This window comes from Protopterus annectens, chromosome 2.part1 (assembly GCF_019279795.1).
Source record: "Protopterus annectens isolate FY-2018-M chromosome 2.part1, PAN1.0, whole genome shotgun sequence".
Lineage (NCBI taxonomy): Eukaryota > Metazoa > Chordata > Ceratodontiformes > Protopteridae > Protopterus > Protopterus annectens.
The window spans coordinates 1,931,559,798-1,931,631,886 of record NC_056729.1 but is presented as its reverse complement, the minus strand read 5'-3'; positions in this window follow the sequence as shown (position 1 = coordinate 1,931,631,886).

Sequence of the window (72,089 nt, the reverse complement as noted above, 5' to 3'; positions counted from 1 at the left end):
ACCGAATGCAGATTTGGAACCAGATAGTCAATGACGTCAATGCCATAGGGTGTCGCACCAAGACTTATGATCATGTGCATCATAGGGGCCTGATATTATTTCATCAGCCTGGAAATGAGCAGCTGCCGTCTTATTTTTATGAACCTATTAATAAAGTAATAGACCTAATGATAAATTTGTTCATTATACATGGGCTGTGGGTGGATGTGTCAGTCAAATTTCAGTTAGAACTATTGTTAAAGGACATATGGGCAGAATTGCATATTCACCGCCCCCCTGTATTATTGCAATTTTAATGTTTAATTTGTGTCCTTACCTTGCTTCATTTCTTTTAGGACTATCCTCCTACTAAGTGTGGCGTCATCCGCACATGGTAAGCTAACCATTTTTCTTTGATTATTAATGACCATTTGTCAGATATATGCATTTATCTGTATGTGTATGGTGGGTGGGTGTATTGAGTGTGTGTATTGCTGTACCATCTGCGATAATGTGACTAGTGTTAGTTTGTTATCATAAATTGTTTTAAATGTTTAGTGTAGTATTAATTTTATTCCTATGTTTGCTGCTTATTATCACAGGTGATCCTGACAGTGGAAGTGTAGGCATCTTACCACCTGAGGTCAGACTATCAGCAGATTATGATGATGATAATAATGATGATGAAGGTCAAACAGAGACAAAGTCAGGGGTGCAGAGGCTGAATCTGTTACTGAGGTTGACATCCAGCCATCTTCTGTAATTCATACTGACACAGTCACATATTAGACAGGTGGAGAGTGACACACTTGATCAAGCTAGGGTGATTACTGTAGTTTCAATGTCGGTTGATTCTGGCCACAACCAAATTCCACACAGAAGGATTGGTAGGGGTGCTCAGAGGAGGCATGCTGTCTTATGTGTCTTTACGTGCCACTCGACATATGTTTAAGGCCATCATGGAGGTACAGGCACATTCCACTAGGGACTCTGAGGACATGCTTAGGGTTGTAGAAATGGCACAGGATGACTTGTGTGAATGCCTCTACCATGTGGTCAAATCAGTGGATCAAGTGAATGATGGAACTGGCAGTGTCTGTGATGGAACATCTGTTGGAAGGGTGACAGCATCCACCTAGACATAGGTCAGCAACATCATATGATGTTAACCAAAGTGGACATCTTTGGTCATGATCCTGTAGTGGCACTGCTTCTACTGCTTCATCCATGATTGAGGTTTTCACACTTGGACATGGTAGGCCATGGGGTCATAGTTCTTGGAGTTCTCATTAGGAGAGTTTGCAGACATCAGCCACATTCAGGTAGCAGCACCACATCTGATAATGGGCATGGACATGCTACTGCAACTCCTGGCATGACAGGGGTGAACTGTTAACTCTACCATGCATGGCTCACACCTGTCTGACATAACAAGATGTACAGGTAGCACAGAGCTTGGCTGTATTTTTGCAGACACTCACACACATGTTTTACCTTGAGAACCCATACAGAAGCACACACATAACAAATACATGGGTCATTCATAAGGCTTACAGCTCATCCTGCCTTAGTGGCCATTTGATAATTTATCAAAATGTCTGCCTGCCTGTCTGGCTTAATCACACACACTCACTAACTTTTGTATCAGACTTGGCTTCTTGCCCCCCAAACAACACCCTGCTCAAATGATCATAACTGTGCCATATCCTTGAGTCTATCTTTTGGGTTCAGGGATACATAAGTCTTTTTTCTGATGCCCAGGGTGCATAGCTGACTGAGTGCTTAGTATATATTTGTATATATATATATATATATATATATATATATATATATATATATATATATATATATATATAATATGCACACACACACACACACACACACACACACACACACACACACACACACACACACACACACACACACACACATAAATATATATATGTATGTCTGCGATACTCTTTTGAAAATTGCACTGCTTTCTTACAGGTTTTTGTATTGTGCGCATCTTTGATGCATGAGGTCTGCTAGTTGATAAAGAAAACACATCTATTGACATAAGTCAGCTCTGTCACATATTGATGTCACTGCTGTAAAACTCACCCACCTTCTACTTACCTCTCATTGCTTATTGCTTTTGTTTCTTAGTCCTTGGCAGTGTTTCATTTATATGTATGCTTAGAAGTCTTACCTGCAATAAATTCATAGTTTCTTTACCCCCTTTACCGTCTTCACTTCCCATGCACCTAGAGGTACCATACTCTCCAAATCTAATTATGTCCTAAACAGCAAATATCTATAATGAAACTCTAAATACATCTCAATTTTTTCAGCCATCAATATATAAATTATTTATGAAGACCAGAAATGCAGTCCGCCAATGGCCTTCTATTTCTTCCTCTTCACGTGTTCTCTGAATCTACTAGAAGCAACAAGAAGTTTGTGAACAAAGAGCAATATTGCATTGTTCTACTGCCTGCATCTATGATAAACTACCACTGTCTAGCAGTTTTATAAGAACATCTTAGTTCTTCTTTTGGCTTTTCCCAGTTAGGGGTCACCACAGTGGAACTCCGGTCTGCTAATGATTGGCAGTAGATTTTTTACGGTGTCGAGGTGCCAGCTCGACGCCCCACCTTCGACGAAGGCAGGGCCATTTCACGCATGTCTTTTGAATGCCACTCGACCATGGGAAGGACATACAGACTTCACATGGAAGGTGCTCCAGCCGAGAATCAAATGGGAGAACCTCTTGCTGTGAGGTGATAACGCTACCGCTGCACCACCATGGCTTATAAGAACACCTTAATAGGGTAGGCTTCCTGAAACTGGAATTAGACACAGTTATAAGAACACCTTAGCACTGTGTCCAATTCCAGTTTCAGGAAGCCTACCCTAATACCCATTTATTTTTTGACCTCATAAAAGAAATCCCATTCTTAATGGCTAAATGGATTCTTAATATCAAAAAGGACAACTTTGGAGATAAGAACCTTTGTATGAGCCACCAATTTTCTGCAAATTAGATTTATTCAAAAGAAAAAAAAAACATCTTCTCTGCTCCCTGTAATGTTAGGGATCTGCTTTTGTTTTGACTTACCTGACAGCATGTACATGCATCCTTTTTAACCTCCTATGTCAAATATTCTGTCCATTTTACCACCCACCTAATCATTTTCTCTCTTATAGAGTTTCATCAGGTAGCTGTCCTTACCTGCTGCCTTACAAAAACTTAAGAGTCTTAATTTCTTGTTGAGCAACAGCTCCTGAGATGATCTGCTCCAATACATTGTTAATTTAACAATTAAATCTTCCCAAATGAATACTAGAAACCTCACCTTCACTGAAGAATCACTCCTAGTTGCATAAATCCCTTAGTCAAATTCAGCCATCATCTCTTAATTATTTGAATCTATTTTCAGCACTGTGACCGTTTAGTGACTAGGTTTCTTTACGCCATTTACACTGTCCTAGCTTTCAGTTTGCACACCAATTAATTACCATCTCAGCCTTCATGACAGCACAAAAATTTCCTTTTTCAGTCAACTCACTTGTCATGATCTCATGCATCCTACAGTTTAATCTTACGTTCCATACCTCTCAAACTCTTAGTACAAGAAATCTGGACAGAGCCACAAATAATGGGGGAACAAATGCCCCAAAACAGGGACAGGTTTTAAATATTGCTCTTAGAAATTGGCTAGAATAACAGAATTTGTGCTAGCATGCACTTTCTGAAGGAAAGGAAGTCTAAAACTCAAATTTATGTCATTATTTAGTGACTTCAATTCTCAGTTATTTGCCAGGAAAAATCCCCACTAATTTTATGAGGAACAGACTAAAAATATGAGGCAAATATCTGGACATTCTACGAGAATCTGTACAGTTAATAGCTGCTACCTTCGACTTCCTCACTACAATATGCAGTTCTTTCCCTTATTCATCAATATGACTTTGATGGCCTGAAGATTTTTTTTCCAAGTGTGAATCTCTTTTGAATGTAGAAATTTACAAACTTCTTCAGAAATACATAAAATTAATAACTGACCAAGTTTAAATAACCCTCCACATCAATGACATCATATCCTGTAAAACATTTAAAAAGACAGTGTTTCACCAAATCACAGTATAATCACAAAAACATAATCAATCTGAATAAAATTCATTTCACGTTTAACTAATCTAAATTCATTTTAATTAACTGAAATGTGTAAATATATAAATACAAATATGTTAAAACATATAACTATATTAAAACTAGTGCACAATTAGTCATTTAACATCTAATTAGAGCCTTCAGCTTCAAAATGCATTTAATGGAACTGTATTCACTTAAATCTGGATAAGTATAAGCATTAGTTAATATTTGCCACCATAATTCTCTCATTTCTAATTCAATAGATACTGGCCCACCTCTAATGTTAGCATGTATTTGTTCAATAACAAGAAACAAAAATGAATGTTCCGGACATTCAATAATATGTTTTGCTAAAGCGTTATTTACATCTTTTCTTTTAATTCTATATACATGTTCATATATTCTCCTTCTAATGTGCCTATCAGTTTTACCATTATAGAAATGTGGGCAGTTTTGACATTAGGCTAAATATACTACACCAGTGGTATTACAATTATATTTACCCTTAACGCTATATTTATTTCTACCTATGGTAAAACTATATTTCAGCAATATCATTCTTGGATGTATTGAATTTATGTTATACTGCTTAAATTTATCTTAAGCCAACATATTCTAACGGTTTTCTACATTTCAGTAGTGCTCACCCCCATTATCAGAAACGTGCTGTTATTAAAGGCCAGTTGGTTAGAGCAGCTCAAATGATCTCCTTAAATGATGATTTCTGGGAAGAATGTTATTTACTTAAAGGAATGTTTATAGCATGGGGATACCCAGCTAACTTGATTGACAATCTTATATCTGAAGTTAGTAACAATCATAATAAGGGGTGGTTTAAACCCATTCTTGGTAAAATTGAAGTAATTAGTAGTATTAATGTTGACCACTGTGGTAATGGATGTCCGAGTATGAATCCTTGTAATATAAAAATTCTTTCTAATGATGGTAACACATCTAACGCCTCATTGCACTTTATTACATCCTTTTGTACTGAGGCTGAAATTATGCGTGGTATTCTATATAAGAACTGGATGGTGTTGAAAGAGGACACCTTTATCAGAAATAGGATACCAGATATGCCTCAACTTGTTTATAAAAGAGGATGGAACCTTAAAAATTTAGTTGAGACCATAATGCCTCCGTTACAAAGGGATGGAGGTATGTACAAATGTGGTTCCTGCAGAATTTGTAAACATATTAAAGTGACTAATAGTTTTACCATAGGTGGAAATAAATATAGAGTTAAGGGTAAATATAATTGTAATACCACTGGTGCAGCATATTTATCCCAATGTCAAAACTGCCCACATTTCTATATTGGTAAAACTGATAGGCACATTAGAAGGAGAATATATGAACATGTATATAGCATTAAAAGGAAAGATGTAAATAATGCTTTAGCAAAACATATTATTGAATGTCTGGAACATTCATTTTTGTTTCTTGTTATTGAACAAATACATGCTAACACTAGAGGTGTGCTAGTATCTATTGAATTAGAAATGAGAGAATTATGGTGGCAAATATTAACTAATGCCTATACTTATCCGGGTTTAAATTAATACAGTTCCATTAAATGCATTTTGAAGCTGAAGGCTCGAATTAGACGTTAAATGACTAATTGTGCACTAGTTTTAATATAGTTATATGTTTTAACATATTTGTATTTATATATTTACACATTTCAATTAATTATAGTGAATTTAGATTAGTTAAAGGTGAAATTAATTTTATTCAGATTGATTATGTTTTTGTGATTATACTGTGATTTAGTGAAACACTGTCTTTTTAAATGTTTTACAGGATATGATGTCATTGATGTGGAGGGTTATTTAAACTTGGTCAGTTATTAATTGTATGTTTGTAAATTTCTACATTCGAAAGCACTTACAATTAAATTAATTCTAGTTTGGTGAATGCTTATTGCCTCCTTGTTTCTTTAGGTTTATTGTTTGTGTTGTGAAAATGTGGTGAATCTCTCCCCTTTACTTTCTTCCTGTAACTTTCACTTTCCTGCTTAACCTATGCAGGAATAATCTCCTTTATCCTATCTGACCATACTGACACTAACTTAGTATTTCCCTATATATATTCTATATAACATTCTGAACCCCCACTTGTTAAGTGTATTCCACTTTTCTATGCCCCCCCCCCCCAGTTAGCTTTGTTCTAGTTCCAAAAGCTTAACCTTCATTTTCATCACTTTCTACAAGAAGCAGATTCTTACACAGGCATACACTGAAACCCTTCTATGTATTGTATCAATATTTCCCACCCAGTTGTCTGTCTTTCTTAACTAAAAATAATCAAGTGCATTGTCTTGATAACCTCTTCCTCTTGCAAAGATGTGCTGTGCCTCATTTCTGTGTCTCAGTCTCTGTATGTCCAACTATTCTGCTTTTGTCATTCTGTCGGATAGCTCCTTGTATCTCTGCTTGTTGAATTCCTGCCTGTTGACCTCCTGTAACTTTGAACTCACGGTACTATGGAAATCTCTACTCATAAATTCACAACCTGGCCTTCTGTTCCATTTTCTTCCAAGGCCTAAAGAAATCATGAAACGAACATTTCTCAACCTTTTTAGGAGCATGTGCATATTATAACTTCCATATATTTGTTCTCAGCCATGCCCTGCCATATTAAGCATCTACCTTTTTCATTCCTTCTGCCAGACTTTGTTGATATAATCAACTGCACCTTAAATAATACGCTGTCTCTTGTCACTTCAGTGGCTTGGTTCATAAGGAAAACCATTGATGAACGTAGTCCATTTTCCTATTTGCCCACAGGACATTGCCTAGTTAAGTGACTTGCTAAGTCATAGGAAGCAAATGAAATTTGAGGAAATTAAATATATTACTACAAGAACCAGCTTGTCAACAGGTCAGAGCTGCAATACTCTAACTGACAGAACATTTCAAGGCCTAGAAGAGTATGGAACAGAAGGACAAACTGTGAATTATAGAAGAAGAAATCTGCTAAGCCCTAAGTGAAATCTCTTATTCATAATCTGTAGCCTTTTCCACTTCTGAGTCTGTTTCTTTTTCAATACCTGTTCCACTGTAACTACTCCACATCCCCCTCCTTCAAGACGTGACCTCTTCTAATTCCTTGACTCCCTTTCTGCAACTCCTTCCTCCATTTTATCTCTAAGGGTCTTTGTCAAAAGTGATCGTGGTAACTACCTGTAATTATGTTTTCTTATGAATGATCCTGTCAGAATTGTAAAATTCTTTATATATATGAGTATTTTTGAATTTTAAGTGTTATAAGTATGGGAATTATGATGCTTACCTCTCTGTTTCACTTGAATTTAAATTGTTTAAATTGTTCAAGTTGTATTATGTTCATAGGTTCATAGGTGTGTACTAGGCTAATGGCCCTGGTGCCTTTACAAGCCTAGCCCATAGAAGTGCCCTGTCATTGTGCTGCCCAATGTTAGTTCCTAGTGCCTCTGTCAAGTAGAGCCACTGGAGTGATCCCCGGGGTGAACGTTCTATTTCCCATCCACTCATCAAGATTTCTCTTGAAGAGGGCCAGTGAGGTGCTCTGCTTGACATTTATGGGAAGTCTGTTCCAGAGCATGGGCATTATCTGGGTTATGTTCTGTTGATTGTGGTAATGAGCTTGAAGTCTTTGGAGCGTGTGGTGTGGAGGGATTGGGATTTCTTTAAATGTAGGATTTCTAACAGAGCTGGGTCAGACATGGCTTTGTAAGTCAAGTAGAGATCGCCTCTTAGTAGACGATATGAGACAGAGAATAGCTGGAGTTTTTTTAGTCTGTCCATGTAGGTCATGTGTTTAAGGCCTAGGATCCTCTTCGTGAGGTACTTTTGTGGCCTTTCCAGCTGTTGCATGTGTCTAGTAAGGTATATGCCAAATTGGCCATTATACTCGATGATTGGCCTAATGAAGGAAGAGTAGAGAGAGATGATGACCGCATTCTTCCAGGATGCAAAACCCTTGGTAATGAGATGTGCTACATAGGACTTTCTGACCACAGTGGCGATGTTGTGATCAAAGTAGAGATTGCTATCAGTCTGTGTCCTCCGATCTCTTATAATGCCTTCAGTGTTCAGTGGGCTCTCATCAATGTGGTAATTAGTGGGAACTGAGTTTTTCCCAAAGGGGATGACGACACATTTTTTGGCATTAAGCTTAAGGCCATGGTTTCAACACCAGCCATTGGTCTCAGTGAGGCCTTTCTGTAGGATATCTACATCATTTGCGGAGTTAATAATAACTCCCAGCTTGCAGTCGTCTGTGAACTTGGTCGGCGAGAGTCTGTCCATGTTGGCCTGGACTTCTGAGAAGTAGAAGCCAAACAGGAGAGGTCCCAGGACAGATCCCTGTGGGACTCCACTCGTGACTGGTCGGCAGTCTGACTTGGAGTCTGTTACTTTCACACTGTGGGTTTTATCAATTTGCAACCCACCTAGTGATATAGGGGTTGATGCCTAATTTGGTGGGTTTATCAATAATTCCTGAGTGGAGAATGGTATCAAAGGCCTTGGCCAGATTGAGGTAGGCTGTATGAACTGCCTTGCCCTCATCCACAGCTCTGGTGACTGACTCAAAGAAGTCAACCAGGTTGAGCAGGCATGATCTACATTTCACAAAACCAAATTGAGTGGGATCTAGAGATGAAGATTCCCTATATCCTTGTTAATTAGGTCCATGATGATGTGCTCCATAGCCTTGCATATCAGACTCATCAGGCTAATGGGACGATAATTCCCAGGTTCTGTAGTCACTCCCTTTTTATGGAGAGGGATGACAGTAGCAGTGCACCATTCGAAAGGGACAAAGCCTGAGGTGAGGCTGTGATTGAACAGGGCACACAGATGTGGTTCCAGTTCACTTTGTAGTTCATGTAGAACACATCCAGTGATATTGTCAGGTCCCATGGAAGCTTTATTATTGGCATTGGACAATACAGCTTTAGCCTGTGCTGCAGTAATGCTGGTTGCCTGGCATTCCTCCAGTATTGTGATTGGTCTTTTATGGGGCGAGAGAGAAGGGTAAAGTTGGCACTGAATCTGTTGGCCAGTATGTTTGCAATATCTGTTGGCTCAGTATAGGAGGTACCATTGTGAAGTATCTCAGAACAAACCTGGGTATTGTCCTGGAGATTCCTGATATAACTATGGAAGGCTTTGTGGTTGTTTTTAGCGTCTGCCATAATTCTGCCTTCATATCTGGCTTTAGAGGTTTTGATGAGGGATCTCAGCTTTTGTTAAGGCTAATAAGGGAGTTTTTCCAGTCTTGGGACTTCACCTTTTTCTGCAACAATTTCTTCCTTCTATTGTAGAGTTTATTAATGGCAGGGGACCCCCAAATTGGCTTTTTTTTTTTTTGGAGGAGAGTGTCTTGTTTCTGCTGGGTATGGCTAGTTCCATCCATTTATGTACATGTTCGTACAATGCATTGGTTTATGATTTTGCAGTCATGCATCTATTTCCCATTGACATGGGTGCCGTGAGGTTAGACACCTCTGTTTTCAGGAGCCCAAAGTCAGTTTTGGAGAAGTTTTTCATGGTGGTTACCTTTGCGGGTAATTGTATGTATTATGTACTTAGACCTTTTCTCCCTGGGCCTCCACTGAAAATGGGCTCTTCAGCCCAGTGGACTTTCCCGGTAATCTAATGCCAATAAATAAATAAAAATACATCATTAGTATTTTTCTATCAACAGTTTTAACCTTTTTTTTTTTAAGAGTAGCATCATCCCTTTCACATTCCAGCTTGCATGCTGCCAAACATAGATGTTACACAACACTACATGTATCATTTTGCTTGTATAACATGGCATTGATACTGTGTATGGCAGTGTCTATAGACATGGACCAGGCTTTATCATTTTGCTCGTACTGTTGTATATTATGTGCACACCATCTGAAGGGTGTGTGTCAGGTACTGCTGCTTGTTTGTGGCCTTCGGGGTTGTGGTCACTGCAGAACCTGCTGCTACAGTGCTGTAGGGCCCTGGGGATGCTGGTTAACATGTCTGATGACAATGACTATTTCAGTGCCTCACAGACATATTCAGACAGTAGAACTGGTACTTCAGCAGATCAAACACATGCTCTACTATATATCTGCACTGAGTTTGGGTAAGCTGCACTACCGTTCTGACATGCCATTTGGGTTCTTTATGGGCATCAGCAGCCATGGATCCAGGAAGTAATTTACATATAACCTGTTAGCAACAGGCAGAGAAACTGAGTAGGTTATTATTGTGTACCTGTTATACATGTGACTGTAGATAAATAGATGCACCATTGTACCTGCCCTTTTCTAATAGTTGGCCCTCTGGAATGTCTCTGTGCAAGAAGAGGTGATACAGAAGGCTTGCATGCTACCAACGTGCTACCTGGAAGCATGGGTTATTAACTCATGTACCTGGCAGTTGATGGAACAGTAGCCCTTCCTATTAATCTAACATTATTCATGTACAATGAGTATGGCCTTTCCAGAGCTTTCTGGGAAATTCTGGAAAACATATTTGATAAATGAACATGCAGAGTTTAAGAAAGTAAAATGGGAGATGAGTTGTTTGGATTCGGATCAAGATGCAGCAAAATCAGTCCAATATTTGTAGTAAAACAGATAGTTGAAAAGAAGCTAGAGATGAAGAAAGAGTCTAACTGGGCATTCATAGACTTTGAGAAAGCATATGACAATGTCCCAAGAAATCTGATTTGGGCAGTCCTGTGATAGTTCGAAGATCCAGAAACATAGTCAAGATTAGTATAGGCTATGTGCAAGGACCTAATTATCCCAGCATGAGCAGTGCTTGGACTCACAGAGGGTTCTCAGTGGGAGTGGGTGTGTATCAGGGTTCAATTGTGAGCCCGCACTAGCAAAAAGGTTGCAGGACAGCTCAACAAAGCTGCTGTATGCAGATGATGTGACACTGCAGACAGACTCTGAACAAGAACTTCAACAAAGGATGGGGGAATGGAATGCAGTACTAAAGGCACACAGGATGAAACTGAACACAGATAAGATAGTTATAATTGCAGCAAATGGAGGAAATCATTTGAAGCTGAGAATTGAGATAGACTGAAATAGTAAATCAAGTTAATAGATTCAGGTACTTGTGAGGGGTGGTTGAGGAGAAGGAAAGTCTGAATGAGGAGATCAAGGCTAGAGTCAGGGGGTCTTCAGCCAACTGGGACAGAATGTCAGGGGTAGTGTATGACAGAAGAATGCCAAAGAAGCTGAAAAGTAAGGCATACAAAACAATGGTGCAACTAGTACTACTGTATGGTACAGAAACCTGTGCAGTGAATGCAGAATGGTTAAGGAAACTAGAGGTGGTGGAGATGAAGTATCTGAGATAGGTGGTAGGATGCACACTATAGAAGAGATGAAGAAATGAGGACATCAGAACAGAAGCCCCAGTAGCTCCAACTGCAGAGAAGGTCAAAGAGAACAGTCTATAGCGGTTCAGGCACATGTGCAGGAAAGCAGAACACAATCTATGAAAAAGATTTTGGGCAGACAGGAAGAAGAGGGGAGGAAACAAGGGCATCCAGCAAAGAGATGGATGGTTTGTGTGATAGAAGACCTAGGACAGCCAGGTATGACTATTGAAGAAAGTAGGAGACTGGCATTGAATCGAGAGAGATGGCAACAGTTGCCATGACACCCCGACTCCATGCAAAAAATGGGAATAAAAGGGGTTGTTGATAATGATGATGATGATGATGATGATGATGAATGGGTGGGGCCTTTATTGCCACATTGGTACAAGCTATGGCTGCCAACATCTCATTGAGGGTGACAGGCAGTGTCATAGAATCCTTATATGGTGGTGCCACTTTATCCTGGTGTACTGACATAGCAAATCTAACACATCTAATCATTGACATCAGGAAGCAGTGCATTGAGAAATGTCTAGTCTGCCACCTGCAAAATAGCCGAGGTGTTGCCAGTTTGTCTCTGAAAGCTCTCTGTGGCTATCATGGTAAGTGCTACACACTTATCTATGGATATAGAAAGTCCATGATTTCCTCCATTTTTAGTCTATGGGCTGTGCATAAATATCCAATGCCCAAATAATGTCTCTATACATGCATAAGCAGTTCTAGACCTGTTGGGCTGTCAGGTACTTGGAAATAATTCACTGGTGGTACCAGTTTCTAATGAGTGAGTGGCTACTTCGTCCACTCAAGAGACTGCTACTTGAGCTTGGCAAATGCTGAGTTACGTGTACTGTTACTACTGTAAACATTTAGCTTGGAAAAACAAACACAAAAACACAAAATCCAGACTCAAAGAAATCAGTCACCACCGGTATAAAATGTGAATTTATTGACCGCTTTTGTCAAAGTCTGTATCAAATTACTTAATCAGAATATAAAATCACATAAACACAAGCCATTTAAATGCAAAAAATTCAAAAAATCACATTACATTCCCAACCAATAAAAATGTAGTAATAATAAAGTGATGAAATAATTATAAACAAATCCATCCCTCTAAAAGCTTGATGAAACAACAACACTACTTTTTAAAGTAAACGAATGAGTAATCAACAATGAGAAACATATAAGACATATAAGATATAAAACCTACTTAACAAATATTAAAAATCATTCATATAATATAGGCCCGGAGCCTTAACAGGCTACCAATACTAATAGAATCATTCAAGCCCAGAAAAACCGATGCATTAAGCCTAACCTGCCAACAGAATTCTTTAAACTCTAATAGATCTTCCCATGGTCCTCTTCTCACTTCTATTTTTACCCCTTCTAATACTACAAATTTAAATTCATGTGTAGGATTTTTCTGTATGTGCTTGTATAGAGCATTATTAATGTTTGAGTCTCTAACGTGCTCATAGACTGTCTCTCTTAACTTGCTCTTAGTGTTCCCTATGTAAAAACCTCTGCATATTGTGCATAGGGCGGCATAAACCACCCCCTAGAATTACATGAAAATCTGCCATTAGGTTTGATAAAGTTGTTGTTAATCATTATTCTATCAGTATTCAACACAAACTTGCACTGAGTACAACTCCCGCACTTTTTTGTTCCCCTCAAATTAGTGGACACTTTACACTTCTCATTCCTTTCCATCAAATTCTTGATGGTTGTTCCTCTTTAAAATACTACTTTATACTTTAAATACAGGATTTTATATTCCGATGAAGTAATTTGATACAGACTTTGACAAAATCACTCAATTAATTCATGTTTTGGTACCGGTGGTGACTGATTTCTTTGAGTCTGGAGTTTATGTTTTAACATTTAACTTGCAACCCAACTTTTTGGCATGCTCTTTGCCTTTATACTTAGGTGTAAGTTCATGCACCATTTTGCACCTGATAACTATGAATCTTGATTTACTCTCTTAAGTCCACATTTGCATGTCATACTGTACTCATTAACATGCACTTTTTTATTTGCATGCCATTATGCCATAATTTGTATACCCTTTACCTGTGTTTTTTGTCCCAATGCCCTATATCACTACATGTCTCTATGAATCATTATCATGTTCTAGCTTCTGCAAAATAGCCAAGGTGCTGCCAGTTTGTGTCTGAAAGCTCCCTGGAGGGGAGATGAGGACATCTCTAAATGTCTGTGAATCCCCCCATCTTTCTTTAAGAAAATGAATTTGTTTTAAATATAAGGATTCATATCTGGTGAAACATCTAATGTCAAATTTCATTAAGTTAAAGTAATTTATCTTTCCAGAAGACCCAACTCCACTATTTTCATCAAAATTATTCTGAGAAAGATTTCAGAACAGAAACAAGTGTTGCACATCCGTTAATACCTGAATACTTTGCCAGTATTACTGATCATGTAACCAAAAGAGAAAAACTTCTGTCATAGATTATTGGTCATTGGCAGGAGCTTTCTGCAAGAATGAGTGTTTTACTTTGATTGGAAGTGTTTAAGTATGTGAGTGTTTAATAAGTTAAAAATCCACTGAAAGATGAAAAATACCTAAGGGGGAAAAAGGCAACACTTAGTCACAAGAACAAAGAAACATCCGTAACAGTTTAGACATGACCTACACTGGTAGAAGTAAGCTATCAGATGCACGTATTATTTTCAAAGAAAGAAATTGTTTTTTGGCTCTGGAGTAATTTTTCTGCAACAGAGTCAGCTAAATTAGCCATGAACCTGTAAGTTTCTTAAGATTACTTAAGAAACACTAGAGAACAGTTAATTAGCATGTGACTAATGGCCGCATGCTACAGGGAAATCATCAAGTGTAACTGAGAGAGAAGCAGAGAGACCTTGTTCTTGTTCAACAGATTCTGAGAAAATAAATGTCTGTAAGATTGCCAGCATTAATGCTATAAAACGTGATGAATCTTTAAAATATATTTTATTCCCGTCTATTGTAACTGACCCGACTGCATCATAGTTATAAAATAAAATAAAACATAAATAATTAATATATTATAGAAGAGCCTCCATCTTAGGTACATGTAATCTCCAACAGTATAAAATATTTGACGGATGCAAGGATGCTATATTCAATGCTCACATTTTGCAAATCATTACTTATCTACACTTATGGTTCATAGGTTCATAGGTTCATAGATTGGAACTATACAGGGCCTATAAAAGCCTAGCCATAACAATTCCCTGGCTATTTCTTTCCACACTATTTACTTCCCTGGACCCCTGTCTAGCAGGGCGACTGACGTGATCCCCTGAGTGAATTTCCTTTCTCCCATCCAACCGTCAAGTTTCCTTTTGAAGAGGGCCAAAGAGGCACTCTGCTTGACATGTATGGGCAATCTATTCCAGAGTCTGGGGAATCTCTGGGTCAGGAACCTATCCCTCCAGCATGTTTTGTTTATTGTGATGACAAGGTTTAGATCCCTGGAGCGTGTGGCTCTGAGGGATTGGGATTTCTTTAGGTGTAGTATGTCCAACAGCTCTGGGTTTGACATGGCCTTGTATGTTAAGCAGAGATCGCCTCTGAGTAGACTATATGCGACAGAGTATAGCTGGAGTCTTTTAAGGCAGTCAGCATAGGGCATCTGCTTTAGGCCTGTGATTCTTTCAGTGAGGTATTTCTGTGGCCTTTCCAGTTGTTGCAGATGTCTTGAGGGGTACATACCAAATGGGGCATTGTATTGTATGATGGGTCTAATGAGGGATGAGTACAGTGGGACAATGACCTCCTTTTTTCTGGTTGAAAAGCCCTTAGTGATGACATGTGCCACATAGAAGGATTTCCTGACTGTTGTGGCGATGTGGTTATCGAAGGTGAGACCACTGTCCACCTGTGTCCCTAAGTCTCTTATCACACTTTTGGTGTTTAGTGTACTGCCACCTATATGGTAATTCACGGATACATGTTTTTTCCCAAAGGGGATAATTATACATTTCTTGGCATTGAGCTTGAGCCCATGGCTCTGGCACCAAGCATCTTTTTCTGTAAGGCCCTTTTGAAGAATATCCACATCATTTGGGGATTCAATAATGGCTCCCAGTTTGCAGTCATCTGCGAACTTTGTTAGCCAGAGTCCCTTAGTGTTGGCCTGTACTTCAGAGAAGTAGATGACAAACAAGAGCGGTTCCAGGACTGAACCCTGAAGTACTCCACTTGTCACTTGTCTGGGGCTGGATTTGGAGTCAGCTACTTTTACATTGTGGGTTCTATCAGTAAGCCAGTTAGCAACCCATTGGGTGACATAGGGATTAATGCCCAGCTTAGTAAGTTTATCTATGATTCCAGAGTGGGGGATGGTGTCAAAGGGCTTGGCAAGGTCTAGATAGGCTGTGTGGACCACCTTTCCCTTGTCCATGGCTCTGGAGACTGATTCGAAGAAGTCAATCAGGTTCAGGAGACAAGATCGGCGTTTCACGAACCCAAACTGGGTGGGGTCCAGTCTTTGAAGGTTGCCAATGTCTTTGTTTATAAGTTCCATGATAATACGCTCCATGGCCTTGCAGATAAGGCTTGTCAGACTGATGGGACAGTAGTTTCCGGGATCCAAGCTGGATCCCCCCTTGTGGAGTGGGATAACTGTAGCTTTGCACCACTCAGTGGGCACTAAACCTGCAGTGAGGCTATGATTAAACATGACACTTAGGTGAGGTGCCAGTTCATATTGTAGTTCATGTAGTACACAGCCCGGGATGTCATCTGGTCCCATGGAATTTTCTTTCAGTTCTGTGTAGTCCCTGAGAAAGCTGGATAACCCTACATGCTGTGTGAAGAAAAGAACAATAGCATATTTTCACATATATAAAAACAGTGGAAATTTTTAATGCATTAGAAGACATATTTCTGGTTGTTTGATTGGCCAAGTCGAGAGGAATAATCGGTTTAGATGTCCAAAATCAGCAGGGCTGGCTGCAGCATGTTATAGCATTGTGCAATACCAGACAGAGGGTCAGCTGTGTTATTTATTTTCTTTTTGGAAGAATGCTTGATAAGGTATCCCAGAATAAAAGCAAGGAATTCTAACTGCTGTTCGTGCTAGCATGGAGCCCATGTGAAATCATTATGTATGTATTCACTATGCCTTATTTATTCTCTGTCTATTCACGTGTGTGTGTGTGTGTGTGTGTGTGTGTGTGTGTGTGTGTGTGTGTGTGTGTGTGTGTGTGTATATATATATATATATATATATATATATATATATCTCTACTATAGATGATCGAAATTCCAAAAAGCCAAATCCCATATGGTCGAGACCGTATGATTGACTTTTTGAATTTCAAACACCCACCGTGGGGAGCTCACCCCTCACCACACCCACTGCAATTTAGATATACCAACTCTGAGATCACACAACACTGCGCAAGATGGAATTCTTCCCATTCTGCACTATATGGAGATGGCTGTTCTGCATGATAGAAATTCTAAAAGTCGATCATGTGGTCTCAGCCATATGGTAATCGGCTTTTTGCAATTTCGTTCATGTGTAGGGGACTCATATATATTTATATGGTTATTGTTCATAAACTGCAAGGCAGTTTGTAAGAATAATTGTCTCACCAGTGTTACGTTTGCTCATTCTGTGTTTTATTGATAGTAGTAAGTAGATCTGTATTAGAGGTGGGAGTATATGTGCAAATGTTTACAGGCTAGGGTTCAGTAAGGGTATAGATTTAGTCTGTGTTTAAGCATTTGTAGGTTAGGGCTAGTGTAAGGGTTAGAGAAGGGGTTAGATTTAGTTTTGCATGTGTGTGTGTGTGTGTGTGTGTGTGTGTGTGTGTGTGTGTGTGTGTGTATCTCTGTGTGTATTTCTATGTAGTGGGTTTTGGAGCTGTCTTGTGTATTGGAAGCATTGTGGATTTTTTTAGATATGATGTATGATTGACCTCCTAACAAAACATCAAACACTAAAATGTTTGCATAAAAAAAAAAATCAGTCTAAAAAGATCAAAAGAGAAATAATGAAAAACAATATATATGTTTTTGCAACAGAATAAGCTCCCCACCCTCCTGCACCCCTACTCCCCTTGCTAATTATATATTACAATTCTGTGAAGTCACAACAGCATAAAGAGGGCAAATTCCCACTCTGCCCTGTAGTACAATTTTGCTCAAACATGGACGCTGGTATCAACAGAATTTATTTTGCTAAGTTGGCAACTAATGTTTGACCAATTGAAATGCAATTTATAGTTAGGGACAGTGTTAATATAGAGTTGGGCTTAGCATACATTACCATGCATTACTAAGGTAGTACAGGGGAGCATATTGCTCCTACTGTGATTAGAGTTAGAAATTAGCATATACCCAGAACTTTGAATCATGCAGAGGGGAAATGTTTGATGTTGATGCAGTGGCAGTTGCTGAATGCATCCTACTACAGAACCTCCTGTCTACTTTGCTTCCTCACAACATATGAATCTAATTCATCTCTCTTTTTTATGTCTCCGTAATACAACTAGTCCGCCCTGTTTGCTTAAACATCAGTGGGAAAATCTGCCAATAAGATAACTTCTAAAAATAAATCATAACCAAGGAGGATGTAAATTTATATGTTGCATAGCTGGTGATGGAATGCTTCCAGTGAAAGGTAGATAGCATCATGCTTTCCAGTTTGTCCTTATATTTTTCAAAGATTTCTTTATTTGAGGCCTCTGTTAGTTTATAGAATGGGAATGAAGACTTAGGAGGCATAATTCTATATATAACAGATTCCCCTACCTGCTCCGATATGGTATATTGAAAAATGTAAAGAGTGGCCTGTGTCCCACAATGAAAGATACTGACACCAGCAGAGAGGCTCTTATCCAGCTTCCAGGTTTGGATTTCTACACAGCAAGAGAAGGTTTTATGCAATCAGTTGCATTAAAAAGTCTTATAAAAAAAAAACTCCCATCCTGATCCATTTTCACATTATTTGTGAGATTTCAGCTTTAGAAGAGGGATTCTGCCAAGTGCTGTCACAAATGCCTACCTTGTGTTGCATATTCTTTGATGTTAACATTCAGAAGTGTACCACAACTGGGTTCCCACAATTTCCTCTGTACATTACTCATGCCTTCCTTCCAATTAGAAAAATTATAGAAAACTCTGGAACGATGCTTGTGGGGCATGTTTGGGTTCTTGTCGAAAGAACCTGGACTGCCAGAGATGATTTGGCATACGTGAGAAGTTCAGAAACTACATAACCACCTTTTTACTAGAAACCATTAGCTTTTTATGGAAAACTTTTGAAGTGCACATGTAATACTACAATGATATATGCTATGAATAAAAATACAAAGATTTTTACTGACAGATCTTTTTTCTACATTCCGCTTTTAAGGGTTTGATGTTGTTTTGAATTAAGTTTGCAAGTTAAGGTTATATATTTATTCCAAGGTGGATGTGTTACTTCCTCAAAGCCAAGCCATATTTTGTAGACATAGAAATGAGTTCTGGAGAACAGGAAAAAGTATACTGTCTTATCCCAGTTTATCTTCAGCCAAGAGAGTTCCCTCACCAAGGTGAAGACTTCCATAATGTCGGAGGTAGATATAACCAGATCTAACAGCCACAGGGTGCAATAATCCATTTACCATGTGTTTTATAGGATACCGTGCCTCATGAACATGAGCTATCTCTCAGTGCGATGTTGCTGTCGATAAGTACTTAAGGGGTTCAATGTTCAAAACGAATAATAAAGGAGGCAGAGAGCAACCCTGATGGTCTCCTTTAAAAAGAGCAAGTAGGCTGGGACATCATATGATTGAAACATTCTGGGCTATGGATAATTCAAGCAGTAGTTAAACCATCTTGAAAAACTGTCCTTTTTTACCAAAGTTTTCAAGCAAATCCTTAAGAAACTGCAGGGCAAGGGGTCAAATGCTTTATGAAACTCCATGAACAGCACCACAGCCAAGGAACACTGGTGCATTGAAAGCTGTTTCAAATTCAAGACCAAACACATCAGGTTGGCACTTCCCTGTTTTCTTTTGGGACATCTTAGTAAGATTTGGAATTACCCTGCGTAGCCTGCTGACCAGTATCCTGGCAATGATTTTTGTTTTTGGTAGTAGTAGTGATATAAGTGTATAACTAGTCTGTCCGGCAGTCCTAGATGAGTAGAGCAGGCATCCTTTATCTGTCACTTTCTTAATCAGCTGTATAACCTGGGCAGTGAGTTCTTTCTTAAGCACTTCAGAAATGTCTATGGAGATCCCGTCTGACCTTGGAGATTTTCCACTGGTAAGAGTGCACATTGCTTCGGTTATTACTTCTCTTGTCCACTCAGTTGGACATTCCTGATAAACAAATGTAAACGAATAAATAAATAAAATAAATAGAGATAGATTTACCCAGAAGATGAGCCTCTCCACTGGTGTCATGTCAGCAATGTATATCATTAAGAAACATTGTTGCTTCCCAAGCAGGGGCAGGGGTCGGTACAGCACAGGGTTACAAATACTAAAGCATTAATGGCTGCACTGGTGTCTGATTTGGTATTAACTACACTGTCAGGTCTTTCCAGAGCACTTCGGGATTGCTGACAGCTCCTTCGTTTCAGCATCCTAGCTAATATTTAGAGAACATTTAAATTTTAGCCCATAATAGCTCTCTTATCTAAGCCCTTCTGTTCCATATAATTCATAATGCTTAAAACTCAAAATGTTTTTCCCATTCAGAACTTTATTTTACAGAACCCTCCCTTAAGCCTCTTTTCAGTCTTGCAGTGCAATAGTGTGGGAACCCTGATTATTTTATTCATCTGCCCCCCCCCCCCCAGAAAGCACCCTTTAATACCTCAGATTTATCATAATTGATATCATGTTGTCTAGCTTTTCTTCTTAGAATAGATTTACCCCTTTCCCCAGAAATTTGTGTCCTCGGCCCCTTTAAAAGTGATCTAGTCTCTAGCTCTATCCAGAGTTTTTTTTATATGAAATAGAAAATTCCATTTTCACCATGGTCAAATAGACACTGGTTATGAATTCCATGTTATTCATTTTCCTTTATAAAGTTTATAAGAAAGAAATCTGTGTGAGTCACACCTCCTCTGGTGTGGAATACAAATGTATAGCTCCTAAAAATCGAATTCAACCATTTTGGAGAATGGCTGGTTACAACAGTTAAGAAGTCCTTTAGCCAGTGAACACTGGAGTGCCAGAGAATGCAAAATAATATAAAACTATCTGCACCCTTCTTTTATCCCATCCATATTTTCTACTAGTCTCAGTCTCCTTGTTAGTAGTTCAGTCAGAGTTGTTCACTGTACCACATTAAAATACAGTAACAGGAGCAAGTGAAAGGTAACTATAAAACCTGCAGTCAAGCTGCAGAAATCTGAGAGGCTGAGTAATACTGCTAATCTCCATCCCGCCATTTTGTAATAAATCTGCCATAGATGTGTCTCCTTAGCAGAGGATGTCCCACTCTTTAGTTGCATTGACACTGGCATAACGTACTACTGCTGTTATAACTGTGAGCGATCATTCCATTTCCCTTTAAATACAGCCATTATCTAGACGATGGAAAAGAACACGACTTATACCAAGGTTTTCATAGGCATATGAAGAAATGAGAATAAAGCTCTGTCTTTACAATGGAAACCAATGACCCTTTATATGAAGCATGACCGTTCATCATATGCAAGGGACTGCAATGTGTGTTATTGCCTTTAGTTATAAGTGCAAAAATGTATTAAAACACTTTCCTGTAGTACTTGGAGTGATTCCCTAATGAGAAAGTTTTCTCCGTTGTATGGAATCAGTCCTCTCACTTTAATGACTGAGTGCAATGAATGTCATTCAAATAGGTTAGCAAGCAATGCACAAATGAGATACTGGCTTAATGGGTGCATCGACTGTTTGTTCTTCTTTTGGCTTTTCTCGGTTAGGGGTTGCCACAGTAGAACTCCGGTCAGCTAATGATTGGCAGTATATTTTTATGGTGCCGAGGTGCCAGCCCAACGCCCAACCTTCAACAAAGGCACACCCATTCACACATGTCTTTTGAATGCCACTCGACTGCAGGGAGGACATGCAGACTCCACACAGAAGGTGCTCCAGCCAAGAATCGAACGGGAGAACCTCTTGCTTTGAGGTGACAATGCTACTGCTGCACCACACAAAACAATATTTATTACTTCAACACAATGACATTAAAGAGTTCAGAATTCATGAGAAATACTTAAACAATATTGCAGGACAGTCTGACAAATCTAGAAAACAGCTAGACTAATCTGGCTATTTCTATCTCTAAGAGAAATCACTGTTCTAAATATTACTTACATACAGAGCAAGCAAGTGTTGGTGAGTGGATGTTCTTACTAGATCCAAGACAAGATACAAAATGCTCCATCTTTCTCTCGGAGAAAGTCTTACATTGATAATACACAGTTCTGCTGACTCATTTGAGGAGTCATTCTTTGTAAGCTGCACCTGCCAGGAAACCACAGCAATAAAAGACACTTTTATGTGTGAAACCTAGTAATTATCGACATCTTAAGACAACAGAAAGAATTTCCCAGCACAGACATCCAGTCTCCGAGCCGAGTCAATTTTTCACAGAGGGATTGGGATTTCTTTAGATTTAGCATTTCTAATGGAGCTGGGTCAAACATGGCTTTCCAAATCAAGCAGAGATCACCTCTTAGTAGATGATGCGAGACAGAGAATATATCTGGAGGTTTTTTTTTTTTTTGAGTCTGTCTGTGTAGGATGTGTTTAAGGCTTGGGATCCTCTTAGTAACGTACTTTTGTGGCCTCTCCAGCTTTTGCAGGTGTCTAGTGAGGCACATGCCAAATGGGGCATTATACACTATGACTGCTCTAATGATGGAAGAATGGAGAGAAATGATTACTTTCTTCCTGGATGCAAAACCCTTGGCAATGAGATCTGCCACATAGGACTTTGACCGCAGTGGCAATGTAGCAGTCAAAGGAGAGGTTGCTGTTAACCTGTGTCCCCAGATCTCTTACAATGCCTTCAGTGTTCAGTGGGCTCCCACTGATGTAGTAATTAGTGGGAACTGAGTTTTTCCCCAAAGGGGATGACTAAGCATTTTTTAGCCATTAAGCTCAAGGCCATGGTTGACACCAGTCACTGGTCTCAGTGAGGCCTTTCTGTGGGATGTCTGCATCACTTGGGGAGTTAATAGCTGCCAGCTTGCAGTCTGCAAACTTGGTCAGCCAGAATCCCTCTGTGTTAGCATCTACTTCTCATAAGTCCAGACCAAACATGAGAGGACCCAGGACCGATCCCTGTGGGACTCCACTCCTGACTGATCGGCAGTCTGACTTGGAGTCCGCTACTTTCACACTGTGGGTTCTGTGAGCCAATTTGCAACTCACCTAACGATATAGGGGTTGATGACTAGTTTGGTGAGTTTATCAATGATTCGTGAGTGAGGAATGGAATGAAAGGTCTTGGCCAGATCGAGGCAGGCTTATGAACTGTCTTACCCTCATCCACAGCTCTGGTGACTGACTCAAAGAAGTCAACCAGGTTGAGCAGGCATGATCTACCTTTCACATAGGTGCATCGACTGTATTTATCTAAACTCAGCACTGTTGTAATCATTAACAGGCAATTACACATATTTTTATTACATTCCCACCTCCAACGCATATGAGAACAGGGCACAAAGATGGCAGAGAAACCTTTAAAAAATTACTCAAATTGAATAACTTTAGAAGCCTTAGTTAAGTTTGGAGCAATAACTAACGGATTAACATTAGCAATCCATTTATCCATAGAAACATTTGCATCTCTCTGCATTGTAAATCTGGGGTGAGCACTAGCAAGCACCAGTCCCACATTCACTAGTGTACTGCAGGTACTGCAGGACAGAAACATAAGTCAGTGGTATCCTAGGTGACTGTAACAAATTGCACAAGGCCCATACTTAAATACACAACAATCAAGTCAGTGAGTCTGTGTAATTTCAGTGACTGTTTGAAGTGCACAGCTTTTGCTTATGTATTTTTCCAGCCATTCTATTTAAAAGCAACCTTATTCTAGAGATCCTACAACAAAATACTTCTGATTTTGATAATGCATGGAAACCTGGAATATTCAGGAACTATCCTAAGGCTAACATCCTGCTATTAAGTAAGAACCTGACAAAATTTCAATCCCCATAAACTCTGATAACACTTCTGCCTATGCAGAACTGTTCACAGAAACCCAGTACAAGCATGTTAATAGCTGCATAGAGGCAGCTGTACCCACCAGGACCAGGAAGAAGTACAGAACTAACTCAAAAAAACAAGCCACCCTGGTGAAATCACAAAATCAATCAGCTGTATAACAGGAGGGTGAAAACCATGGCACAAATTAGGAGGTGCAGCACCCAGCAGTATAAAAGCATTCTCATTAAATGAAACAAACAACTCAGAGGACAAATAATGTTTACCAAAGCCAAATTTGAAGCAAGTTGGGCCTCCCAGGCCAAGGACAACCACAAATGATTCTTTAGCTATGTCCGCAAACTCAAAGGCAATACACAATTTTGTGCAGAGCTCATTGTAAATGGAGCCACGTATACTGAGCCAGACAATATACCAAACATCCTGGCTGTTAAATTCAGCTCCAACTTTAATCCCCATCAACCTTCCCTCAGGAAATATCATCAAATATAACTCCCCCTACTATCACTAGGGAAGAGGTCCTTAATGTTCTCTCTAAGACCATGAACACTGCATCAGTGGGGCCTGGACAATATTACAGGATGCCTTCAAAATAGCACGAAACATGACCTATCAGGGTCTCTGGAATTACTATTTAACTGTAGCCTCCAAACAGGCTTCATGCCTCATGAATGGAGAAATGCAACAGTCATCCCTCTGTACAAAGGTGGGACATCTACATACCTTGGAAACTACAGACCCATAAGTCTCACTAGTCTTATATGTAAAGACATGGAAAGAATTATCATGGAGATGATCAACAGTGATATAGTAAACCTCCAGATACTGGACCCAACCCAGTTTGGTTTTGTCAAGGACAGATCGTGCCTACTCAACCTGGTGGACATCTTTGGGTAGGTCACCAAAGCAATGAATGAGGGAAAAAATTGTTCACACTGCCTGCCTTGAACTGACCAAGATATTTGACACATTACCCCACTTGGGCATTGTTGACAAACTCAAGAGGCTAGGTACAAACCTGTATGTCACCCAATACTTTTTGGTTTTAGAGTTTGTACTGTTAATTGTTGCTTATAGTTTTTCAGATCTCTGCTGAAACAGTTTTCCCCACCTCCCCCTATTTTCTGCTGTGTCTTCACTTGGTATAACTGGTTTTTACAGCTTGTGTGTTATCTAACTCAAGGATCACTTGCATAAAATTAGACCTGTTAGTAACAGCCTGTATTTCATTGCTGGAACCTGTGTTCTGAGAGACTGCTTTTCAATCTATTGGGAAATATACAGATCTGAGTATATTTTTTTGGTTTTAGAGTTTGAACTGTTAATTGTTGCTTATAGTTTTTCAGATCTCTGCTGAAACTGTTTTTTCCTACCCACTCTCCCTATTTCGGGGTTTGTAGTTTAACTTTGGTGGCTTTTGCAGTTGTCCACACCACTGTAGAATTGATCTGGGACACTCCCCCAGTCCCAGCTCTTTACCACATTCTTTTAGTCCTTTTTAATTTAATTGCATTTTTTAAACTGTATTTGGTCTAATATTGCTACATACTCAATTGTGCTAGCTTGCACTGCATGTGAATTGTTTTTACTGCTGTTTTAGCTACTTTTCTGTAAAAAAAAAAACAAAAAAAAAAATACTGTAAGCCTGTTTCCTACCTTTCCTGTAACTAGTGTTCCAGATACAGATTTGCTGTATCCAAGACTGTATGTAAGCTTCTGAGCCCCCCAAGTCTTTCTGTGTTGGAGGGAAGCCTTCTAGCTTATCAGTGGGAGTAGTAAGCACTAGGTAACCTGTCTACCACATAAGGAGTGCTTCTGGCCCAGAAATTGTAGTTACTGGCCATTTGGGCAATCTTTTCCATCTCTCTTAACTTTTTGATTTGAAAGCCTGCATTTGCACTTGTTTCTGTCCTGTAACTCATCTAGTGCAGATACAGATTCTTAGTTTTAGTACTTAAATTTGCTTATTCATGCTCAGCACTTGTTCAGAACTTGTAAGCACTAATTAAGCTACTAATTACTATAGCACTCAATCTTCCTCATTACATAGAGGAAAACAGTTTTTGTACTAGAGAAAAACAGCTCTTCTACTCACTTTCCTCACTTATCTAGAGAAAAATAGTTTTTTTATTCAGGCATGTCCAAGGGTCAGCTCCCAGTGTTCTCTCCTGTCTATCTGATGAATCTAGGCATCTTGAGGCAATGCAGAAATTGCCCCACGTACACAGATAACCCTCTCCTCCTACCACCGAACACTACAACCTGTGAGAGATGCACTTAACTAGCCAAACTGGAGGTAAAGCTCTCTCCAACCAAGACTGAACTTTACAGTCAAGAGGAGAAGGTAAACATTTGCACCACGCCACACTCATCACATAGTCTCACTAAATCTACACCACCAAAATCCACACATAGTAACAGAAAAACATTTGCGGAGGCTCTCAATAATAATCTGTCTAAGCAACAGAGACCTCCAAAGCAGAAACGCAAGTAACCTCCATCCCCCAACACAACCCAAATGACACATAGCCCACAGACTCAGTTGCCACTCAACCACAGCCAATAAGGCAAAACAATGTACCCAACGCACTAGTCATAGGTGACTCTATAGTCAGGCACACTGATGTCCCACTCACCCGGCTAAACAAGGAGAAAATTACTGTCAGCTGGTTGTCAGGTGCCAGGATCCAACACATAGCCCACTCACTCAGGTCACTCCACAAAAGCTCGGATGCTCATAAGCCTACTACTTATTATACAGCAGGAACTTCTTATTGTAACAATTGTTAATGTCTGTTATGTACTTTGCAGATAAAGATTCTAGTTGGCTACTGATGTACTATGTTCTTAATCTGTAACTATGTTTGTAATTAATTGCTATGTTAATCAAATTGTTAATCGCTATGTAAATCCAATGTAACTATTGTCTGTATATTTTAACTGTTGAGCTTTTCTCCCTGGGCCTCCGCTGAAAATGGACCAACATCCAGTCAGACACTCCCGGTCAACATATGTAAATAAATAAATAAATAATAAATATGACTCTGTCATTGTCCATGTTGTTGTGAATAACCTGAGACATACCTCCCTGTACTACATGAAAAGAGACATGGAAGAGCTCTCCAATTTTGTAGCCCAGGCAGGTATGACCCTAGCCCTGAGTAGCATTCTGCCATCGCCCAGAATGATACCACAGTACAAGGACAAAATGATTGACTTCGACAACTGGCTAAGCTTCTGGTGTCATTCTAAGGGGATCCAGTATTTGTCTGCTTGGGATGACATGGTCGACAGACCACGATGCTTTGCCACAGATGGCCTGCACCTGTCGTCCCTGGGATTCTGGATACTGGCTAAAGCTCTTGCCGCCCCTATAGTGCCTTTTTTAGGCAAAGTTCAAATGACAAATTCACCACCGTAACAGGAACAGGCAAGCAAAAACTGAGGGCAATGCTACTCAATGCTAGAAGTCTAAATCTCAAAATGCACTCACTCGAGGCACTCCTTAAAATGGAGAACATTGATATCTGTGCAGTGACTGAGACCTGGTTCAAGGCTCCAGAGAACACCCTTGCACTACCAGGCTATAACTCATACCACACTTTTTGGCCATGTAACCTGGACCGAAACACCAAAGGTGGAGGTGTGCCCATATTCATTAAGGATATCCACACCTCCAGGCTAGTTGCTCAGCATAATGCATCAGAGGTTATCCAAGTGCAACTAACTCTGGGCCAAACTGCAATCCAAATTGTAGCTTGCTACAGATCTCCCATCATGCCCCAGGATTCCCACTCCTCTTTTCTTGATGTACTGGAAAATATTAAGGTTCAACCAAATTCCCTAATAATGGGCGACTTCAACTACTCCACTATTAACTGGGAAAACTACTCATGTACCAAGTCCTTAGCTCAATGCTTTCTGGAATTCATAAACTCCAATGCCCTGGATCAGCTTATCCACAACTCCACCAGGGGCAACAATATCCTAGACCTAGTCATCACCAACATGTGTGACCAGTATTCCACACCTGAAGTCAATGCCTCGTTGGTCCGATCTGACCATAAGCTAGTCACCCTTGATATCCACATCCCGCCCCCACCCCCCATTAAGGAAACCATGGTAAAAAATTTCTCCAAAGCCAACTTCAGGCTTCTTAAGACAAAAGTGGTGAACTTCATGACACCCATGCAGATGGACAATACAGTTACAACTGCTGAATCCTACACAAATGCACTCTATAAACACTTACACGAGTGCATGGATCGTGCTACCCCAAACAGAACCAAGACTCTATCCTACAAAAAAAGGAAGCCAATCTGGTGGTCCTCTGCCATAAACAAACTGTACAACAGAAGGAAGAAACTGTTGCAAAAGAGAGTAAAATCCCATGAGTGGAGGAGCTCCCTGGTCAGCCTCAGTAAGAAGCTGAGATCCCTTATAAGATCCTTCAAAGCTAGCTATGAAAATAAAATCGCCACTAATTCTAAGGACAACCACAAAGCATTCTATAGCTATGTCAAGAATGTCAATGGCAACACCCAGATCTGCTCTGAGTTACAGCACAATGGCACGAAAATTACAGAACCAACTGATATTGCCAACATCTTGGCAGATAGGTTCAGTGCTAACTTTACCCCCCCACCCCCTTTTACCCCCCACCCCCTAAAGGCCCCATATCTATACAGGAAGAATGCAGAGTCCCTGTAATCACAACTACACAGGTAAAAGCTGCACTCTCTAAAGCGAAAAATACAGCATCCATGGGACCGGACAACATCCCAGGCTGCGTTTTACACAAACTTCAAAACAAACTGGCTCCCCACTTAAGCACCATGTTCAATAATAGCCTCGCATCAGGCTTTGTGCCCACTGAATGATGCACAGCAACAGTTATCCCACTCCACAAAGGGGGAGCCACCACTGATCCCAGGAACTATTGTCCTATTATCCTGACGAGCCTGGTCTGCAATGCCATGGAACTTATCATCGTGGAACACATAAACAAAGACATTGGTAACCTCCAAACTCTGGATCCCACCCAGTTCAGGTTTGTGAAAGGTAGATCATGCCTCCTGAACCTGATCGACTTCTTTGAGGCAGTCACCAAAGCCGTAGATGAGGGTAATGTAGTTTTACACAGCCTATCTTGACCTTGCCAAGGCTTTCAACACCATCCCCCATTCTGGAATTATAGCTAAACTCACTACACTAGGTATAAATCCCTACGTCACAAGATGGGTTGCCAACTGGCTCACTGACAGAATCCACACTTTAAAGTTGCAGACTCCAAATCTGACCTCAGACTAGTGACAAGTGGAGTACCACAGGGTTCAGTCCTGGGACCTCTCCTGTTTGGTATCTACTTCTCTGAAGTACAAGCTAACACAGAAGGCCTCTGGCTAACAAAGTTCACAGATGACTGCAAACTAGTAGCCATAGTCAAGTCCCCAAATGATGTGGACATCCTACAGAAGGGCCTCCACTGAGACAGATGCCTTGTGTCAGAGCCATGGCCTCAAGTTCAATGCCAAAATGTGCAGTCTCTTCCCCTTTGGTAAAAACTCTGTACCCATGAACTACCACATAGGCAGCAATCTACTTAACACTGAATGTGTGATATGAGACCTTGGGACCCAGGTGGACAGTAGTCTCTCCTTTGATAGTTACATCACCACAGTAGTCAGGAAGTCCTTCTTCGTGGCACACCTCATCATAAAAGGGTTCTCATCCAGGAAAAAAGAGATCATTGTTCCCCACTACTCGACACTCATTAGACCTATTATAGAGTACAACGCCCCTTTTGGAACGTACCTCACAAGACATCTGCAGCAGCTGGAAAGGCCACAGAAGTACCTCACAAAGAGGATTACTCCCCTCAAACAAATGCCCTACACTGACTGTCTCAAAAAACTCCAGCTTTACTCCATAGCATATCACCTACTTTGAGGTGATCTCTGCCTAACATATAAAGCTATGTCAAACCCAGAGCTGTGACATGCTACACCTAAAGAAATCCCAATCCCTTCATGCTACACGCTTTAGGGACCTAAACCTTGTCACTACAATAACCAGGACATGCTGGAGGGATAGATTCTTGTCCCAAAGACTTCCCATACTCTGAAACAGGCTACACATCTATGTCAAGCAAAGTTCTTCATTAGCACTCTTCAAGAAAACTCTTGATGACTGGATGGGAAATAGGAAATACACCCCGGGGATCACTTCTGTGTCTCTCCTCAACAGTGGCACAGGAAAATAACTTTCTGGGTAGCATAAGCCAGGGAACCTTGTTGGCTAAGCTTACGTAGGCCCTTGGGCCAATAACCTAGTACCTACCTATGAAACTATGGATAGCCAGCTGGCTCACAGAGAGAACCCAGGAAGTTAGAATTGTGGAGTCCACCTCTACATAGAAGCCAGTCACGAGTGAAGTCCCTCAGGGATCAGTCCTTGGACCGCTCCTTTTTTGGCATTTACTTCTCAGAAGTCAAGACCGATGTCATTGATCTCTGTCTGACTAAATTTGCAGATGACTGCAAGTTAGTAGCTGTCATTGAATCTCACAGACACAAATGTTCTCCAGGAGGGGCTGACACAGACAAACAACTGGTGTCAGAACCATGGACTAAAACTAAATGCCAAGAAATGCATAGTAGTATCTTTTGGGAAGTCATCCATCCCTGGTAACTATCATATTGATAACACACCCCTTAGAGCTGAGCCAGTAGTCAGGGACTTAGGGACACAAATAGATAGTAATCTAACCTTTGATCATCATGTGTCTATAGTGGTGAGGAAATCATTCTTTGTTGCTCAACTTGTAAACAGAGATACGGCATCTAAGTCCAAAATAGTCATTGTTCCAGTATATTCGGCATTCATCAGACCTATCATTGAGTGCGATGCCTCCTTTGGTATGTACCTAATGAGACATATCCAACAATTGGAACATCCACAGCGGTTTCTCACTAAAAGAATGTAGGCTGTAAGTAATATGTCCTATGCAGCCTGCCTCAAGGCCCTATCCCTGTATTTTGTCTCCTACAGGCTTTTGAGGGGAGATCTATGCCTGGCATAAAGGGCATTGTCAGACCCCACTCTGATGGACCTCCTGCAGATCCACAAAACAAACAGTACCAGAATTATCTGTTCTAAAGACTTAAACCTTGCTTGTGATATACATAGCACCTGCTGGAGAGATAGGTATGTATCTCACAGACTACACCATCTATGGAACAGCCTCCCCATCCATGTGAAGCAGAGTTCTTCCCTAACCCAATTCAAATGCAACTTGGACAATTGGATGGGAAAACAGAAATTCCTCCCTGGTTTGGGACCTATGTCTCTAATGGATACAGGTAACCTATAAATGGTTCATCTCCCAGGCCCCTGCATGTAACTGTTTCATCTACCAAGCTCCTGCTTACACTTGATCAAGGGTAACAGAACTTGTCAGAGATTTGGGATGCATGGCTAGGCTTAAAAAAGCCCTTGTGGTCATTATCCAAGTAAACACCTATGAACGTATGCAGAAGTAATCTTTACAAAATGTAAGATCAGATCCAAAAAATACTTAAACATAGTTGGAACCTATATACCTCCAGGTAACAGCATCTCACCCTAGAACACATCCTCTACTGGTCCGCAAACTCTCCCAGAAAACAATTATTATGGGGGACTTCAACATAGATTGGAACACTTAGAACTCACAAAACTCTTCAAATCACATAAGCCTCCATGACTTCATCCAAATCATACAAACCTCCACTAGAATTGATAAAACATGAATTAGGCAATACATGCTTGATTGGATATTAACAGACAGACCTACTCAGATAGTCTCAGTGATCATCTTCTAACTTTTCTACTTAGGCAGTGAAAAAATACAGTGAAACTAGGAACAAAAAAAAAATAACACTCAAAATTTCATATCCAACCTTAAATTCTGCAGTTGGGTATCACTGAAACATCTCCACTGAGGAAGTTATAGAATACTTCAACTTAACTTTCCTGAACATTCTGAATAGACCAGCTCCTCAAGAACAATAAGGAAAAAAAACAACTATGCCCTATAGTTAAAAAAAGAAACCAGATAACTATTAAAAGAGAAAGATAAAGCTTAGAATCTGTGGCAAAAAAGCAAAACACAAGTGACTAAACAGGCATATCAAGAACATAGAAATAAAGCTAAAAAACAAATCAAACAGGACAAGATTTATTACTACCAGTATATTCAAACTAACAATCAAAACAACCATCAGAAGTTTTGGTCCACTATTAATAAAATCCTAAAACCTGAAAACACCAGTATCCCCACCCTGATCCATCACAGAACAAAAGGTACCAGCAATCTGAAACATTTCCCATATCATTCTGCTACACAAAGGGGAGAAATCATTAGAACTGTCCAGTTACAGACCAATACCTATATTGTCAACCTGCATAAAGTTCTAGAGACATGAATATGCTCACAAGTTATGCAGTACCTCCTTAATAACAACCTGCTATCCAAAACCCACCAGTGATTTCAACCCTCCCACAGCACTACTTCCCCCATAATGAGCTTCACAAACATCATTACCAACATAGAAACAACACTGATATAGTTCCCTCCATATTTCTAGAGACATCAAAAGCATTTGATACCATTTCTCACAGCAAACTTACACAAGTATTCTTAGAACTAAACCTTAGTCAGTCCACAATTACTTGGTTCAAAGACTACTTAACAGGGCACCAAAAAGCTGACAAATGGCAACAAAGTATATCTCCTCTACTGCCCATTACTCTAAGTGTATCACAAGGTTCTATTCTAGGTCTCCTCCTCCTTTTCACACTTTTCACTAGCAATTTACACACTGCTACCCTGATGACGCTGCATCATCGCTCCAACAGTTACAACAAGTAATGCAGCATGTCCTCCTCTGAAGTTGAAACATGCCTTTCTGAACCACAACAGGACCAAACTCATGATATTCCAAATGCTCTGCAGTTTAAAAAAAGGCTAAAATCCCATTTACTGAATACAAAGCTATGCTTACGCACCAGCCCTGGATAACTTATGCGTGCCTTTTTGCACCCCCCCCCTTGCCATCTAACTCCCCTATACTCTCTTCCCTGTTCTTCTTATCTTACACAATCCATTCCTTCACTATAGTTGTCAGTGTCTGCCCCGAAAACTTTAGCAACTTTTCTCAATTAGTAGCTGGTCTAATTTCTCTTTATTATTATCTCTTCATAGGTTCATAGGTTCATAGGTTCATAGGTTGGTACTAGGCTATCAACCCTAGGGCCTATACAAGCCTAGCCATAACAATTCCCTGGATATTTCTTCCCACAATATTTATTTCTCTGGACCCCTGTCTAGCAGGGCAACTGACATGATCCCCGGGGTGAATTTCCTATCTCCCATCCAATCATCAAGGTTCCTTTTGAAGGGGGCCAAGGAGGTGCTCTGCTTGACATGTATGGGCAGTCTATTCCAGAGTATGGGGAGTCTCTGGGTCAGGAACCTATCCCTACAGCATGTTTTGTTCATTGTGATGACAAGGTTTAGATCCCTGGAGCGTGTGGCTCTGAGGGATTGGGATTTCTTTAAGTGGAGCATGTCCAACAGCTCAGGGTTTGACATGGCCTCGTATGTTAATCAGAGATCACCTCTGAGTAGACGATATGCCACAGAGTATAGCTGAAGTGTTTTTAGATGGTCAGCATATGGCATCTGCTTTAGGCCTGTGATTCTTTTATTGAGGTATTCTGTGGCCTTTCCAGCTGTTGCAGATGTCTTGTGAGGTACATACCAAACAGGGCATTATACTCTATAATGGGTCTAATGAGGGATGAGTACAGTGGGACAATGACCTCCTTTTTTCTGGATGAAAAGCCCTTAGTGATGAGGTGTGCCACATAGAAGGATTTCCTGACTGTTGTGGAGATGTGATTATCGAAAGTGAGACCACTGTCCACCTGTGTCCCTAAGTCTATCATTACACTTTCGATGTTTAGTGTACTGCCACCTATGTGGTTATTCATGGGTATATGTTTTTTTCTAAAGGGGATGACTATACATTTCTTGGCATTAAGCTTGAGCCCATGGCTCTGGCACCAGGCATCTGTTTCTGCAAGGCCCTTTTGTATAATACCCACATCATTTGGGGATTCAGTTATGGCTCCCAGTTTGCAGTCATCTGCGAAATTTGTTAGCCAGAGTCCCTTAGTGTTGGCCTGTACTTCAGAGAAGTAGATGCCAAACAAGAGTGGTCCCAGGACTGAACCCTGAGGTACCCCACTTGTCACTTGTCTGGAGCTGGTTTTGGAGTTGGCTACTTTTATGGTCTGAGTTCTGTCAGTAAGCCAGTTGGCAACCCATCAAGTGACATAGGGATTCATGCCCAGCTTAGTAAGTTTATCTATGATTCCAGAGTGGGGGATGGTGTTGAAGTCCTTGCCAAGGTCAAGATAGGCTGTGTGGACCGCCTTACTCTCGTCCACAGCTCTGGAGACTGATTCGAAGAAGCCAATCAGGTTCAGGAGACAAGCTTGGCCCTACACAAACCCAAACTGGGTGGTGTCTAGTGTTTGAAGGTTGACAATGTCTTTGTTTATAAGTTCCATGATAATGCGTTCATGCTCTTGCAGATCAGGCTTGTCAGACTGATGGGACGGTAGTTCCCAGGATCCAAGGTGGATCCCCCCTTGTGAAGTGGGATAACTGTAACTGTGCGCCATTCAGTGGGCATGAAGCCTGAGGTGAGGCTATGATTAAACATGACACTTAGGTGAGGTGCCAGTTCATTTTATAGTTCATGCAGTACACAGCCTGGGATGTCATCCGGTCCCATGGATGCTGCATTTGTAGCTTTGGAGAGTGCGGTTTCTACCTGTGTGGCCGTGACTACCGGAATTTGGCAATCTTTTGGTATTGAGATGGGCCCTTTAGGGGGTGAGAGAGGGGTGAAGTTGTCACTAAATCGATCTGCCAGGATATTGGCAATATCCTTGGGATCAGTATATTTAATGCCATTTTGTTGTAGTTCAGAGCAGATCTGAGGATTGCCATTTAGATTCTTGACATAACTATAGAATGCCTTGTGGTTGTCTTTGGAATCTTTGGCAATTTTATTTGCATAACTAGCTTTTGAGGATTTTATGAGGGATCTCAGCTTCTTACTGAGGCTGGTGAGGGAGTTTTTTGCATACTGGGATTTTCCTCTTTTCTGCAATAGTTTCTTCCTTCTGTTGTATAGTTTGTTTATAGCAGGGGACCACCAGATTGGCTTCGTTTTTTTGGAGGAGAGCATCTTGGTTCTATTTGGGATGGCACGATTCATGCACAAGTGGATGTGCTCATACAGTGCCTTAGTGCAGGATTCTGCAGTCGAACTTTCAGATTCCGTCTGCATGGGTGTCATGAAGTTTGTCACTTTTGACTTCAGTAGAATGAAGTTGGCTTTGGAGAAGTTTTTTAAGGAGGTTTCCTTACTGGGGGTGGGGGCGGGGGTGAGATGTGTATGTCAAGGGTGATTTGCTTATGATCAGACCTGACCAATGAGGGGGTGACCACTGGTGTGGAGCATCTATCTCCCATGTTGGTAATGACCAGGTCTAGGCTATTGGAGCCCCTGGTGGGACAATGGATTAGTTGATCCAGGGCATTGGAATTTATGAATTCTAAGAACCGTTGGGAAAAGGAGTCGGTACCCAAGTAGTTTTCCCAGGTAATGGCAGGGTAGTTGAAATCACCCAGTATTAGGGTGTTTGGTTGTATCTTAATATTTTCCAGTATGTTTAGAAAGGTGTAAGGAGAATCTTGGGGCATGGTGGGGGATCTGTAGCAAGCTACAATTTGGATTGCAGTCTTACCTAGTGTTAGTTGTACCTGGAGAATTTCAGATGCATTGTGTTGGGAAACTAGCCTGGAGGTGTGAATATCCTTGATGAATATGGACACTCCTCCACCTTTAGTGTTCAGTTGGTTTTGTGGCCAAAAAGTGTGGTAAGAGTTGTAGCCTGGTATTGCAGGGGTATTCTCTGGAGCCTTGAACCAGGTCTCAGTTACTGCATAGATATCGATGTTCTCCATTTTTAGGAGTGCCTTGAGAGTGTGCATTTTGAGGTTTAGACTTCTAGCATTGAGTAGCATTACCTTCAGATTTTGCATGCTTGTATCTGTTATGGTGGTGGTTTTGTCCTTTGAACCTTGCCTAAAAAGGCACTATAGAGGTGGCAAGAGCTTTAGCCAGTAACCTGAATCCCCGGGGTGACAGGTGCCGACCATCCCTGGCAAAGCATCGTGGTTTGTCGATCATGCCTTCCCAGGCAGACAGATACTGGATCCACTTTGAATGATACCAGAAGCTTAGCCAATTGTTGAAGTCAGTCATTTTGTACTTATACTGTGGTATCATTCTGGGTGAAGGCAGGATGTTACTCAGGGCTATGGTCATACCTGCCTGGGCCACATGATCCGAGAGCTCTTCCATGTCTCTTTTCATGTAGTCTAGGGAGGTACATCTCAAGTCATTCACTCCAGCATGGACAATGACAGTCATATTTGTACTTGTTGTGAAGTGCCTTGAGTGCATGCGTTATGTGGTGGATCCTGGCACTCGACAGGCAGCTGACTGTAATTTTCTCCTTGTTCAGCCTGGTGAGTGTGACATCAGTGTGCCTAATTATAGAGTCACCTATGACTAAAGTGTTGGGTATATTGTCTTGCCTTAGGGGCTGTTTTTGGGTGGCACACTGGTGTTGTGAGCTATGTGTCACTTTGGTTGTGACTGGTGTTTGTTTGCGTTTCAGCTTCGGAGGTCCTTGTTGCTTGGGCAGGTTAATGTTAAGGGCCTCCACATATGTGGGTTTAGTGTTGCTATGTGTGGGTGTTAATGGTGTGGGTTTTGAAGGGCTATGAGTTGCTTGAGGTGTAGTGCAGGCGTTAACCTTCTCCTCTTGACTGTCTAGCACAATCTTGGCTGGAGTGATCTTTGCTTCCAGTTTGGCTAAGTACATCTCTCACAGGTTGCAGTGTTGGGTGGTAGGAGGAGAGGGTTGTCTGTGTACTTGAGGCAGTTGCTGCATTGCCCCAGTATGCCCAGATTCACCAGGTGGACAGGAGAACTAACCAGAAGCTGACCCTTGGACATGCTTGTTTAGGTGCTTTTTTTGTAAAGTATAAGAGCTGTTTTCCCTTACCTTTGCAAGGTACATTGCAATTATAGGCTGTTTAGTGCCTACGATTAATTTCTCCTTATTGACAAGGAGAGCTGAGTGCTTGTATCAGTTTCCTAATAATATAGTATTATTTACCCATGTTACCTCTCCATATTTATGTACTTGCATAAAGTATTTGGCAGATAAACATATTGGTATCCTCTGTTATTAGAAATTTGTATAAACCTTAGTCTATATATGTAAAATTGATGTCTGAAGAACTCTGTATGTATTGCACTGTATCTCTGTGTTTCTTCTCTGTTATAATGTTTTGAAATTTTGTACAACAGTCTTGTTGTAAATATGGAGCTTTTCTCCCTATGCCTCCACTGAAAAAGGAACTGTATCCAGTTGGACTTTTCTGGTAAACAAATGTAAAATAAAGTATTATTCTTCTCAAAATTTAATATGGATGCTTCCACCTTCACTTAATATAAGCTATTTCCAAACCCAAATGGGCCATCCCACAGCAATTAAAACATCTGTAATCAAGTGCATCCCTAAGTGAGTCCCATATACAAAACACTTATATTTAAAATCATATCTTTAGATAATATGTGTACCTGAATTAAGTTGTTTCATGCAATTGAAGCTGATGAGCATCATATTTCTGTTTACAGCTGCTGAGTGCATAAAATACTGAAACAACATATCACTAATGATAGCAATAATAATAATTATGCACATGTACATGCGCACACACACACACACACACACACACACACACACACACACACACATATATATATATATATATATATATATATATATATACATACAAATATTATATGGGTCTACCTTGTATAACCGAAATTACACTTACCCGAATCTCTAATCGCCGAGAGGACTTCACCTGAACCTCTAATCACCAAAGCTACAAAACACCTCATTGCTGAATTGGGAAATGAACCACTTGCCACCAAGGTGAACTTTGCCCTTTTCACTGGTGTAGTGTGATCTTGGATTTGGCATATTTAGTTAGGGTGGTGGGGTGCAGCCCTCTGCATGGGGGTGTGGGGGGGGGGCTTGCACTTTGGCAGGTTTAGTTTGTATCCATGTTGTTATTTTGCCCTGGTGGCCAAGTGATTATTTTCCCTATTCAAAATTGCGGTGTTTCGTAGCTTCAGTGACTAGAGGATATATATATATATATATATATATATATATATATATATATATATATATATATATATATATATATATATATATCATGCTGATTTCATTCATACTGGGACAACATATTGTATATTTTAGGGACTCAGGATCCTAAAAAGGCCAATATGAGCCTTACTCCAGATCAATCTTGTCATAAAGAATCTATTATCAAAAAAAGACTCAAGGTTACTTTTAAAGTGTGTTAAACACTTAGAAATCCTTAAATCTATGGAAATATGGTTGCATAATCTAGCCACTCCAACTTTAAAGATGTTTTTCTTATATGCTCCATTATATTTATCAGTCTTCATAAACATTATTTTTTATGTTCAAGTTATTACCAGCTAAATAACATCCATAGCAACCCTCAGTAAAGGACTCTGTGAACATTCATAGGCATATGATATATTACTCTACATTAACTTATAATTGACTGAGGGGACCCTTAGCAACCTCAACCTACCACTGTAGGACAAGCCATGACAGAAGGTCAAATGTTTGGTGTAATTCGTCTGGATTCGTTCTAACTTATTCACATCTTTTGGACCATAACTGCAATAAGAGCCCTGTACTCTAAGTCAGAGCTAATCACAGTTTTGTACATTGGGATAAGGGCTTTCCTGCTTTGTGAGTTAAGAGACCTAAGTATGTTTTTGATTAAACAGTAACCTATCCTAACTATTGCAATAACAAGAGTAGAGGCTTCAAGGTTGTCATTAATTATAATGCCCAGATCTATAAACTCAGTACTACATCAATTAATTTAATTATTCAAAGCACAGGGGTGCTTATTATTTGATAAACCAAGACGTGAATTTACATTTGTTATAACTGTAGTGCCTGTTCACTTGATAGGAGATATAAATTTTGAAAAAAAACTTTTTCTTGTTCCTTAGGGATATAACAGTCCCTGCTAGCTTTGCATAATCTCCAGACATGGATACTAGAATTTCCTCACCATTAAAGCATGGTGAGCATAATTACATTTGACAGAAAAGGCCAGAACACAGCCTCTTGGGTAGCATCTCTACGAACCTCAGAACACCAGGTCTTAACATTCCTAGTTTTATATTTGACATTCTTGAAGAATCCATAAGATGATGTAAGGGTTTATGCCACAAGCTTGTAATGATTTAATAAATTGGTCAAGTGGCACAGTATCAAAACCTTTACTCAAATCCGGAATTATTGCATCCACCAGTAATCCACCAAGTGCCTTAATGACATCAATCAAATTTTTAATATACAATCTTCCATAAATGTTGTGGAAATTCCTTAAGCTGTGGGTTGTCTATCTCAGTACGTATTAATAATGCCTTTCAAAACATTAAATGCAAGGCAATATAATTTTCTGGAATGTATGTATCTCACCCTTTGTGCACTGGGAAAATTAAAGCTGCCTTCTAAATTTAAGGCACATAACTTTTGGATATATTCATAGTTAATCAATAATTAATGCAAGGAATAACTCAATGTGAAGGTAACCTCGCAATGATGAGTGTAATGCATGCTTTTTATTTGTTGCATTGTCTATATCTATATCTATATCTATATCTATATCTATATCTATATCTATATCTATATCTATATCTATATCTATATCTATATCTATGCACTTTCTACTTTCTAAAATAACAGAAATGTTGTAGTGTATATATATATATATATATATATAGTCCCCCTTCACAAAGTTGAACGCTCAGAAACTCGAAATCCATATGGCCGAAGCCATATGCTCGAGTTTCTAAAGCTCGACTTTGTGAAAGGGAGCTAAAAAAAAAAATGTCACAAAACAAAGTGTTTCTGCAGGGGAGCAAGCTCTCCCTCCCCCCCCCCCACACACCCCCTGCTACTTATGTATTCCAACTCCGAGATCACACTACAGCACAGAAAGGGAAATCTTCCGTTCCACAATTTCGAGCATATGGTCTCGACTTTGTGAAGGAGAACCATATATATACATATATATATATATATATATATATATATATATATATATATATATATATAGGTTTACTATTAAAATCTCGACATTGAGATGCCCGCAGATGAAAATGTGATACACAGATGTTCGAATTTTCATGTTGTTGAACATCTCAATTGTCGAAAGTTTATATTAACGAATGCACTGTCCATTCGCTAATATACATTTGAAGAACTACAAAGAGATTACGGTACAATGCGGCTTGGGAAATTCACCGCTTTCCTCACTGTACTGTGATCTCGGAGTTGGAATATATAGTTAACAGGGGGTGTGAGCAAAAACATGATGTTAGATATAGTTAGAAGTGTACTTCAACGAAAAGTGCACTTTCGAGAAAGTCTATTCACCGAAGCATGGTACAGTGAGGATAAGGAAATATATCCTTTTCTCTACTGTAGTGAGATCTTGGAGTTAGTATATTTAAATAGTGGGGGTGTAGGGGGGCTTGCCCCTCCCCCTGCTAAACTGTGTTTTGAATGTTTATTTTGTTTATTTAGCCGATTCGGTGAATCAGCTTTCGTGAAAGTGCACTTTCATTGAAGTGCACTTTTGTGGAAGTAGGGTCGTACTTTTTTTTTCCCTAAATAATGTAATTTTGATGAAGAAAAGTAGACCATATATACATATATATATATATATATGCGCACACACACACACACACACATATGCGTGTGTGTGTATGTATATATATATATCATGTCTGTATAACTACACATATATGAGTATGCACCCTTAAAGCTAATGATTTACCCAGACTGATTTCTATTTCATGTGGCACTCATTTAATTCAGTGAGGTCTCATATGGAGTTTAGACTTCATGGATGTTAGTCTACATGTAACATGCCTTTGTTTTATTTATAAGCCTCTTGACTGGATACATGAAGGTAAGAGTTTAGCATGTAAACCTTTGTCAGGTTTCCAAATCCATGATCCCTTCCTCTTCCTGCATGTAAAGATTAAAGAAATAATCATATAAAAAAAGTAAAAATAACATAGTTCAAGTGATATAATCAGTAAGTGGAGATTGAATAATAATGCATGCTGGATTCTTATATAAGAATCATTTTCAGTGACCCACGATTTGAAACTGAATATGAGACTTGACCCTCAGCAACTGTGTGTTAATTTATTAACATACCATACAGTACTTAGGTTTGTTAGGATGTTCTGCAGTGATGAACCTAAAAGAGACCTAGGGGGGAAAAAATGACCCAGTTTTCTGGCTGTGCATTTTAAAAAAAGAGCTGCATTTCAGAGTTGCATCAGGAATAAAGATAAATAAATATATTGCATAATAGATAGATCAGTTAGCTAGCTACATCCCTATCATATCTATATCTATATCTATATCTATATCTATATCTATATCTCTATCTATATATCTATATCTATATCTATATCTATATCCATATCTATATCCATATCTATATCTATATATATATATATATCTATATCTATATCTATATCTATATCCATATCTATATCCATATCTATATCTATATCTATATTTATATCTATATCTATATCTGTATCTATATATATATCTATATCTATATATATATCTATATCTGTATATATATCTATATTTATATCTGTATCTATATCTGTATCTATATCTATATCCGTATCTATATCTATATCTATATCTATATCTATATCTATATCTATATCTATATCTGTATCTATATCTGTATCTATATCTATATCTATATCCATATCTATATCTATATCTATATCTATATCTATATCTATATCTATATCTATATCTATATCCATATCTATATCTGTATCTATATCTATATCTATATCTATATCTATATATGTATCTATATCTATATCTATATCTGTATATATATTTATATCTGTATCTGTATCTATATCTGTATCTATATCTATATCTATATCCGTATCTATATCCGTATCTGTATCTATATCTATATCTATATCTATATCTATATCTATATCTATATCTGTATCTGTATCTATATCTATATCTATATCTATATCTATATCTATATCTATATCTATATCAGTATCCATATCTATATCTATATCTATATCTATATCTATATCTGTATATATATCTATATCTATATCTGTATCTATATCTGTATCTATATCTATATCTATATCTATATCTATATCTATATCTATATCTATATCTATATCAGTATCTATATCTATATCTGTATTTATATCTATATCTGTATCTATATCTGTATCTATATCTATATATCTATATCTATATCTATATCTATATCTATATCTATATCTATATCAATATCTATGCACTTTCTACTTTTTAACGTAACAGAAATGAATAATGCACACTCCTAAAAACTTGGCCTCCCTACCTATGCCTTTGATATTGCTATTGTACTTTACAACACATTTATTTTTTTTTGCCAGCTGCTGTTTCAGTAGCTAAATACAGCATCATGACATTTTCAGTGACAACCAGTCGTGGAGTTGATTGACTTGTTTTCTTTTCAAAGCAAGCAAACGCAGAAGAAGCAGTGAAAAAAAAAATCAAGTCCAATTTTACTTTTGAAATCTATTTGCTAATTGAGCAATAAACTGATTGAGGGATACATTTGAGGTATGATCCTGCCATAAGTGACAGCTCTGTACACATTAAACATATGCACAAAGCAGTTATTTTGTACATTAAAATAAAGAATATTAACAGATATTTTATAAAACAGCCCAAAATGATAATTCCCCCAACGCAGTCTCAGCAGAATTAATTCAAGTATACAAACACAAAACTTTTTGAAATCACAACGCCTGCATCCCTGTATGCTGGATAAACCATAATGTGATTCTATATAACTGAAGCTATATGATTTTCTATTTCTCATTAGAAGTATGTTAAGTTTGTCCACTATAGTACTGAACGAGTTCATCATCTCCTCTAAGTGAAGGACACCTTCATTCACACATTACACATTGTCCTGGATTCATGAATGCCTGCTTATCATGTGTGCGATGACCAGTGTTGAGCAAAGAGTTTGTGATTCAGGAAACAGAAGTACATGCTGTGTCTGGCTGTAGAACAAGGGTTAGCAGCTGAATATACTAATGACCAATAGCTGTACTGTATGCTAATGATGCAAAAAATTATGACAAAGCAATACAGAAATGTATAAAATGAGTGTGAGCTCATTGTGCTTGCTTTAGTTCTGAATTTTAGCACATGTTGGAGTACAGCCACACAAGAACTTTAAAAAATATTAGGGGTTGCCACAGCTATTATAAACCTGTATCTGCCACAAGATCTCATACAAGTTCTTGCTGCCAAACCTTGGTCTATAAGGCGTATGCTGTTCAGACCACATTTGACCTACCATGGACTACATTAAATTTAAACAATAGAGTGCTACAGGGTGAACAGAGATATTCTACAAGAAATAATGGACATCTGCCATCCTTACATGAGGCCACATGGGAATCATGCAGAACCCATCTCAGTAGAAACTAAGGTATATATAGCATTACATATTCAAGATACAGGAACGTTTCAGCAGCCTACAGGGGACACAGTCAGAGTTTCACAGGCCTCTGGCTGAAGAATACTCCATCCGTTCCTCAAAACAATGCTGCAACATAGGGGGGGGGCATATTTAGTACCCCAGAGGAGAGAGATATCACCATGTAAAGGTTTTGTGCCATATGCCATAGCACATTTTCCTGAGGTATTGGTGGCCATAGACTGCAACCATATTGAAATAAAAGCCGCACCTGGTAAATTGGGAAGGAGGTATTTGAACAGAAGAGGGCATCACTCCATCAACTGTGTGGTGGTCTGTAACAAACAAGGTATAATCTATAGCATGTGTGTGTGTGTGTGTGTGTGTGTGTGTGTGTGTGTGTGTGTGTGTGTGTGTGTGTGTAGATCACACTGGCATTTCCCTGACTCCCACATATAGCACACCTGTGACCTTGTCCTAATATTTTCAAGGGGCGACTTCCCAGAAGGACATTTAGTGGGGGTTGCAGGATATGCACTAGATCCTTGGCTCTAGACTCTTGTGAGAAACCCACACAACACCACATGCACTGATGAGAAATGCCATAGAGTATGTATTAGGGCTGCTCAAATCACAGTTCTGTTGCCTAGATACTGCAATATGACCCCAAAACATCTGCCAAATTATTAACTGTTTGTGCCATCTTACATAACATTATACTTAGAAATCAGTTGAGCAGGGTACCCTAGGCAGGGACCACAGTTCCCAGCACCGCAGACAGGACCAGTTGGCTCAGATTAGGGGACCGATGAGGAGGATCCTGTAACTGGGAACAATCACAGCAGGTAGTGATGTGGGCAATATGGTATGACACTGGCTAAGCAGCAATGAATTGTACAAACACTCACCACTTAATTAAACAAGAGAGCTAAGCAGATACAAACAGTAACACTGATGCATACAAAAAAGGCTTTGTTGACAACTATGAGCATCATAGGCAATCACAGGCTAGAGAAGTCTCAGCAGCAGTAACAAAGGTGACTGATGAACCTATAATGAACAGATATTACATTACGTAAACAGAAGTAAGCATTAACTGAAAGCAATGATTACTTATACAAGTAGGGTTGCCACCTTCCACTATGGCCAAAGCTGAACCAAGTCCACATCCATTCCACCTCCCATAACCCCACCCATCTCCACCAATATCCCCACACACTTTCTGCCTATTTCGTGACATCAAATGAGAGGGAAGCCCTCTTTTTTCTTTTGCAATGTTTTTTTTTCTGACACTTTACTATGCTTTTATGTAAAACAAAAATGCATAGTACATCCGACAATTTAACAAACTCTGATATTCTGTTTCTTTTTTGAAACAGAATACCAGAGTTTGTACAGTGTTTTCTGGACTACTAGACAATCAGTTCTTTTTCCTGGATAGTCTGGAAAAAAATGGATAGTTAGCAACACTACATACAGGAATATCATAACAATGACTGATATATGCAACAAATATAGACAAAATCAACCATGATGGATTCAAATGCGACACAGATATTTACTTCAGTATGAATTATGTTGCCACCTTGTGCATCAGGCATAAGCAGAACCATGTCAAACAACCTCACATGGGGAAGGACAATATTGGCATCATCCTCACAGGTAGATGATTAGGCTGTCTATACAACCTTATGACTGTAGAAGGAAATATAACTAATTAATGCACAAATATTAATTTTCAGTTCAAAAGTACAAAGAAAATGTATTTGCCTAAACCATGCACTGCCTGCTCACTGTGCATCAGTCTTAAGCAGCCCACAGTCAGAAACCCCAGCACAGATCACAGCAATCACAGCATCATCTGCACAGGGGGCTGAGCAGCTGTACTATATAAGTAATTCTTCCTTACTACTACTACTACTGCCACTTTTACTTACTACTACTACTATTGTTACTTGTACTACTAATACTATTACTACTACTGCTGCTACTACTGGTACTACTACTGCAACCATTACTTCTACTGCTACACTACTACTGCTACTACTACTACTACTTCTACTACTACTGCTATTACTTCTACTACTGTTATTACTACTACTACACTACTACTGCTACTACTGTTGCTACTTCTGCTACTACTACTACTGCAACCACTATTTCTACTACTACTACTATTGCTACGTATACTACTACTACTATTACTACTACTGCTGCTACTACTGCTACTACTTCTACTACTACTACAGTGCTACTGCTACTACTACTATTACTACTACAACTACTACTGCTACTATTTCTAATACAACTGCTTCTGCTACTCCTGCTGCTACTTCTACTACTGTTATTACTACTACAGTACTACTGCTACTGCTACTACTTCTACTACTACTGCTACTACTGCTACTACTGCTATTACTTCTGCTACTACTACTACTATTGCTAGTTATACTACTACTACTGTTACTACTATTGCTGCTACTACTGCTACTACTTTTACTACTACTACTACAGTGCTGCTGCTACTACTACTATTACTACTACAACTACTGCTGCTACTATTTCTACTACAACTGCTTCTGCTACTCCTGCTACTACTTCTACTACTGTTATTACTGTTACTTCTACTACTACTGCTATTACTACTGCTACTACTATTGCTACTACTACTGGTACTACTACTACTACTGCTATTACCACTACTACTAATGCTACTATTACATCTACTACTACTACTACTGTTAATGCTGCTGCTGCTGCTGCTACTACTTCTGCTATTACTACTGCTACTGACCCAGGAAATTACAGACTCAAAAGTTTGACTAGTCTTAAATATGCAGCTATGGAAAGTTTAATCATGGACTTGATAAATAATGATGTAGGAAACCTCCAAACACTAGACCTGACCCAATTCAGCTTTGTCAAGGGCAGATCATGCTTACTGAATCTGGTGTATTTCTTTGAGAAAGTTACTAAGGCTATGGATGAGGGTAAAACAGTACATACTACCTACCTTGACCTGACAAGCCATTTGACATAATTCCCCACTCAGGCATTATAAATAAACTCACAAAACTGGACATAAATCCCTACATCACCAGATGGATAGCCACTTTACTTATTTATAAGGCACATGTGGTTAAAGTCGGTAAATCCAGCATGAGGCAGGTTGCTAGTGATGTGTCACAGGGCACAATGCTGGGACCACCCCTGTTTGGAACATACTTCTCTAAAGCCAAGGATAAAGTGGAAGGCCTCTGGATGACAAAGTTTGCCAATGACTGCAAGCTGGGGCAATCACTGAATCCATTAATGATGTAGATATCATTCAGGAGGGTGTAGATCAGACAAATGATTGGTGCCAGAACCATGATCTAAAACTAAATGTGAAAAGAATGCATTATCATACCCTTTGGGAAGTCAAATACCCCTGCAAATTGCAACATCAATAACACACCCCTAAGAGTAGATTCAGTGGTGAGAGATCTAGGTACACCGATTGATAGTAGCCTGAACTTTGACTATCATGTGTCAACAGTGGTGTGGAAGTCCTGCTATGTGACACAACTTATAAGTAACGGTATGGCATCCAGATCCAAGGAAATTACAGTACCATTGTACTTAACCCTCCATACAGTGTGTAAACAACATGTCCTATGCAGATAGACTAAAAGCCTTCCCCATTTACTCTCTCTCCTACTGACTATTAAGGGGCAACCTATACCTGCCCTACAAGGCATTCACAAATCCAGTCTTGATGGAGCTGCTACACTTCTACAAGTCAAACAGCATGAGGGTCACCTGATCTAGGGATCTAAAATTAGTCAGAGACTCAAACAAAACATGCTAGTGAGACAGATATGTGTCTCTAGAGATTGCTCCTTCTTTGGAACAGGCTTCTTAGTCACATTAAGCAGAGCCCTTCCCTGACCCTCTTCAAATACAATTTGGATCAATGGATGTGGAATTCCAAATTCACACCTCAGGTAGTGCCTATTTCCCTTATGGATGGGGCTGATCTGTACGATACTCAATGCAAAGGAAAAAACCCTTGCCATCCTCTTGCACCTAGGGACCATATGTTTGGTAAAATTGGGTTATATTGGCTTGGCTTGTAAACAATGTGCTGAACATGTGGTTAACGGCACCACCTTCACTGATAAGGGAGACATAGCAAATCTATTGGCTGATAAATTTTGTTCTAACTTCAGCCCCACTCCACCCCCTACCCCAGTAAAATTCCTTCAGGCATACTTTGTCCAAATAATAGCAGGGATCAGGTTTTGCTGGCACTCGCTAATGACAAAAACACTGCTTCAATGGCCCTGACAATATCCCTGGTTGCCTCTGGAGTAGTCTAAAACATGACGGGTCTATATTAAAACCCTGAAAGATCTAAAACTCTAATGTAAGTACATCAACACATAAAGGTCGATGTACATACACAGCAAAACATGTAAATGGCAAAAATGAAAATGCCGAACGTGTTTCGTCAGCAAAACGCGCCACACAGGTAAGTACAAAATAAAAAAGAAAAATACATTAACATGCTTATGCAGGGGGGGCAAGCACCCCTGCACTCCCCATGTGAGGGGCTTCACCCCCCCACGCCCCCTTCTTAAATATACCAACTTCGAGACCGCACTACAGTGGGGAAAAGGATATATTTCCTTATCCCCACCACCGTGCTGCTGGCTAGGAAACACGTTCAGCATTTTGATTTTCACCGTTTATGTGTTTAGCTGTGTATGTACATCAACCTTTATGTGTCGATGTACATACATTCATCTTTTAGATCTTTCGTGTTTCTAATATGTAACCAAACATGACCTATCAGGGCTGCTTGAGGCACTCTTCAACTATGGCCTCAAAACAGGTTACATATCAATTGAATGGAGGTCTGCAACACTCATTCCACTTCACAAGGGTAGACAATCAGCCATCTCCAGGAACTACAGATTCATCAGTCTGACAAATTTAATATGCAAAGCCATGCAATAAATTATCATAGAAATGATTAACAAGGACACTGGCAACCTATAGACACTGCATCCATCCCAGTTTGGTTTTGTTCAGGGAATGTCATGCCTACTTAACCTTGTTGGTTTCTTCAAGAGGGCCATCAAGGCAATGGATGAGGTTAAAACAGTGTATATCACATACCTTCATCTCATACCTCTCAATCTCTCAGTGCAAGAAATCTGGACAAAGCCAGAAATAATGGGGTGACAAAGGCCCCAAAACAGGGACAGATTTTAAATATTGCTCCTTTAACCTTAGAAAGTTGTTAGAATAACACGTTTTGCATTGTTATGTATTTTTGGAGGGATATGAAGTCTGAAACTCAAATATCTGTCATTATTTCGTATAATTGTTTGACTTCAGTACTCAATAATTTGCTAGAAAATCAGAAGGAGACCAAAAATAACAGGCAAACATCTGCACATTCTATGAAAATCCAGACAGTTGAGAGGTATGCTTGGTCTGGCCAAAGCATTTGATATAATATCCCACTTAGGCATTGTTGACAAACTCTCTGAATTAGGCATAAATCTCTACATAACTTGCTAGATTGCCAACTGGCTCATCGATGGGGACCAGAAAAACTGGTCACCAGAAGAGTATCACAGGACTCCATGCTGCCTCACTTCTGTTTTTCATTTACCTCTTAGACATTAAGGCTAATGTAAAATACCTTTGGCTTACCAAGTTCACAGATGTCTGTAAAGTGTAAGCTATCACAGATTCCACCAATTACACCAACATCTTGCAACAGGGTCTAACACAGACAAATGACTTGTGCCAAAACCATGGCTTAAAACTCAATGCCAATAAATGCATTATAATGTCCTTTGGAAAGTTGTCCACCTAAGTTAATTACTCCATGGATAAAACACCTGTAAGAGTCACCACAGTAGTTAAGTATCTGAGAATATATGTAGAGAGCAATCTGGCCTTTGACCAATATTTAGCAAAGATAGTAAGAAAATCTTTCTGTGTTGCCCAACTTAAAGGTAAGGGTATGGCATCCAGACACAAGGAAATTATAGTACCAGTCTACTCAGCCTTATCTGCAAAACAAACTAGAAACACTTGGTCCCATACCTCTCAACCTCATAAAGCAAGAAATCTGGACAAAGCCATCAATAAAAGTGGGACAAAGGGCCAAAAACAAGGACAATTTTTAAATATTGCTCTTACAAACATAAATTTGATAGAATAATATGTTTTGTATTAGCATGAATTTTCTGAAGGGTATGAAGTCTGAAACTGAAATGGCTGTCATTATTTTCTAACTTCAGTCTTTAATGATTTGCCATTAATTTGACTGAAAACCACAATTCTATGAAAAACATACCAAAAATATGAGGCAAAAATCTGTGCAGTTGAGAGGTATGTGTAGGTCCAAGGATATGAACTTCACTTATAACATAAATAGAACATGCTGGAGAAACAGAGCTTTGACTCAGAGGATCCATGCATTATGGAATAGGCTCCCCATCCATGTGAAAGAGTGTATCCCTGACCCTATTCAAACATAACCTTGACCATTGGATGGGAAATCAGAAATTCACCCGTACTTTGACTACCATGTCTCTGATGGACAGAGGCCATCAATAAGTAAAATATGCTCCAACTAACATCCCCCACACAAGCTCCTTAGTTACCTGATTACTAAAATACCCCCCCCGACAGATGTCTAATGGACTCAGGAAGAAAATTAGGCTAGTGTGTGCAACTGGGGTTATAAAGACCTTCGTGGTTATTAGCTTAGTAACAACCTATGAACCTATATCTATATCTATCTATCTCTCTCTATATATATATCTATATATAACTATATATATATATATATATATATATATATATATATATATATATATATATATATATATATATAGATAGCTATAGATATATATGTATAAATAGATATATAACTATCTCGATACAGATATATAAATATGCATACAAACACACACACACACAAACACACACACACACACACACACACACACACACACACATATGTGTGTGTGTGTGTGTGTGTGTGTGTGTGTGTGTGTGTGTATATGAAACATTAAGGCAATTTCCAAGCACATAATACATAGTAAAACAGACAAGAATTATTATAAGCAATAAAATGGACTGATCTGTGCAGTACACTCCTTAAACCTATATCCTATGGGGTGATCTGTTTAGTACACTCCTTGAGCCTATATCCTTAGGGTTGATCTGTGTAGTACACTCCTTGAGCCTATATCCGTAGGACTGATTTGTGTAGTACACTCCTTGTGCCTATATCATAAGGGCTGATCTGTGTAGTACACTTCTTGAGCCTATATCCTTAGGACTGATCTGTGTGGTACACTCCCTGAGCCTATATCCTAAGGGCTGATATCTGTAGTACACTCATTGAGCCTATATCCTTTGGGCTAATCTGTGTAGTACACTCCATGAGCATATATCCTTAGGACTGATCTGTGTAGTACACTCCTTGAGCCTATATGTTAAGGGCTGATCTGTATAGTACACGCCTTGAACCTATATTCTAAAGGCTGATCTGTGTAGTGCACTCCTTGAGCCTATATCCTAAGGGCTGATCTGAGTAGTACACTCCTTGAGCCTATATACTTAGGACCAATCAGTGTAGTATACTCCTTGAAACCATATCCTAAGGGCTGATCTATGTAGTACACTCCTTGAGCCTATATCATTAGGCCTGATCTGTGTAGTACTCCTTGAACCTATATCCTCAGGACTGGTCTGTGCAGTACACTCCTTGAACCTATATCCTAAGGGCTGATCTGTGTTGTACACTCCTTGAGCCTGTGTACTAAGGCCTGATCTGTGTAGTACACTCCTTGAGCCTATATCCTTAGGATTGATCTGTGCAGTACACTCCTTGAACCTATATCCTATGAGCTGATCTGTGTAGTACACTCCTTGAGCATATATCCTTAGGACTGATCTGTGTAGTACACAGCATGAACCTATATCCTACGGGCTGATCTGTGTAGTACACTCCTTGAGCCTATATCCTTAGGACTGATCTGTGTGGTACACTCCTTGAGCCTATATCCTAAGGACTGATCTGTGTAGTACACTCCATGAGCCTATATCCTAAAGGCTGATGTGTGTAGTACACTCCTTAACCCTATATCCTAAGGGCTGATCTGTGTAGTACACTCCTTGAACTTATATCTTAAGGAATGATCTGTGTAGTACACTCCTTGAGCCTTTATCCTAAGGATTGATCTGTGTAGCATACTCCTTGAGCCGATATCCTAAGGAATGATCTGTGTAGTATACGTCTTGAGCCTATATCCTAAGGGCTAATCTGTGTAATACACTCCTTGAGCCTACATCCTATATGCTGATCTGTGTAGTACACTCCTTGAGCCTATATCCTTTGGACTGATCTGTGTAGTAGACTGCTTGAGTCTATATCCTTAGGACTGATCTGTGTAGTACACTCTTTGAGCCTATATCCTAAGGGCTGATCTGTGTCGTACACCCCTTGAGCCTATATCCTATGGGCTGATCTGTGTAGTACACTCCTTGAGCCTATATCCTATGGGCTGATCTGTGTAGTACACTCCTTGAGCCTATATCCTATGAGCTGATCTGTGTAGTACACTCCTTGAGCCTATATCCTTAGGACTGATCTGTGTAGTACACTCCTTGAGCCTTTATCCTAAGGGCTGATGTGTGTAGTACATTCCTTGAGCCTATATCCTAAGGGCTGATCTGTGTAGTACACTCCTTGAACCTATATCCTAAGGGCTGATCTGTGTAGTAAACTCATTGAGCCTATATCCTTAGGACTGATCTCTGTAATACACTCTTTGAGCTTATATCCTTAGGGCTGATCTGTGTAGTACACTCATTGAGCATGTATTCTAAGGGATGATCTGTGTAGTACACTCATTGAGCCTATATCCTTAGGACTGATCTGTGTAGTACACTCCTTGAGCCTATATGTTAAGGGTTGATCTGAGTAGGGCACTCCTTGAGCCTATATCATTAGGACCGATCAGTGTAGTACACACCTTGAACCTATATCCTAAGGGCTGATCTGTGTAGTACACTCCTTGAGCCTGTATCCTTAGGACTGATCTCTGTAGTACACTCCTTGAGCCTATATGCTAAGGGCTGATCTGTGTAGTACACACCTTGAGCCTATATCCTAAGGGCTAATCTGTGTAGTACACTTCTTGAGCCTATATCCTTAGGACTGATCTGTGCAGTACACTCTTTGTGCCTATATCCTTAGGACTGATCTGTGTGGTACACTCCCTGAGCCTATATCCTAAGGGCTGATCTGTGTAGTAAACCCCTTGAGCATATATCCTTAGGACTGATCTGTGTAGTACACTCATTGAGCGTATATTCTAAGGGCTGATCTGTGTAGTACACTCATTGAGTCTATATCCTTAGGGCTGATCTGTGTAGTACACTCCTTGAGCCTTTATCCTAAGGGCTGATCTGTGCAGTACACTGCTTGAGCCTATATCCTAAGGGCTGATCTGTGTAGAACACTCCTTGAGCCTTTATCCTTAGTACTGATCTGTGTAGTACACTGCTTGAGCCTATATCCTAAGGGCTGATCTGTGTAGTACACTCTTTGAGCCTATATCCTATGGGCAGATCTGGGTAGTACACTCCTTGAGCCTATATGCTTAGGACCGATCAGTGTAGTACACTCCTTGAACCTATATCCTAAGGGCTGATCTGTGTAGTACACTCCTTGAGCCTATATCCTAAGGGCTGATCTGTGTAGTAAACCCCTTGAGCATATATCCTTAGGACTGATCTGTGTAGTACACTCATTGAGCGTATATTCTAAGGGCTGATCTGTGTAGTACACTCATTGAGTCTATATCCTTAGGGCTGATCTGTGTAGTACACTCCTTGAGCCTTTATCCTAAGGGCTGATCTGTGCAGTACACTGCTTGAGCCTATATCCTAAGGGCTGATCTGTGTAGAAAACTCGTTTAGCCTATATCCTTAGTACTGATCTGTGTAGTACTCTCCTTGAGCCTATATCCTAAGGGCTGATCTGTGTAGTACACTGCTTGAGCCTATATCCTAAGGGCTGATCTGTGTAGTACACTCTTTGAGCCTATATCCTATGGGCAGATCTGCGTAGTACACTCCTTGAGCCTATATGCTTAGGACCGATCAGTGTAGTACACTCCTTGAACCTATATCCTAAGGGCTGATCTGTGTAGTACACTCCTTGAGCCTATATCCTTAGGACTGATCTGTGCAGTACACTCCTTCAACCTATATCCTAAGGGCTGATCTGTGTACTACACACATTGAGCCTGTATCCTAAGGGCTGATCTGTGTAGTACACTCCTTGAGCCTATATCCTTAGGACTGATCTGTCTAGTACACTCCTTGAACCTATATCATATGGGCTGATCTTTGCAGTATGCTCCTTGTGCCTATATCCTTCGGACTGATCTGTGTAGTACACTCCTTGAGCCTATATAATTAAGGCAGATCTGTGTAGTACAATCCTTGAACCTATATCCTAAGGGGTGATCTGTGTAGTACACACCATGAGCCTATATCCTTAGGACTGATCTGTGTAGTACACTCCTTCAACCTATATCCTATGGGCTGATCTGTGTAGTACACTCATTGAGCCTATATCCTAAGAACTGATCTGTTTAATACACTCCTTGAGCCTATATGCTTAGGACTGATCTGTGTAATACACACATTGAGCCTATATCCTATGGCCTGATCTGTGTAGTACACTCCTTGAGCCTATATCCTTAGGATGGGTCTATATTAGAACACCGAAGTTTCATAACTTTGAATATTCTAATATCGAACTCTGTTAATCGAAAATTTAAAACATTGAACATACAGAACAGCAAATTTTTTCCTAGGGAAAAAATTTGCTGTTCCAAAACTCATACACACAACACAAGCACACCAAACAAACAGCAATCCACACACATACACCTATACTCTTACACCTAACCCTACACTAAACTATACATACACCACTAACTTTCCACTTACCTTAACCCAAACCCTAACCCTAAGGTCCATCACTATTGCACAGGCATCTCACCCGTACCCTAACCCTAACTCACCAACCCCGCCCTAACCCTCAGGTCAACACAATCGCACACTTACCTGACCCGTGCCCTAACCCTAACTCACCTAATCCGCCCTAACCCTCACGTCCACACAATCGCACACTTACCTGAACCCAACCCCTAACTTTCCACCACAGAGCTGAAAATATCAAAGCAACAGAAATGGACACCCAAATTCTTTCCCTAGGAAAATATTTGATTCTCTGTTTCTTCGATATTTTCAGCATTCACTGAAAACGGGTCGATATTAAAAGACTTGAAGTTTTGAAACTTCGGTATTCTAATATAGACTCCCTTAGGACTGATCTGTGTAGTACATTCTCTGAGCCTATGTTCTAAGGGCTGATCTGTGTGGTACACTTCTTGAGCCTATATCCTTAGGAGTAATCTGTGTGGTACACTCCCTGAGCCTATATCATAAGGGCTGATCTGTGTAGTACACCCCTTGAGCATATATCCTTAGGACTGATCTTTGTAGTACACTCATTGAGCATATATTCTAAGGGGTGATCTGTGTAGTACACTCCTTGAGCCTATATCCTTAGGACTGATCTGTGTAGTACACTCCATGAGCCTATATCCTAAGGGCTGATCTGTGTAGTACACTCCTTGAGCCTATATCCTAAGGGCTGATCTGTGTAGCTCACTCCTTGAGCATATATCCTTAGGACTTATCTGTGTAGTACACTCATTGAGTGTATATTCTAAGGGCTGATCTGTGTAGTACACTCCTTGTGCCTATATCCTTAGGACTGATCTGTGGAATGCACACCTTGAGCCTTTATCCTAAGGGATGATCTGTGTAGTACACTCCTTAAGCCTGTATTCTAAGGGCTGATCTGTGTAGTATACTCCTTGAGCCTATAGTCTAAGGGCTGATCTATGTTGTACAGTCTTTGAGCCTATATCCTTAGGACTGATCAGTGTAGTACACTCCATGAACCTATATCCTAAGAACTAATTTGTGTAGTACACTCCTTGAACCTATATCCTAAAGGCTGATCTATGTAGTACACTCCTTGAGCCTATATCCTAAGAGCTGATCTGTGTAGTACATTCCTTGAGCCTATATCCTAAGGGCTGATCTGAGTAGTACACTCCTTGAGCCTATATACTTAGGACCGATCAGTGTAGTACACCCCTTGAAACTTTATCCTAAGGGCTGATCTGTGTAGTACACTCCTTGAGCCTATATCCTTAGGACTGATCTGCGTAGTGCTCCTTGAACCTATATCATCAGGACTGGCCAGTGTAGTACACTCTTTGAACCTATATCCTAAGGGCTGATCTGTGTAGTACACTCCTTGAGCCTATATCCTTAGGACTGATCTTTGTAGTACACTCCTTGAACCTATATCCTATGAGCTGATCTATGTAGTACACTCCTTGAGCCTATATCCTAAGAGCTGATCTGTGTAGTACATTCCTTGAGCCTATATCCTAAGGGCTGATCTGTGTAGTACACTCCTTGAGCCTATATCCTAAGGGCTGATCTGTGTAGTACACTCCTTGAGTTTATATCCTTAGGACTTATCTGTGTGGTACACTCCCTGAGCCTATATCCTAAGTGCTGATCTGTGTAGTACACTCCTTGAGCCTATATCCTAAGGGCTGATCTGTGTAGCTCACTCCTTGAGCATATATCCTTAGGACTTATCTGTGTAGTACTCATTGAGCGTATATTCTAAGGGCTGATCTGTGTAGTACACTCCTTGAGCCTATATCGTAAGGGCTGATCTGTGTAGCTCACTCCTTGAGCATATATCCTTAGGACTTATCTGTGTAGTACACTCATTGAGCGTATATTCTAAGGGCTGATCTGTGTAGTACACTCCTTGAGCCTATATCCTTAGGACTGATCTGTGTAATACACTCCTCGAGCCTTTATCATAAGGGCTGATCTGTGTAGTACACTCCTTGAGCCTGTATTCTAAGGGCTGATCTGTGTAGTATACTCCTTGAGCCTATATTCTAAGGGCTGATCTATGTTGTACTGTCTTTGAGCCTATATCCTTAGGACTGATCAGTGTAGTACACTCCATGAACCTATATCCTAAGAACTAATTTGTGTAGTACACTCCTTGAACCTATATCCTAAAGGCTGATCTATGTAGTACACTCCTTGAGCCTATATCCTAAGAGCTGATCTGTGTAGTACATTCCTTGAGCCTATATCCTAAGGGCTGATCTGAGTAGTACACTCCTTGAGCCTATATACTTAGGACTGATCAGTGTAGTACACCCCTTGAAACTTTATCCTAAGGGCTGATCTGTGTAGTACACTCCTTGAGCCTATATCCTTAGGACTGATCTGTGTAGTGCTCCTTGAACCTATATCATCAGGACTGGCCAGTGTAGTACACTCCTTGAACCTATATCCTAAGGGCTGATCTGTGTAGTACACTCCTTGAGCTTATATCCTTAGGACTGATCTTCGTAGTACACTCCTTGAACCTATATCCTATGAGCTGATCTGTGTAGTACACTCCTTGAGCCTATATTCTTAGGACTGATCTGTATAGTACACTCCTTGAGCCTATATCCTTAGGACTGATCTGTGTAGTACACTCACTGAGCCTATGTCCTAAGGGCTGATCTGTGTAGTACACTCCTTAACCCTATATCCTAAGAGCTGATCTGTGTACTACACTCCTTGAACTTATATCCTAAGGAGTGATCTGTGTAGTACACTCCTTGAGCCTACATCCTAAGGAATGATCTGTGTAGTATACTTCTTGAGCATGTACCCTAAGGACTAATCTGTGTAGTACACTCCTTGAGCCTATATCCTAAGGGCTGATCTGTGTAGTGCACTCCTTGAGCCTATAACCTATGGGCTGATCTGTGTAGAACACTCCTTGAGCCTATATCCTTAGTGCGGATGTGTGTAGTACACTCCTTGAGCCTATAACCTATGGGCTGATCTGTGCAGTACACTCCCTGAGCCTATATAATTAGTACTGATCTGTGTAGTACACTCCTTGAGCCTATATCCTAAGGGCTGATCTGTGTTTTGCACTCCATGAGCCTATATCCTTAGGATTGATCTGTGTAGTACACTCCTTGAGCCTATATCCTTAGGACTGATCTGTATATCCTTAGGACTGATCTGTGTAGTGCTCCTTGAACCTATATCATCAGGACTGGCCAGTGTAGTACACTCCTTGAACCTATATCCTAAGGGCTGATCTGTGTAGTACACTCCTTGAGCCTATATCCTTAGGACTGATCTTTGTAGTACACTCCTTGAACCTATATCCTATGAGCTGATCTGTGTAGTACACTCCTTGAGCCTATATTCTTAGGACTGATCTGTGTAGTACACACCTTGAGCCTATATCCTACGGGCTGATCTGTATAGTACACTCCTTGAGCCTATATCCTTAGGACTGATCTGTGTAGTACACTCACTGAGCCTATGTCCTAAGGGCTGATCTGTGTAGTACACTCCATGAGCCTATATCCTAAAGGCTGACGTGTGTAGTACACTCCTTGACCCTATATCCTAAGAGCTGATCTGTGTAGTACACTCCTTGAACTTATATCCTAAGGAGTGATCTGTGTAGTACACTCCTTGAGCCTACATCCTAAGGAATGATCTGTGTAGTATACTTCTTGAGCATATACCCTAAGGACTAATCTGTGTAGTACACTCCTTGAGCTTATATCCTAAGGGCTGATCTGTGTAGTGCACTCCTTGAGCCTATAACCTATGGGCTGATCTGTGTAGAACACTCCTTGAGCCTATATCCTTAGGGCGGATGTGTGTAGTACACTCCTTGAGCCTATAACCTATGGGCTGATCTGTGCAGTACACTCCTTGAGCCTATATAATTAGTACTGGTCTGTGTAGTACACTCCTTGAGCCTATATCCTAAGGGCTGATCTGTGTTTTGCACTCCATGAGCCTATATCCTTAGGATTGATCTGTGTAGTACACTCCTTGAGCCTATATCCTTAGGACTGATCTGTGTAGTACACTCCTTGAGCCTATATCCTATGGGCTGATCTGTGTTTTACACTCCTTGAGCCTATATCCTAAGGGTTGATCTGTGTAATACACTCCTTGAGCCTATATCCTATGGGCTGATCTGTGTTTTACACTGCTTGAGCCTATATCCTAAGGGTTGATCTGTGTAGTACACTCCTTGAGCCTATATCCTAAGGACTGATCTGTGTAGTACAATCCTTGAGCCTATATCCTAAGGACTGATCTGTGTTTTACACTCCATGAGCTTATAGCCTTAGGCTTGATCTGTGTAGTACACTCCTTGAGCCTATATCCTTAGGGCAGATGTGGGTAGTACACCCCTTGAGCCTATATCCTATGGGCTGATCTGTGTAGTACACTCCTTGAGCCTATATCCTATGGGCTGATCTGTGTAGTACACTCCTTGAGCCTATAGCCTATGGGCTGATATGTGTAGTACACTCCTTGAGCCTATATCCTTAGGACCGATCAGTGTAGTACACTCCTTGAGCTTATATCCTTAGGACTGATCTGTGTAGTACACTCATTGAGCCTATATCCTTAGGACTGATCTGTATTGTATACTCCTTGAGCCTATATCCTAAGGGCTGATCTGTGTAGTACAGTCCTTGAGCCTATATCCTAAAGGCTGATCACTTTTGCTACCCTACGCAGACTTTTATCTTTATCATTAGTGTAGTTCAGTGAATCAAAAAGTAATTTTCTAATCAGTTGTTAGTTACATCTCAGAACATTTGTTGAAAACTATCATTTTGCTGTGGTCAAGTGCACCTCAGCATGCATTTCCTTCAAAGTGGTAGTCTTTAGCCTCCTTCAATGGATCAGAGCGATAGTGTCCTGACTGCTACCCAGACAACTAGAGTTTGATTGGCAGTCTGATTCTGGAAGAGACAGACAGATGAAGGAGACTTGTGAATGCTGTGCTCTGCTTGTACCTCCAATGAGTGAAGAGGGGATTCCACACTCAGTGGCACACAGTGAAGTGTTATCTCCATAGAGGATACCAGGGAAAACATATAGCTAGGTTAGTACCAGGCTAACTGCCCTTGTGGGTCATTTTAAGCCTAGCCAATTATCCCTTTATAAGCATCAAGTCCTCCACTTTATATTGGTAAGGAGAACACTATCCATTATGCCAACCTTTCAGGTTATCTTGTACTTTCAGTAGAGTGGCAGGGCTGCTTGGAGGGAACTCACTGGGGGAGGGACCACTTAAATAAATTAAATGTAAATGTGTAAATATTACACAATTATCTGGTAAAGAATTACCCACTGAATATTGTTAAAGTCAGAAAACACTGTATGAAGATGTCATTAGAATATATAAAGGAAGAACATAGACTAAACTAAAACCACAGAAAGAAGGAAAGGAATATCAAGTTGGGGAATATATGTTCGTTGTGTGGAAGGGGTTTACGTGAAACCAAATAAAATTATTTCAATATTATCTTCACATATTTTTTTTCAGTTCAATACTCTCCAACAGCAAACATTTAAATTATACACATTCACACATTCATAATATTTAAACAGTATCATTTAAACCCCCACTGCCCATGCATCAGTCAATTGAATACCCAATATGCATGAATGCAGTTTTTCTACATTTTATCCCTGAGGCATCTTAGCTTCTATCACTGAAAAAGAGTGCCAGGAAGTGCCATTTTTCTCTGTGTTGCCATATCTACTCTCCATTACACCTGCTCTTGGTCACTCATTGTTTCACCATATATTTTAGCCAGCTTCTCCTTTATAATTCAGCTTTCATAGATTTCATAGATTAGTACTAGACTAACTGCCCTCATGGGTCATTTTAAGCCTAGCAAATCATCCCATGTGAGAATCAAACCCTGCACCTTGTGTTTCTAAGGTATGCACCTTAACCATTATGCTTTCATTACCCTTTTTCTTTCCTTTCACAGGGGCCTCAAATTAGACAACACCAAGAGAGAACAGAATAGGAAAAGAAGGTATACTTTGATTTTAGAAATTGTCTTACATGTCTGTTAAATTTCCCATTTCTGTTCTTACATACCTGCTTATCTTCCTCCTACTACACAGATATCCACTGGGTTCTGACTGTAGCAATCATTTTGATAAATGTTATTATAATATAATTAAACATGAAAACATAAGGCAATGAACAATGACCTACTTGAAAAAGTGGAAAAATATACAGGAAAGGTTTAAAAGTGGAGGTTATCTGAGGAAGGGGAGAAACGGAAGGCAGAAGGAATGTAGGTGGATATTTTGTTTGGGTTTTGAGATATAGGACATATAGGTTCATAGGTTCATAGGTAGGTACTAGGCTATTGGCCCTAGGGCCTATATAAGCTTAGCCAAAGGTACCTTGGCTTTTGCCACCCAAGAAAATTATTTTCCTGTGCCACTATCGAGCAGAGCCACAGAAGTGATCCCCGGGGTAAATTTCCTATCTCCCATCCAATCATCAAGATTTTTCTTGAACAGTGCTAATGAGGAGCTTTGTTTGATATAGATAGGTAGTTTGTTCCAGAGTATGGGAAGTGTCTGGGACAGGAATCTATCCCGCCAGCATGTTCTGTTTATTGTGGTGATGAGGTTTAGGTCCCTAGAGCGTGTAGCTCAGAGAGATTGGGATTTCTTTAAGTGGAGCATGTCTAAAAGCTCTGGGTTTGACATAGCTTTGTTTGTTAGGCAGATATCGCCTCTGAGTAGGCGATATGCAATGGAGTAAAGCTGCAGTTTTTTTAGATGGTCTGCATAGGGCATCTCTTTGAGGCCAGTAATCCTCTTTGTGAGGTATTTCTGTGGCCTTTCCAGTTGTTGCAGATGTCTTGTGAGGTACATACCAAAAGGGGCATTGTACTCTATAATGAGTCTAATGAGTGACAAGTAGAGGGGAACAATGACCTCTTTTTTGCTGGATGAGAAACCTTTTGTGATGAGGTGTGCCACATAGGAGGATTTCCTGACTACTGTGGCAATGTGATTATCAAAGGAGAGACTACTGTCTAATCATCGTTAATCTTTAGAGATAGCCAGCACATAAGGGCATTTTCACTTCAAAAGTCCTGCAAACCCTCCCTTGAGGGACTGGCAGAAAAGTACTTCCAAAAGAACTAGGGGTGAATGTATCACCTGGTACACGGGGCTGGTAGGAAATAGGGAGGCATGATAAGGAAAGGATTGAAATAGCTATGCTACAGAAACTAAGACTAAAGAGAGGTGATACAAGATGAATTAGATATACATGGATGGGAAATTGTATCTACAGAGGGAGCAGAAAAGAGTTGTAGAACTTTAGTCCAAGTAGTGCATAGATGCAGGAAAAAAATTATAAAGTAGGCCTGTGAGGGCAGGTGGGTGGTGGAAAGATAGGAGATGGTAGGGAAAGAGGTACTTATGACAATGTTTTGTGGGGCAAATGAACATAAGAGAAAAGGGATAGATGAGTGTGTAGTAGTAGTACAGAGTTTCAAACGGGAGGGAGGCAGGATTCTTTCAGTAGAGAAATTAATGTAGTGTTGAAACTAAACTGTAAAAACATAGCCACAGGGTCACCAATAAGTGTACAATCACCTCTAAATGATGAATGGGTCATCCAGCGAAAAACAGCTCCATAACATACAGGAACGGAAATGTTTTAATTAGCAGTTTTTGGCACCAAAAATGTATTATAAGACATCTTTGTAACAGTTATGGTGTTCTGAAGAAGCCCATTTTTCATGGGTGAAAGCGCTAAACCGTTCAATTTGAGTGGCGTTGGTTTATTGTTTTGCTTTGCAATAAATGAACTATATTTTATCATTGGTGTTGTGGAGATACATTCCATTGATGTTGTGGAGCTGTTTTTTGCTGGATTACCCATTCATCATTTAGAGGTGATTGTACACTTATTGGTGACCCTGTGGCTAAGTTTTTGTAGTCGCTATTTTGTGTCTATTCTGAAACTAAACTGTGACAGGTTGTTTGGAAGGAGAGAGTATCACAGGGAAAGTCAAAAAGGATTGCAGGACAGGAGGGATAAATGAGAAACAATGAATGTGTAGAAAGTGTTGGAAATGAAGGGGAACAGCTACTTTTTCTAGGAATGAAAGACAGCGAGATTGTAGGTTGGATAGCTTTTTAGTACGCAGAGTGATTGTAGGAAAAGTAGAGAGTATATAACTGATGGAGAGAGAATTGTTTGCTCATAGTCTAGTGATTTTGGACAGGGAGCTTGTTATTGATGTTGAGAAGTGGTGTGGATGGAATGTAAGATAGCGATGAGATGTAAATCAAGTGGCATGGTTGCAGAAACTGGTATGCAATTTTTGAAAGGAAATTAGAAATAAAGGGGATGGGGCTTATGGATTGAACATTATAAAGGCAATATAGAGGAATAAGATTGGGAGTAAGAGGGGCAGTGAAAGAGGAGGAGATGAGAAAAGAGGAAATATGCTGAAAAAGGCTAACCATTTGAATTGCTGGGACCTCCTAGAGTGAGTCCCAAAATACGGAGAGTGAATGGCCGAAAGAATTGGCTTACATATAGTAAGTGCAGGATGCCATTTCATGGAATATTTCCCTTTCTCTGATGTATGGCAGTCTTGGAGTTGGTGTATATAAGTTTGTGGGGTGCAGCAGGGACTTGCCCGTACCAGCAAAAAGAAGTTTAAAGGAGAAGAGCGATTTTCAAGATTCACTCTTCTCCTGTGTTTTTGGTCTTTTTTTTTTTCAGCTTGTCAGCACTTGACATTTCAAGTGCCAACATTCCAGTAGGGAGCCTGGAAAAAGACTGCGCAGATGTTAGTAGACATTGACACATTGGCAGGAGAAAACTGAGGAGGATCTGATACAATTAAAGGCACAAGTTGAAAGAGACACTAAGATGAAGATGGAGATGTCTGGGAGTGAACATTATGGTTGAGAATTGGGAGGTTAATCTTAAGATGATCATTTGGAAGTTGAACAGTTAGTGAAATACAGCATAGGTGAGGGGAAACCAAGCAGAGAGATGTGTATGTGATTAGGAGGACAGGGGGAATTATGGAGGAGCGTAGGGAACTTTATGAAGCATTGTACTGGAAACAGAAGAGATTTTGGCAATTGGCAGGACACTGTGTTGACAGAAGTACAACAAGCAGAACAGAATAAGGTTATAAGGAAAGAATAAGTAGTGAAAGGTATTAGATGTCTGAAGGAGGAAAATAGGAGACCTGGATGGATTTGTAATTCATTTTACATGGGGGGGGGGCGCAGGTTAAGTAGGGGCTAAAGGATATAAAAGAGATGTTCTATAAAGTTTTGGAAAACTTCCTAAGTCAATATATGAAGTAAGTAATGCTGTTTTTAAGTGGAAGAAGGATGTGAAAGATCTCAGAACCTATAAGCCCATTTCTTTATGTAATTCTGGCATTTATGTTTTTGCCAGATGTTCAGAAAAAGAGATAAAAGAGGTTTTTGAGAAGATGCAGGTATGTTTTGCAAAAGGAATTATGTTACCAGACTATTGAAGGATGCTGACACATTTTAAGAAGTGGATGGAAAACAGGGGGAAGGTTCTGCTGGGGTATGCCTAGAAGATGGAATTGCTGCAGCCACTAGTAGATGAGGGTACATAGCTAAAGGGGATCCAAGTATTAAATAGAACAAATGTAAAGGTATTGACCAATGAAGAAAAATCAGGGTGAACTTGAGTAGAGGAACAAAGCAGGGACTGAGAGTATTATTCAGATGTTAAGAAGAATGATGGTAGAAAGAGGGAATTAAACTGGGAAGAGGAACAGTATGAACTGTTTTGAGGATGATTGTATTGCCTTACTAGAAGGTGCACAAAAGGAGTTATCAATAGTAACAGGAGTATGTAAGTGACATGAGGAGCAGTTAAGGTCAAAATATCATATGAAGAGGTCAAGGTGGTGTGTGAGAGGAGGTGGGTTGGCCTAATCAGATGGATAAAAAGAATAATTTTGGATGAGGGTATATGGGACAGTAAAGGATATAGGGAAGAACAACTGAGGAATATTAGCAATTCATTGGATTGTTGCTGTAAAGGATTTTGTTTTCTTTAGGGGCGGGGGAAGTGATTAGAACTAATGTTATCTCATGTAAATTATTTTGTTCATGATAGTACAGACATTTTGAGAATTACTCTTTATCTATCAACAGTTGATAAACCTGGTGGTACTTAGTCCTTTACAGAGGAACTAGGGTTCTTTGAATACCCCCCAATCACAAGAGTGGTACTGTGAAAGTCTTTGAGACCCATGTTGCTAACTATCTGTTCTCTTTCTTTCCTCGTATTTCTATTTTGCCTTCTAGGACTTATTCATTCAATTAATGAGCATCTTATTCAGATAGGCCTAGAAGTATTCATAGTCATGAAAACTAAGAAGGACCATGAGATTTGTTCAAGTATATTATTGCCAGGAAAGAATTTAGTTGTTTTTCACCCTAAAGACATTTAGCTGTCCAGATTCAGTTGCATTTGTTATTTTGTTCTTTTCTTTTAAATCTGTCATAGATTCAAAGATTCAGAAGTGATTACTAGGAAAACAACCCTGGGGGCTTTTAAAGCCTAACCATGCTTCCAAAATGTATCTGCCTGAGTCTGTTTAATAGGCTAATGATACTTAAAGTCCAAATGTGATATTGCGGGAGAGAATGAAGCAGGAATATAAAATAGTCAGTTCTTATCGGAAAGTCCAGAACAATCAAAAGATTAAAACAAGCCAAATTTACCAATAACCGTGACCATAACCATAACCACGAGCCTAGCTTTAACAGATGCAGTGAGGGCCTGGATATGTTTATTTATTTTTTAGGGGTTATACTGGATTAAGCAAGCACACACACTGTCTGAGCCTAATGTCTGACTCTAACCATGGTAATAATTTATAAATGTAGAATTAAAATATTATTTAGAGACACTCCTAAAATAATCCTGAACCTTTGCTAACAATGTTTCCATTAAACTAATTCCACCTCAGAGTTTGGATACTCTAATCCCAATACTAATCCCAAACATAGTCATAATCCATAAGGCTAAGGTTAGCTGTTGTTTAAGAATATGGTATTGAAAAAAGCCTGCACAATCTCTGCTACAGAACACAGCCTTCACAGTTCATTTACAGTACCCATTTCCCAGTAAATCTCAACTTCTGTGTTCAAGAATTCTGGACAAAGACAAGCATAGTGAGGGTGGAAGTCCCAAACATAACAGACATTTTTTATATATTCTTCTAATTCACTTAAAAGGTAACACAACAGCATGTTTTATATCAATATGCATGTTCTGAGAAATAAGAGAAATCAAACTCTAATGTCTGGTATCAAGTGACTGCAATCATCAGTGATTTATCAGAAAAATTATGGTATCAAGTGACTACATTCATCAGTGATTTAACAGAAAATTATGGTATCATGTGACTGCAATCATCAGTGATTTATCATAAAATTATGGTATCAAGTGACTGCAATCATCAGTGATTTAACATATAATTATGGTATCAAATGACTGCAATCATCAGTGATTTATCACAAAATTATAGTATCAAGTGACTGCAATCTGTGATTTATCAGAAAATTAAACATTTTATGATGGGTACATCAAACATCTGAAGCAAAATGGGATATTCTGCAAATTTTATTTACTTATTATTTATTTATGTATTTATATTTGTTTACCAGGAATGTCCAACTGGGCCAGTGGCCTGTTTTCAGCGGAGGTCCAGGGAGAAAAGCTCCAGGCAAATATTTATATAAAGTTATAAAAATTTAACAATGGAGATGGCATTAGCACTAAAGACAATAATAATTGAAATCAGTTATGTAGGTAAGTTAAGCATATGGAAAAAAGTTAAACAGATTAAATAACATTCTGATACAAAAATTAGAATGCCTTGAGGTGGCTAGTACACAAGTTGAGTATTAGATATACCAAAATAAGGTTCCTGTGCTGTTTGCTAGCTTATGATGTAGTAAAGGTTTTGGGAGCAAGTGACTGAGAGATGGAGGGAATAGGAAATGTTAGTTGAGATACTAGGTGGTTAGTATGAGAGATGTTGTAGGGTTAGGTAGGTAGGAATATGTTGAGATACTAGGTGGTTAGTATGAGAGATGTTTTAGGGTTAGGTAGGTAGGAATACAATACATAACACAATAATGGTAGTTGATAGGGATGAAAGAGGATAGCAGAGGAACAATGACATAATATTAGCCTGGATTAGTACAGGCACATAGCCACTTGTTGGTAAGGTGATCTTTTAGTGGTATTATGCATTTCTTGTGATAATGAGTTCCAAAGTGTAGTGTCTATTAGAGAAAAGGCAGTCTCCAAAGCCATTATTCGATTTTGTTACTTTTAGTATGTTTTTGTTGGAGGATCTTAATGAACAAGTGCTACAGTAGGGTTGAACAAGGTGTTTGACAGCAGGGCAGTACTGGAGTGGTGGAAGATGCTATGGGTGAAGTTTAATTGGTTAAAGTTAAGCAGGGTGCGGAGTACAAGCCATTTTAGGTGTTGCAGTGCTTTGCAGTGGTGTGTTTTGGATAGGAGGTGTGAGGCGAATATGACTATCTTATTGTAGCATGACTCAAGTTTAAGTCAGTTTTACAGAGGTTTGTGAAAATGGGGACTGCATATAGTAGAGTAGAAAGAAGGAAAGTTCTGGAAATGGCTTGTCTAGTGGTATCTGTGAGGTAAGGTTTGATTCAGTAGAGAGAGCCTAATTTGACATGCACTTTCTTGACAGACAATGCAAGGTATTTGTTGCATCTAAGGTTATTATTTATAGTCACCACTGGGAGGTTGGTTTGTTCTACTGGTTCTGTTGTAGTGTTATTGGAGGAAGAGATGGTTAATGGCAGTGGGGGTCAGATAGTTTGTTGTTAGTAAAGATCATTAGCTTAGCTTTTGGGATTGAGAATAAGCTGATAGTCAGACAAAAAGTTTTTGATGTCATTGAGTGCAGTCTGGGTTATGTAATGGAGTTTGTATTTGGATGGGGCTGAGCAGATAAGGATGGAATCATCCGCATATTGAATGATGGTAGCATTACGACTTGTTCATGATAGTTTATTTGTGAAGATAGAGAACAGTAATGGGCCCAGTATAGATTCCTGTAGTGCACCTATGGTGACAGGTAGAAGAGAAGAATGTTGCTTATTCCACTTTACAGACTGTTGCTGGTCTGTTAAATAGCTTTGAAACCAAGCGAGAGAGAGCAGATAGGAATAGGTTAAGGTTAGCAAGTTCAGTGAAGAGATTCTGAAGTGAGAAAGTATCAAAAGCTTTTGACATGTCAAGGAATATAGAGAATACTTGGAGTCCTGTATTTCTGAGCTGGTTGATAGTAAAGCTGAGTAGAGTGGTGGTAGTGGTGTGATTTAGCAAAAACCATGTTGGGAAGAGAACAGTAAGTTGTTATTTACTGGATAATGGAGAAGTTGTGCATGAATCCATTCTTCTAGGATTTTTGCACAAGGGGAGAGAATGGCTATGGGCTGATAGTCTTTTAGTTTGGTAGATGTGTCCCCGTTGTAGAGAAGGGTGAAGACTGATGTTTTCCATAATTTAGGGATGTTATTGTTCGACAATGGACCTATTGATTAAGATGGATATTGGAAAACAGATGGTGCCTGCTGCCATTTTGAGAAAGTCATTAGGAAGCTGATCTGCGGCTAGAGTTGAGGGTTTTAGTTGTGATAGTAACTTCTTAATGGTACTTGTTTGGACAGGTTTAATGCAGAATGGGTTGAGATTATTTATGGAGTGTGAAGGTAGGTATTGGAGGGAGATATTATTGGTGTGTACCAGGGATAGGATGGAGTTAATAAAATGGGAGTTGAACTGTGAGGCGATGCTATCAGAGGAATTTGGGGTGGTTGGGGTTAGATTATTGATATATCCAGGTTTTAGAAGGTTGTTGATAGATTGCCAGAACTTTTGAGGATTATTCTGGTACTTATTTCGGGAGGTTGTGTAGTGGGCTTTTTTGTCTTTTTGATTTGTTTTTGGCTAGGTTACATAGGTGGTGAAAGTTCAGCAAAGTTGTTTGTTTCATCCTTAGTTTTAAGATAGTGTTGCCAGGTATTATCTCTTTCCTTAAGAAGATTTTTAGTTTCTTTGGAAAGCCATGGTATGCATTTTGACTTGGTGCAATATTTTCTTATTGTGTCTGGTTTATCCAGAATATTGAGGAAGTTGTTGAAGTATTCTACAGCTTAATCAAGCTGCAGGTACTTTAAGGGGGGGGGGGTCCAGTTGCATTTTTGTAGAAAGCTGTTATAGATTTCAGGTAAGAAGTTATTTTTGTTGCAAATGAATTTGTATACTGTGTTTTTACTTGGATAGATTTGTTGGTGAATTAGGTAGGTGGGATTATGGTCACTTAGACTGTCTGGGAGGCTCCCAGTCTGGTAGTATTGGGAGGGTTTATTTGTTAAGGTCCAGTCCAATATTGATTGTTTTCTGCTGTGCTTGTCAGCCCTAGTGGGGGAGTTTATAAGTTGCTGGAAGCCGTAAAGATAGATAGAATTGTTTGGATTATTGGAGTTGAAAGATGACCAATCTAGGTTGAAGTCTCCTAGAATTATGGTTTTTTTGGCTATATTTAAAACTTACCCAGTAGATGAAGTTTTCAATGGTGTTGGGGTTGTTACCAGGTGGGATGTAGATAGGTATGAGAATTATATTTTTAAAGATATTAATTTTAAGGCAAGTTGAGAGGTTTTCAAAGTTGTTTTGAACTGAGTATTCTGTGTCAAGTTGTTCTAGGTTGAGGTGATCTTTGTAAAATATGACAATGTCTGCTTCCTATTTGTGAGTCCTGTCTAGCCTGATTATATTGTACTCAACGGGAAGCATTTCAATATTGTCTATATCTGGTTTTAAGCAGGATTCTGTTATTATGACTAAGTCTGGAGAGTATTAGGTGAAGGTAGCATGGAATTTGTAGGTTTTATTGACTAGACTTTGAATGTTCATATTAAGAACTAGTAGATCATTATTACTGTGTTGTATTTTGGTGAAGTTAATGATAGGAGGTTTTTGAACTGTTACTGGGGGGCCTGGGTTGGGATGTATGTTGGCACAGAGGCCAATGAGAGCTGTATGAATGAGGTGTGGGTAATTGGGTTTGATAAGAAATATTATGTATTTGAGTGTCGAATGATGAGTTGTCTTTGTTTTTGCATATTTGAGTGAGTAGAGTTTTGTGGCTGTGTAGTTAGAGGTGTGGTGAAATGCTGTAGGTAATTGGTGGAGTCTGAGGAAGTAATGTGAGAAACTTAGCAGTTGAGAGTGTGAAGTTGACTGGTTGATGGTGATATGAAGTAAGCAGATATGCAGTGGCTAGCAGTAAACATAGTATATAGACTGAGCAGGAGCTTGGGGTAGTGGGAGTGATTAGTATAGTTTAGGCTCTTGATGAGTTGGGAATAAGGGGAGTGCTTGGTGAGTTGGATATATGTTATGGTTGCTGGTAGGTTTGCAGGAGAGTGTTAATGGATAATAAGTGGTAGGGAGGGGTTAGGGGATGGGGTGGGAGTATGATCAGATTGGTTGATTGGAAAAGGAGTGTGGAAGATGGTTAGTAATGAGGTGGATAATGGGTGGGGTTTGGATCTGATTGGTTGATTGGAAAAGGGATGTCGACATTTGAGGGGTATGGTTCCACCCCTAATCATAATCACACCTTTGAAGGCAATGTTTGGTCTGCTAAATAGGTTTATTCCTGAAGTAAACTTACATCTTAAGAATCAAGTGAACTATAACATGCTTTGTATAAGTGAATGTTTTCTTCAATATCATCTAACGTTTTACCTGATGTTATGCTGTAGTTTGTATTTCAGTTGATTTTTTTTCAAGCATTAATGTATATTAGAAAATATTGCATATTTTCATGACTGCCTGCAAACAACCATCATCTATGGCATGTTACTTTTGTAGTATCCTATAGGCATTCTGAATTTCTGAACTATGAGCTGATTATTATGTATGAATCTAATAGTTTCTTACTAGTTTCAGTGCAATGAGTTTTTTTTTTTGTCTCGTAAATATATTGTGGCTAATGTAACTACTGCATATTAGTTGTATTACTATAAGTTTTTTGTTCTTGCAAAATTGTAAACAATTTATAGCTATCACTAATTGTATCCATTCAATGTTGGTTTGTATATATATATATATATATATATATATATATATATATATATATAAAACAGTGAATTATATTTCGCTTATATGTGGAGCTTTTCTTCCTGAGCCTCTGCTGAAAAAGGGCTACTAAGCACATTCAGAATACCCTAGTAAACAAATGTCAAATAAATAATTATACATGGACAGTGACAGTGGTTTTTTTTTCTTTCACAGATATTTCACAATTCTCCTTTTATCTTGTAGCTTGCTTATTTGTGGAAATATAGAGATAAAAATGAAAATATATATACCTAATGACAAATAGTGATTGTTATCTTCACTGTGGGACATAGTATTAGCAGTTTAAGTGTAATTTTGTTTCCTTTACCTTGATCTTACCTATGCTGCCAGTTATTATGTGGCAAGTCACGTATTTGAGGAATTCGGCTCCAAAACATAGTGTGATACACCACCTATAACCCAGGTGATCAGATTTTGATTAGTGACTTGGACACTTGATAATACTGGGAGAGGAAGAAGGGCATTCCCATTCTGAAACATAGAAGGGCAGGAAGGATGTATTATGGATGCAGAAGGGCATGCCCATTCTGGAACCTGGAATGGAGGGAAGGATGTATTTTGGATGCAGAAGGGAATTCCCATTCTGAAACTTAGAAGGGCGGGAAGGATGTATTATGGATGCAGAAGGGCATGCCCATTCTGGAACCTGGAGTGGAGGGAAGGATGTATTATGGATGCAGAAGGGCATGTCCATTCTGGAAGCTGGAAAAGAGAGAAGGATATATTATGGATGGAAAAGGGCACGTCCATTCTGGAGCCTGTAATGGAGGGAAGGATGTATTATGGATGCAGAAGGGCATGCCCATTAGCTGGGAGGGAGGGATGAAGTATGGATGCAAACAACTACAATTTCTGTGAGGAGGGGAAGCATTGCAAATAGCATTCTGGATGGTGGACACTGGTTCTCCAAGTCACAGTTTGGTGTTAATGTTCATTACTGAATGTTCTGGGGCATGCACTCCAAAAGAGAAAGGCACTGTGGGCACTTAGAGTGACAAGGGTAGCTCAACCCTTGCCCACTGGATGGAGTTAGGACTATAAAAGGTGTCCCATCCCCTTTTTTGGGATGCCTTCAGTGGTACAAGCAGCCATCATGGCTGCTTGTCTGACTACTTCACTTGATGGCTGTCAGCTTGTATGGCTTTGGTCTATACTCCCTCATACAGAGGAGCTGGCAAGCTGAGTCTGAATGAGGTCAATTTGATGCTTGGCAGTCATGGGGCAAAAATGACCTAGCAAAAATGGTATGGTGTTAACATAAAAAGTACAGAAAAGGTTTTGTAGGTGTGAGTGAGTTAAAA